General features: G+C 38.6%; 2 protein-coding genes and 2 long non-coding RNA genes across 8 annotated transcripts; 1 reads left to right on the top strand and 3 right to left on the bottom strand.

The window, feature by feature from the left end:
* Nucleotides 1-9,253: 9,253 nt before the first annotated feature.
* LOC122965449 lies at nucleotides 9,254-11,997 on the bottom strand. Its single transcript, XR_006398230.1, has 4 exons — nucleotides 11,956-11,997; nucleotides 11,292-11,451; nucleotides 10,883-11,048; nucleotides 9,254-10,061 (listed from the first exon to the last, which is right to left on the bottom strand). It is a non-coding gene; the product is annotated as an uncharacterized LOC122965449 (long non-coding RNA).
* Nucleotides 11,998-25,816: 13,819 nt separating this feature from the next.
* Nucleotides 25,817-44,983, top strand: LOC122965726. Of its 2 annotated transcripts, none has more exons than XR_006398287.1 (6): nucleotides 25,817-26,012; nucleotides 29,600-29,741; nucleotides 37,365-37,383; nucleotides 38,220-38,384; nucleotides 42,128-42,474; nucleotides 42,869-44,983. It is a non-coding gene; the product is annotated as an uncharacterized LOC122965726 (long non-coding RNA). The 2 variants fall into 2 exon arrangements; XR_006398288.1 differs by lacking the exon at nucleotides 42,869-44,983 and having other exon boundaries at nucleotides 25,823-26,012; nucleotides 42,128-42,207; nucleotides 42,295-42,433.
* A 64-nt stretch (nucleotides 44,984-45,047) lies between these two features.
* Nucleotides 45,048-65,209, bottom strand: flvcr2b (FLVCR heme transporter 2b). 4 transcript variants are annotated; one of them, XR_006398223.1, is made up of 11 exons: nucleotides 64,104-65,208; nucleotides 60,665-60,806; nucleotides 56,806-56,946; nucleotides 55,517-55,584; nucleotides 53,615-53,718; nucleotides 52,488-52,598; nucleotides 50,684-50,789; nucleotides 49,822-49,933; nucleotides 48,134-48,189; nucleotides 46,928-47,079; nucleotides 45,048-45,766 (listed from the first exon to the last, which is right to left on the bottom strand). XR_006398223.1 is itself a non-coding variant. In XM_044329496.1 (10 exons), exons 1-10 carry the CDS (start codon nucleotides 64,689-64,691, stop codon nucleotides 45,701-45,703), a joined length of 1,494 nt encoding a protein of 497 aa, XP_044185431.1. In that variant the 5' UTR covers nucleotides 64,692-65,209; the 3' UTR covers nucleotides 45,048-45,700. The 4 variants fall into 4 exon arrangements, 3 of the variants coding, with proteins under 3 accessions (XP_044185431.1, XP_044185430.1, XP_044185432.1); XM_044329496.1 differs by lacking the exon at nucleotides 46,928-47,079 and having other exon boundaries at nucleotides 64,104-65,209; XM_044329495.1 differs by having other exon boundaries at nucleotides 45,048-47,079.
* A 522-nt stretch (nucleotides 65,210-65,731) lies between these two features.
* batf (basic leucine zipper transcription factor, ATF-like) lies at nucleotides 65,732-70,653 on the bottom strand. The gene is made up of 3 exons (XM_044377372.1): nucleotides 70,365-70,653; nucleotides 69,192-69,296; nucleotides 65,732-66,581 (listed from the first exon to the last, which is right to left on the bottom strand). Exons 1-3 carry the CDS (start codon nucleotides 70,425-70,427, stop codon nucleotides 66,381-66,383), a joined length of 369 nt encoding a protein of 122 aa, XP_044233307.1. The 5' UTR covers nucleotides 70,428-70,653; the 3' UTR covers nucleotides 65,732-66,380.
* Nucleotides 70,654-72,089: the final 1,436 nt, after the last annotated feature.

Genomic DNA, 72,089 nt, shown 5'->3' with positions numbered 1-72,089 from the left:
TGCAAGTTACATCACTCCAAATAATAGTTAAGAGTTTTTCAGGTTTATGATTCTTCTTCTTCATCCTTTATAACATTTTAGCAGATTATTTAATAGTGGGATATTATTCAGGTACTAGTGAATTTGTATGTAACGTTTGTTACTTTTCCAGTAAATCAAGAAAAATCCACTCACAGTTGTGTATTTTTTTATGATGACAATAGAGAAATGAGAATTGTCTGGTGGAAAGCTAAATAAAGAATTTTTATGAATTAACTGATAATTAGAAAACAATATTTAAAACATATAAAGTGGTATCTTCAACCAAAGGAGTCAAATTACATACCAGCAGTCGCTCTGCTCTCTCTTCACAATATATCTATGATCTCAGCACAGCTAATCTGAGTTTGTACGTGAGGTGTCAAAGAGAATACATATAAACCCCCACTTGCATGGCTAAAGATAAGCAACACCTTGTCACAGTAAGTCAAATACCAGAGTGAGGTTGTCTACAATGAATTTAAGTTGCAAAAACTCCATTGTAATCCCTGGTAGTTTGTTGCCAACTTGGTAATATTCAGAAGTCATAAGCAGCAGAGACTGTATGTGTTTTTTCCCAGCACTATTTGTGCAAGACAAAAAAATACACATATACATCTTTTTAAATTCAGGTGCTGGATTTTGTGTTTATTTTTGTGTTTATTCCCAGAATCATCTTTATAACCTCCATATAATGTGTATATATAAAACCTTTTCAAATCTAGCTTTGCATTTTAAAGTGTCAATAATGACAGAAGTGTAGAACAGTTCAGAGTGAGACTTAAGCCTCTGTAATCTCTAAAACACAGCATATAACCTGTCATTACCCACCACAGCTTCACATGGCCTCTGTTTTTGTTAATTTACTTTCCACCATTATGCATGGTTTACTCTACACTTGCAATTAACTTTGCCCAGTGCATTCTCTTTTAGGGAGCTTTTTGACACAGTTTGGATAATTATAACTGTCACCAGGAAACTTTTCCATGAACTTCATTTTAAAAAACACTTCTACTTTTCATTCTGGTACTTCAGCAACATTTCATTGAAGTAACATTAGCTTTTTTTTCTTTTTCAGCCTTGACAATTTCACCCTGTCATCCACGATTACATCAGATTGATCATACTGTACAGGCTCAGTTCTTTCATCAGTGCTGTAAATGTAGTCAAAAACCCCGGGTCTGGCTATTTTAAAGTCCCATGACGGCCATAATCTTGATTTCTGGCTACGATTTCACCCCATCCATTACAATCTGATAAGAATTCAGAGCTACTAAACAAAAGATGGAGATCTAAGAGCAAGGCCTCCCTGTTTTCAGGATATAAAACAGTCCAGAGACACTTAAAAAAGAGTTTATGGTGCAATGTATCAGGGAATTTCCACAGAAGAGTCCCTCTACTCTTTAACTTACCCTACAATAATTTGCCTATTGCCAAGAAATACTTTAGAGATAAGATGTTCAAATCTTATTATTTTGTAAAACATTAATCAAGGACATAAACTTGAAAACACCTTACCACTGAAGTCTGATTTTTTTTTAAATAACTATTGCAAGTTTATACTAAAATCAAGCTCTGTGTTTAAACTGTTTCCTGAATTACCGTAAGACTTACAGTGTTCAGTGCCCACACTCTCAGGGGGTTGCAGGAACATCTGTTATCATTCTTTACTTTTAATGACATAATGTTCTAATGTTGGGTTTGGCTTCACCCGGACCCCCACTCAGGTGAAACCCACACACACTGCACTCACTGCACCAACATTTTTTTTAATGAACAATTGAGCCTGCAGGTCAACCATCAAACTCCAAGAAAATTACAAACTTACTGGATAGTAAAAGAGACTGGGGGGTGCCTCATTTTAAAATTGGTCATGTGAGCTGACTGGTGATCTTAAATCACTCTGTTATTTCATGAATAATAAATCCAGTCTGCAGTCTTAAAGAAAAGCAGTAAAGATTTATTTTAGCTGTTTAATCTATAGATTTAGAGGCAACCAAACAGTGCCATAAAATCCAGCCCTCTCATCACACCCCCACCCCATGAACTGTAAAGCATGAGTCAGAAAGTCAACAATATAATGAATTTCCCAGCAGTGGTAGGTGTCCCATACATGCTGGGTGGCTGTGACAGTCAGACGTCGGTTACTTCACTGATAGTTTTCTCACTATTGCTATCAAAGAAAGTTTATCAGATTTTATTTGATAAATTAATCCCAAGGCGCAACTTTCAGCAAAGTTCCCTTCCAAATTTTAGGCCTCACACAAAGCATGCTGTGCTTGGAGGCAATCAAATGCAAACATGTTGTGGTTTTACTGATACAGTGTATTCAAGTCAAAAATGTGTCATCTTGCTAATACTAGCTGAAATATCAAAGAAAATAAAACCACTGTCTTACATAATCACAGCCCCTCAGCACTGATCAATCACAGCTATTCAAATGCAACTGGGAGTACATCCCACATAAAGATTGCAGTTTCAGACTGAAACACTGACAATTACGGAGCACAGCGCCAGAACTGCTGGGAAGAAAATTTGGGCAAAGAACGTAATCTGGCAAAGTTTGCCCAGCCTCGCCTGAGAGACTGAAAGTGGCGGTGCAGGTTTATCTCTGCCCACAGTAATAAAGGCTGTCTAGCAGTGTCATTAGCATGTTGCTGCTCACCGTGAGCAGAATTGTCTTACCTCAGGGGATCAGGGGCGCATAGCCGCTCATGTGGTTTTGATTTACAAGAATGAAGGTGGAAAAGAGTTTTTTTTTTCTCCCCCTTTTTGAAGGAGGGCAAAAAAAAAAAACAACTTTCATTTCGGCATTCCTTCTCATTTCAGCTTCTCAATTAGCTTTCTTGGATTGTCAGCCGTTTGGATGCTTTCAGTTAAAGGAGGTTACATGAACTCAACCGTGCTATTGCCAATTTAATCACTGCTTAATGCCAAGAATTTACAACAAAGTAAAGGAGAAGGAATTCAATTTCATGTCCAGCTTTCATCTTCACAAAAGATGTATTACTGTATATAAAATATACTGGATTATGTGACAGGACACATGATTAATGCATTGCTTTGAGGAACTTAGAATAACCCTGTGAGAAATGACCCATTATTCTCCCGTTCCTTTTTCTCACCACGATTTGAAACCCTCACTCAGAATTTTTAATGTATTGTTTCTTCCAATCTAAATTTTGATGGCAAAGACGTTTGCTTAGAGAGTAAACTTCTTAAATCTGACACAACAGAAACGATTTATGCTAACTAGAGACAAGATTTCCTGTTTGCACTCCCATTATAAAACCAGTCTTATGATTCCAGCTCTAAATCGTACCATATGTCTCAAAAATTACTTTTTTGCAAAAGCACATCCAGCAAGACCTAGAGTTAAAAATAGACACCAGGGAAATTTGGAGGTTGTTCAGGTATGTTGTTGGTTAGCTTCATATGGTAGATCCATTGAAGCCTCTCTATTATGATCAAGTATATCTACAGATGTGGTTGGAGAACAGATTTATAACAGACTTGTGTTAGGATTCCTTGGCTGAAATCAGATCAGATGTTAATCTCAAGCTCATAGCTATTACCCTGAAAAACGTAGGGTGCATTTTTAAAAATATCACTGAAAAAAAATGGTATTAGTCTCATGAAGCCAAGTCTGAAAAAATGGTGGAACAGAGTGTAAGTGGTTATGTAAGACTTTTTATGCACACTATATGCAAGCCCATGCAGAAATTTAGGCATCTAAACATTCTTAGGTTTTAACTGACGTGCTTATTAGGTGTTTTCCTGTGTAGCCTAACTCCTTCACAGTGATAGTCTTAATAAATACAAATGATGATATAAATAAAAATAAATAACTTTTCATTTCACCTGGCAAATTTTACAACAGAGTAGAGGATTTATGTTCATATTGATGTTTGCCTTTTTGTTTACCATAACCACGATTTTCCTAACTTTGTTGTTTCCTAATCTTACCTAAAGCATATTTTATTTGCCATAACTCTGAGCTTTTCCTAGCCCTATTTGGTCCTTTAACAAATGTTGTTGTTTAATAAGTATTGTAAAATATCTGTACAGTCTTCTTTGGCTATGTTGCATCTTTTTTTTCTCATTGTATATATGTTGTGGGAACTGTGACTGTTTTTTGTGACTTTCTTAAGGCGTTGATGATGAGCTGATCATGATCAGGTGTCGATTGTTGTCTGAAATTATGTTTGTGATGACGTTGACATGATGTAACTAATTTGGTGTCTATATATACCTTGCTCTTTGTCATGTTGGCCATTTGCCTGATATTACCCTTTTCAGTCAATAATAGAAAGAGCTATAATCCAGTGTGCGGGCACTCAGAAAACAAGACTTTTAAAAAATTTTAGCAATGGAGGTTAAATAAAGCATGATATTATACCCATTTGATGAATTTTACCCATTTTTTGGACTTGCTTTGTTGCACTTATTACATTACTGAATCTATCATAAACCTATTTTCCTATCTTCTCCTTTTTGTTATTTCGTCTTTTATTCTAATGATGATGTCATATGTTTTACATCTAATATGACCACTGTGACATTACACTACTTGCTGTTTATTGCAAATAATGTTCTAGTCTAGAGCCACAATTTTAAGCTTATTCCGCCCATTGGAAGTTGTGGTAGATAGAATCACCAGATAAATGCCTGAAATGCAAATGTCAATACAGTCTGGCAGTCCAGATTTTGAAAAGCTCCTCTGAAGAAAATCACATGAAAAAACAAACAAAACCAAGAAGCTGCGCAACGTTTTAAAAACGTTCCATTTCCAAAGACTGTATGTTTTTCCCCTTCTCTAAAGACCCCTCGGAGACTATTACCCTGACCTTTAAGTTTTACTAACTGTGACCCAATAACCCGAAGAAAGTGCCCATAAAAATGCCACAGAAATTAATTACAAGGAAAGTTGATCTTCCCATTGTTAATTTGCCAGTTAAATTCTGGTGTCCCTACGGGGGTATAGAGATCTCAGAAAAAGCTCCTAGGGAGAGGTCATTATTGTGGCTCAGTCTGGAAAGATACGGTTTCAGTCCAGGAAGCTACAGCGTCATGGCCTTAACCACAAACACACCAAAAAACACACTGGTTTAACTTTACTCCACATTGAGAAGATGCAAGAGAGAGGGGCCTTTTGCTTTTGATGCGTCTTTTCTCAAGACTGAATACCATTATAAAAGGTCATTAAAGCAAAACTTCGGTATTTTTCAACCTGGACCCTATTTTCCCATCTTTTTGCATCTAAGGGGACAACAATTTTTAAAATGTTAGATAACACTAAGCTACATTTACTCCAACATAACAAACTCCTTCTGGCACTCCTCTCTCCAACTCTGTCATGGCTGAATATTTAGCTGATTTCGACAACAACTCAACTCTTGAGAGATTTCAGAACGAGACTTCTTGAGTGAGACTTGGTTAGACACAATAACAAACAGACTGGATCAAGCAAAAGGTAAAGAAAAAGTTTTATTTGTCTGTAGGGATCCTTTCCATAATGTTGTCAGACACTTATAATAACAATCTGAGCTGTCATTGGCAAAAACAAGCACTTTTAGTGGACGTACATTGACGGGGCGCTCTTGGCCCAAAGGATAACATTGCAGCCTGTTTCGCGGCTGCCAGTTGAAGCACTCTCACTCAATACTGGACCAATTTCAAAAACTGTTGTCCCCATTAGTCACTTAGACACGAAATGGTGGGAAAATAGAGTCCAGGTTGAAAAATACCGACTTTTTAAGATGCTTGCCTAGTAACCCACTGGCATCAGACTACATTATGTTGGCCGCAAGCCTGAAAAGCAAAGAAAACATTGGCCCAAGTGATGATCCGAATTTGGCTGAAGGAGCAGTGAAGATATATTTTCAGTAACATTACATCAATAAGTGCAGCGTGCCCATGTATTGAATCATATCTTATCATGGATGTCAAACCCAAACTTTTCATTTCACCACATCATACCATAGGGTTGTTTGTCTTTACCACTGCTGCTGATATAATCAGCAACAGACTGAAAAATAGATTATAACACAGAGGCCTCACAGTTCTACTGCAGCTAAAGGTCTGCATTTCACATAGCTGGCTTTTAGACTGAGAAAATATCTTTATAGCATTTATTAGCATGAGCTAATCCAAAGAGGATATACAGCGCTCTGGGAGTAGCTGATTATTGTAGACTGGGGGCATAAGATTAGGAGACATGGTTCTTAAAATGTCTTACTAGAGGCAATCTTCCCTGACCAGCTATAAAATTGTCTTTGTATATCTCTCTCCCATGTTGGCTACAGCGGCGAATTTCCATTAGATTGCAATGCCTTCCTCGCTCTCAAGAGCCTTCGAGATACCACAAAGTAAATGTAAAGCGATAATTCACTTGGGGGAAAAAGTGACTGCATGGCTAACTGGTAAAGACATGGTTGGGTTGGAGGACAATGAGAGGTGGATGACAGATTGATAACGGAAGAGACGGAGCATGTACTTCTGTTCTCTCCATTATCATTTTACAGCAAATACACGTTGTGGTATGTCTGAACCCATACAGTATTTTCAAACCACTGACTTTAACAGAAGCCATAGGAGTTTGGTGTCTAGTCGGATTGAATTCATTGAGCATCTGAGAATGAATGGTTCAAATTAAAGGCTCCAGTGGCCAATATTTACATCTTTATAGAGCCAATAGTACAGGTGAAACATATTGTAAAAGCATAATTTGTGCAGGTATTATTGTGGAAATAGCAAATAATAGTATTTATATCATGACATATTTGACAGCATGTAAAACAGCAAAGCAATCTAACTCCAACTTGGCTGAGGAGCCAAGACTTTGATAGTAGCTCCTCCAAGAACAAGTGAGCATGAGCTGCTTTTAAACAAGGTTGGCATAACAATAAATATTACTGCAGTATTCACTACATCTGTCAGTGAGCATTAAAAAACACAGGTAGCATGACAATGAATCCCTGGGCCTATTTATTGTTGAATTGGTGGGCGTCTCTCACAGGTGCAAGCAGTCACCGGGGAGGTATCAGAGAAAAGGAATGCTGAGGAGGAGGCCAGCAGACGCTTCCTGATGTCAGAAGGTTAATGACGTGGGAGTGATGAGGGATAAAAAGATATATCTGATGCTGGCTTCTTTTCTTTAGAACATGTAAATGCTTTACAGTATATTCAGATAATCCTGAAATTCTTCTCGACTTCTCATCTGATAATGTAATTTCAGCAGACTTGTCAAAATGCAATAAAATGTTCATCTGTAACTGAGCTGCAAATACCATAGAACTTGTTAATATAATAAATTATAGCTGAGTCTGTAATAGGTGTAGTTTGGCATGTAAACTGTAAGTTTCATATCCATCAAAGGAAAAAAAGCTTTTTAGCTAGCAGTGTACATGCTATGAACACTTTTCAGAGCATCATATGATGCATAAATGTCACACAAAGAATTTGGATACTCAAACATAGAAGACTAGGTAGCACACAGAGAGTGATTTCAGGCAGTGCTTCCGAGAAATGAAAAATGTGAAAACATCATAATAATTCATGATGCATACGGGGTGTAAAATTTCCAATGCATTATGTAAGAATATTACCCAATAAAGTCATAATTTATGAGAATAAAAAGTAAATAAAAGGTTTTATCTGTCAATCTAAGGGGCTCAGAACACTTAAACCAGAGTGTTTATCAGATTGTCTAACAGTGTCTCAAATCTCCTTTTCCAATGTTACAATTGGGAGGGTTGCGTCAGACTATTTTTTAAACTTTCTGAAAAAGAAAATCCAACAATCACAGCCACTAGATATTGCTATATTGGTCAGGTGTGCACTGTAAAAGTAAGGCATGGTTTCAACTTCTCTCTTGAGCTCTCTTTGTTTTTCATTCTTCACACTTCCATCACTTTTTGTATGTTTAACTGAGTACAACACCAGTAACACTTTACTTTAAGTCCCCCTATTTAGCATTTATAAGTAGTACATAAACAGTTACTAAATGGTTTATAACACATGATAATGTAATTATAAGCAGATATGAGGCTGGTGTACAATCATAATGAATGACAATATAGTAAACCACATATGTAATGATAGAAAACATGTCTTTTTTGGAGAAGTTATTAAATACTGTACGTTAATAAACACTTAAACGTCCTTTAAATGTGTCTTATAACTGCATATAATAGTGTTATAAACCATTCAGAACAGATATACACACTTTTACACATTTTATGGTTGGAGGATGTACAACCACATTTGTTTCAAGCAATCTAAACCTTTAGTATAATTATGACATCATCAGCTAAGAAATATTGATATATTATCCAGGAATGCATTACCTCGCCAGGTCTCATTACCAATGTTTTTCATATGTTTGACAAGTTATTATATTATCTGTTGCAGACTTGTCTGTTCAGTGATTTCCTGAAACTCCTTCAGTCCTCAGTGTCTTGATGTAGTGAGGCTCTTGTCTTTCTGATGAGGTGTTATTAATCACTGGGGACAACTGCCACAAGCAATTGACTCTGTTTCTAACCTCATTTATGCACATGCTGAATTTCCCAACATCTTATCTACGACTGAAAATGAAAAAAACACAAAATGTATTCCCCTCTGGACTGTGTGAGCCTGTGATTGTGTTATTTGGCAGGGCTAACATTCAATTGGGAGCTATTATTGGGATGAAATTTTGCAGTGAGGGGACAATTATCTGGCCTCTTTAGCCTATGAGGATGATGTAACTAATTGCCATTATACAGTTTAGTTGTGTCCAGCTCTACAGATATCTGTATCATCAAGCAGCAGCAGCAGCAGGAGCACCATCACCAGCAGCACCAGCATTTGAGGTCATGGACACATATGAATGAGTGATAAAGACACAAGTCAGTCGGAGAGATGGAAATGGCAAGGTAATAGCTGGTTTTCACAGATTAGATGACCTTGAGGACCACTAATTTCAGGGTTGCAGCATTCAGAAGAACGTGAAGAATGTGGAAAATACATCCTCCCTCATGGTTATGGCAACCATTGTTTGTTTTTGCACCTGTGTGTAGGGAAAGAACATAAAAATCTTGGTTGGATGCCATGGTGTAGAGAAGATCGCATCAGGACTCAGGATTGTTGCTCACAGTAAGTCACTGCTTCATGTTTTAAGAGGAAACGCCTGTATGTATGAAAATGCTTAAACTACTGTGTACTGTACTGTATTTCAATGTATGTACTTTTATTTATCATTTTCTTCAGTAGAATATTCTGCTGTGCTCTTGTATTCGGCAGAATAGCAAGTACAGTAAGTTTTTGAAGTAAAGCATTTATTGTGGACTTAACATTCTGATATGAGAAAGCTATAACATTCACATTCCTTTAGCTGATAACAATTACCAAAAATTATGTTGAAATGTGCAAGAAATTGACATGTTGACCCCAAGATGATTTGCGGCCACTGAAGTGTCAGCTAATGGGGTTCCCAATAAGAATAAAACCTTTTACACAAATGATTTACATTCACTGCAGTACTGTTCTAGGCAATTACTTTCACCCTGACTTGTGTCCATAAGACTGGGGAAGCAATTATTCTTCTTGAGTAAAATATCTTGGTACTTTTTTCCATCTTTGCCTGCATCAATCAAACCAGATCTTCAAATGAAGGCCTGTCCACTCTCAAATGAAACTGTCAAACGTGTTGTAAGTCATCCAGAACCGCAAAAACACTAAAAGGAAGTTTCCAGTGTAGGTTTTATGATCAGTAATAAGTGAGTTGCTAAACTGATGTCTGTCCAGTAACTGATTTGATTTTCTCTCTTTTGTGAGCCTTCAGTTTGCCGCTCCTGTCACCCCTGATATGTACGAAGATAAATTGTGCTTTTCAAACACGAACATCTGACAATGCAGGATAAAATAAAACACCCTGCGCCACAGTCATCCAGCTGTTCACTGTCCCGAGGTTGGAATGTGCTGCCATGTGAAGCCCCAGAAGAAGACATTCATTAAAGGATTAGGGCCCACACTTTGTACTGACACAAGAATGAGGGCAGCTGAAAGGAGAAGAATGAAATGATCAAAATGATATTCAAGCACCATTTTGCGCATGAGAGGAGATGCTGGCGGTGTAAGTAGCGGCAATCAAAACAAAGTGCAAAGATCCTCCCTTTTCGGAGGCAACGCCATGCTGGCAAAGATAACAACTGAGGTGGAATCCTGCCGTGGCTAAGCCTCTTTAGTACACTTTTTCATGTTGTGTTTTAAGGTGTCAAAAGGGTTGAGATCAAAGAAGCCATGACCACTTTTCTTTCAATGGACCAGCAATCAACAAATTCTCAATAGGCTGAGAAGACACTTTGTCTCTGGAGTAGCAGCAGCAACAGCAGCAGCAGCCTCAGTAATTCAAAAGATGAATTCACAAAGTAATTCAGTTAGGGAGCGCTTCATGGGAATGCTACTAATCTTCCAGGGCCTTCCAGTAAGAGCTCATATTTTCAATTTGAGATGTCTGCACTCTCCTCAAATAGTTCATTCTTTGGTGTCCTAAAAAACTGGCCTTAAAGTGTTTCAACTGTGGTTCCAAACCAAACAACGGCATTACATTTCTTTGCTTGTTTATTGAAAGTTTCAATAATAGGCAATTTGGCACCGATGGTAGGAATCCTCAGCCGAACACCATAAAAGTGGCAGTATGTGTGGTCTGGTGCTGCCATTGCAGTGAACTCCATAGAAGCAGGAGAAGCAGGGCCAGCGTATTTCCCGTAGCATAACACATGCCGACAGCAGGCAGACATGGCAAACTGGACTCCCCTTGTTCTCACACTCTGTGCCAAATTGGAGGAAATTCTTCCAGTGGCAAGTATCAATTACTCACTTTAAACAAACATCCAAGGCTTTTGAATATCAACATGGTGCATGCACGCCTCCCTATAGGGCATCTGACAGGGGAGGACCACACACATGGAGTCACCTTTCAGCATCCCCTTTCTCCTCCCATTGACTTTTTTCCTCTTTGCATGCTCCATACGTTCCTCTCCGCTCTGTTTGACTAAATTAGACCAAGCTTTCATTTGATCATGTGTTATAATCAACAAGGTGAGAGATTGCAACATCAGCTTAAAGCAGAAGGAAAGGCTACATTCTCTGTACTGTCTTCTACAACTCAAGTGTGGTGAGACTGTTGTGATTCTGCCTGACACTTTAGGGCTGTATATGTAAATATTTGTCACATAAAGCATCAGCAGGAAAAACACATCCATCATTCTCATTCTGAAATGTCTTACTTGCAAATTGCATGTCAGTGAAGTCAACAGCCATGAAGTCTGCATTGTCTGGCCTGGCTCCATCTGGTAAGGATATACACGCAACTTCAAATGGTCAAATGGCCTTAACACATATCACACTGCAGACGCCGAGCCACGTGGTCCTTGTGAAGCTGGCAGGCTGGGCAGATTAAATATTATTAAAGTGCGTAGTAGATGTGGGTAGATCACACAGTTTGTGGTTTTAAAAAAAAGAGCCAACTTTGAATCAAACACATTAAAATCTACTAAGGAAGGAGTAGCTTGCAGCTCATAATCTGAGGCTTTGCGTTAGGCAAAACCAAAAGATGAAGATGTTTTATTGGCTGTGTGACTGTGTATGTGTGTGTAAGTACAGTACATTTATGCACAAAGCAACACAAAAAATGAAACATGCTACATCACAAAACCTTAATGTTTGATCATTACCTGATGAACATTTTTTTAACAAATTAATACATAAAACAGTGAGTGAACAGCTTTTGGTGTTTTTATATTTCTGGGTCCATTTGTGTATTAATTGTGATGTTTGTGTTCCTCCAGATTTCTGGACAAATACACAACATGGTGTGGACTGTATTTGTATAGCTGATGATAGCATGATAGCTGTCATGCAGATACTCAAATTTAGCTTTGTGGCACTTACTTGCATTGTTCTCTCCTGACTAGATCCTTGCTTGTGTTGTATCAGGTCTCAGATGTACGTTGCTTTGGATAAAAGCATCTGCTGAATGAAATTGTAAATTGTAAGATACATTCCCCGAGTATTCACTATTCAAATTCAGCTTAAAGATGGGAGTAAAATATTGCCCTTTCTAAACATACACAAAAAAGAATCTGAAAAGAATGAGAAAAGGCTATATTCTAGACTCACCAATTTTCATCAGATGATTCACAATCATAAAAAAAAGAAATCCATCAGAAGAGGCAGAGACAATGATATCTTCATTGACAGTAGTGTAATCATATGCATCTTTGTGGATTAGGAACCAGTTGCACTAGCTGTTCATCATGAGTTCAAATTTAACCTAGTTACTAAACAGATATTTACACATCACTAAATTAAAACGAATTCTTACATAGAGATTAGTTGTTACTAAATATTTACACTTGGTAACTGCCAGGTGTTTGGATTAGGGCTGCATAGAACCAAATGACAATGCTAACGTTAGCTTACTAATATATCACCCATTTAGAGTTTACAAGCTAACAGGGAAACTTGATCAAAATTTTGTTTAATAATGATGTAACTGGGAAGATTTCCCAAAAATACATAATATTTAGGGGAGAGTTATATTTCCAACACCAGAGGGCGCTACCCAAAAAAAATCTAATAGTTGCAACTTACTGTTCTGAAGTCATTTTGCTCTTGACTAGCAGTATATGTAGCCTAACTGTAATCTGAGGTGAGAACAATTTTCATATTTTTCAATCATAAAAGTAAAAAAACTAAACTGTTCTATTTATGTAATAAAATTTTGATAAGTAAGTATGTTGAATTATATTATTTTTGTACAGAATAGAGGAGAGAAAAGGTATATTTTGATACCTAAATCAAAGTCCTGTACTAAAGCTAGCTTGTGATATAGCTAGCAATAGCATCATGGATGTATTATAAGAGCTGGACAGCGGATGAAAAATGGCACCCATTCAGTGGAATAAGAATTGCTCAGCTGGCACATACCCCCCCAAAAAGTTTCTAGCTTCCGGGTTTTCTTCCACGTTGTGCGGTCCACTGAATATACGCAGTAGTGTTTCCCCTGCTGGCCCTGTTTGTGAGTTCCCACTCTGCCCATAGACTTTACATTGTGATGAAGTCATGGATTTTTAAAACACTTTTCTCAGCTGAAGTAAAGTTTTACAAATATGAAACCTCCATGGTTCAAAAATTCATAATAGAAAGAGTCATAATTGACCTTGTTTGCAGTTCGAGTTGTCCTGTTAAGAGTTTTACAAATGTCTCTTTTACAGTGGTGGTCTTTGGGGAAAATGCTTTTTGGGTCGCAGGGGGAATTCTTTAGCTGCAATACCATGAGTGACCACTGGGAAAAATTGGCTGAGCGGCGGAGCCCTTTCCAGTTCTTATTACACATCCATGAATAGCACATATGTCACTCTGGGGTAAGTTGTCTCAGTACTCTCGGAGCAAATCGTCACGTGATGATTTGCTCCAGTATACATATAGCAACATTATCCAGTTGCAACCCTGCCAACTTTGCTAGCTGTTAAAGTTAGTGGTTACTATGCAGCGTGTAAACAACAATCTATGTATTGATATACTGCTTCACACAGTATTAATAGTAGTAATTAAATTGTTATAAATGATGTGGCCACAAAATGGTCGAAATACACAGGAGGGTGCATAATAAGCCTTTAATTAGAAAAAAAATATAATGATAAAATATCTTTTTATAGGCATATGCAAAAAGAAGGAAGAAAATAAAGAAGGAAGGAAGGAAAAAGGGAAGCCTGTTAAAATTGTTCGAAATTATAAACGAAAGACTGACAATGGCAGCATACCACCAGACTTAATGCTAAGGGTAGTGAGGCAAGTAAAGCTGGAAATTAAATCTTTAAGGAGTACTACCAAAGACTTCAACATCAATGACAGAACTCTCACACAATACTGTCAAAAGATGACATCAGCAGAAACCGAAGGTCAGATGGCAATGCCAACACCAGTGGTAGGCTATGTCAAGCCTAGACAGATTTTCCAAGCTGATTTGGAGATTCAACTGGTTCAGTATATAAACAAGTCAGCAGACATGTACTTTGGTTTGTCTCCCAGAGAGGCCAGAAAACTGGCTTATCAGTTTGCTGTGACATGCCAATTAAAAATTCCACCAACCTGGGCAGAAAAAGAACAAGCCACCTCTGAGTGATTCACGGCCTTTTTAAAGAGGTATCCAATGCTGGCACTGAGAAAGCCAGAGTCCACTAACCTTGCCAGGGCAAGTATTTTCAACAGGGTGAATGTCAATGCCTTCTTTGACACGTAGCAGAAATGCACAGAGGCATCAGTTTGGATATTTGGAACACAGACGAAACTGGAGTGACTACTGTTCACAAACTGGACAGAGTAGTTGCTAGACGTGGCTTCAAGCAAGTTAGGTCACTTACCTCTGCAGAAAGGAGGACGCAGGTCACTATAACCTGTGCTGTCTCCGCCATAGGGAACAGTATCCTTCCCTATTTTATAATTCCCTGTGTCAACTACCACAACCATTTTCTTATCAATTGACCATCAGGGAGCAAAGGCAGAGCCAATCCTTCTGGATGGATGAAAGAGTCACACTTTGTGGACTTTTTGAATCATTTCGTCAAGCACACAAAAAGCCCAAAGGACAAGTCATGTTAACCCCTGTTGGAAAATCATGAGTCTCATCTTTCCCTCAATGGTCTCAATTATGCCAAAGAAACTGGCATAGTTATATTTTCCTTTCCACCTCACTGCTCCAATCAGCTTCAATCCTTAGACAGGACTGTCTATGGGCCACTTAAGGGGCACATCAATACAGCATGTGATGCCTGGATGAGAACCAACCCCGGGAAAACCATGTCTATTTATGACATTCCTGGAACTGTTGCAATCGTCCTATCCTCCAGCTGCTACCCCACTGAATATAAAAGCTGGCCTCAGGGTAGCTGGGGTACATCCTTACAACAGGGATGTACTTTCAGAAAATGACTTTCTGCCATTTTATGTTACAGATCACCCCATTCTAGTCACAGCCTCTTCAGGCCCCAGCTCAAACTCAGCCCCATCAGGTCCCAGCTCAACTCAAGCATCACCGGGCCCCAGAAGAGGACTACCAAGCCCAGTAGATATCCGGCCCTATCCCAAAGTTGCCCCACGAAAAACAACTCATCATTGGCAAGGAAAATCTAAAAGTGCCATTCTTACTAATACACCAGAGAAAGAGGCCTTAAAAGAGGGGGGGGGGAGCAAAAGGTGGCAAAATGACCTCTCAGAAGCAAGAGAAGCAAGGGCAATTTCCAGCATCTGCAAAGAGGAAGCCAGTAGCCGAAAAAAGAAAATACTCAGATGAATCATCAGATGATGAAGAGTGCTTCTGCCTCGTCTGTGTGGAGCCATTCTCAAACAGCCGCCCAATAGAGAGATGGTTGAAGTGTATCCGATGCAACAAATGGGCACATGAGCCTTGTACTCCAGGGTGTGCAGTTTATTTGTGTCAGAACTGTGACTCTGCCAATGACTCAGATTAGGCTATGTATGTCTGTCTTGCCCACAGTAGACTATTCATTCATTTATTTACTTACATGGGTTGTTCCTGTTTTTTCATGCACTGACACTAATATTTGAAACATCTGTCTAAATATATTAGACTTAACTGAAGCAATGAGTGTGGAAAGCCTCTACTTTTATACATTTTCTTATTTGTTGAAAAATACAATGTGACAATTTACCCTGCATAGTGGGACAACTTACCCAGTGATGGGGTAAAACGCACATTCGGCGCTTAACCTTTAAAGTCTACATTAAAGTGAGAAGTTAAAAACTACAGATTATACATCTGTGCACAAGAATTTATGATTTAATTTAATATGGAATGAGTGACTATGATGTACTGAGACCGAGAAAAGTGGAAGCAAAAAGTTTGACAAGTTGTCCCACTCTCCCTACACAAAGAATTGTTAGTTAAGTTTAATATATCGCTTGGCCATCTTAAACTGGTGCTACAGATGCTACTGACTTTCCTGTTTACGTGATATATGTAAATCAGTAGATTCAAACTAGCTAGTAGTTACTAAGCACCTGCTTCGAATGTTATCAGCCAATTAAATGGCTGTTATCAGTTGTCATTGTGACGATAGATTTTAGGTAGTATAGGCCCTACTGTACCTCTTAATTTGCTCAGTAGGCTGTTATCATCTGTTGGTAAACTGGATTACTGCAGGGACAATGAGTAAAAATGCAATGAGGGGAAATTAACTCTAAGTAAAGCCAATAAAAATCAAATTTTGAATAGCTCTTGCATCAACAGAAGTATGGTAGATGGTTTTCCTACTGTTGCCGTAGTGATGAAGGGCTGATGATGATGCAAGCTTCAGGGAAAGCGCCAAGCAAGGCAAAGCAGACTCGTTATCCTCGGGTCGCCAGAGTGACAGCCAGATGAGAACCGCTGCAGCAGATTCAATGGAACAGCTTTGAATCCAGTCTCAGACTAGGCGAGGCCATGTAGTGGATCCACACAGCAGGGAGATGTCCCAGTCTCATGGAGTTCTAGACTAATCAGAAAAGTCCTAGGAAAAGTCTTTAAAAAGTTTAACTACGTGATAAAAATAGGAGATTACAAAAATAATAGATTATTCAAATGTCAAAAGTCATGGCTTGGCCTGTGGCTTAGGCATCTTTACAGTCTTTTGCTTCTTGAGTCTCTTTCTGGAGCTTTCAGCCATAGAAAAAAGGACAACGCCCAAAAAAGAATGGACGGTTATCATGGCTGATAAGTCCAAGAAAAAACAGAAGCAGCAGCAGTGGTCAGCAAGCCAAAAAGTCAGAAGAAGAGCAACAGCCGCCTGACAAGGAGTTGTAAAAGTTTTATAGTCTAGGAGGCGTGTTTTGGAAGAAATAGGATCCTTGGCGCTCTTTTGGGGGAATGCCTCAAGTTGCTAATTAATTTCTTTGTGTGAGGAGAAAACTGGCCTCCAACTTTAAAGGGGAATAATTTTATTCCTATCGGAATAGGAAATATCCGAAAATTACACGCTTGCAAATTGAATACTCACTCATTCTGTTGTCAGTGCCATCAACACATCATGAAACATTGAGGAAACACTTCGAAATTGTAATATTGATTAACCGCATAAAATCCAGAATAAAGTCAATAAACCTTATTTTCTAATCTGTAATTAAATCTATTAAGAAAGCATTATCCTAGCAATTGAACCATAGATAAATGATACTCTTATACTGTTAATATCAAATATATCAAATACAATTACATGTGTGACTTTTAACTAACACATTTTGAAACAGAGTTTGAATTTTCATAATATTAATCTATTTAATAGTTCTAAAATAGTTCACAGTAACAGCATTTCTGACCAATTCAGATACTTATTGTATATAATAGAAAAAGAGAGGAGGAGAGCGACTCAAAAAAATGTGGCCTCTCCAAAAATGTACAACTGAAGAGATAGTGAGCTAGCAGAAGAAAGGAGGCTGGCCCATTCAGGTTGGGGCAGTCTGTTTGTGTCTGAAAAGAAAAACAAAGTCGTTAATTTCCAAAACTGTTCATTTTCTCTCCATGACTGGTGGTGAGAAGGCTGGGTTCTTTAGTCCTGTCCAATGTTTCCTTGACATCCTTACGCCTTTAGATCTGTGTGTGTGTGTGTGCTCCTGCCCCCACACATACAGACCGTTAGGCCAAAAGGAATCATAATTTTTTTGAAAGAATTAAACTTTTCTTCTTTTCCTGGGTACGGTATCCTACACAAAGGTTCTTTCAGGTCTCTCTAGCGTTGCTGTGGTGGTTGCTATGGTGGTTGCTATGGTGCTTGCTATGGACGCTGCTATCGCTGAAACCATTTAGCTTACATGTTTGAATCATTGTGCATTGTGTAGTTATCTCAGCTGTTATCTTATTTGTGTTATTTTATGTGAATGAGATTTTGTGTGTGTTCATGGAGTCCCCCTCTTTACACACAATAGAGATAGTGGCGTTTGGATTCAGATAGCTGTGATTGCGGTCGACCAGCCCACCCACGGCAGACAACCCAAAACATAAGTCAAAGGCGCCAAGTCCACCCACAATACAGTGCCCTTCCCTAACCCTAACCTGCCTTGCACTGAATTGCATCATATCTTGTACCATGGCCATATAAACCTGGATGAAGACGGGGTTATCAAACTGGACTGGATCCATCATTTAATCTCTGCACTTGTTACTTTCATACATATCATCACACACTATGAACATAATTTGTAATTATAGCTTTTATAGACAGCATAATTAGAAATGAAAGTACTCATTTTTCAGATTTCAGCTAAGGTATATTTACATTAAGCTTGACATTATTTTAAAGATCCCCTTCACACATGTTTTAAGATGTATAATGAATACTGTATTGTCAATAATAATGTGTGCCTGATACAGTTTTTCACAAAAAAATTCAATTATCTTGTTAAAATTCTTGAAATTACATCTACTCCTTCTCCCTCATTAAAAATCCAAAATCTATAAATATGCTAATATCGTTCATTTCAGAAGTTTAATATTGGGCCAAGATTGGCTGCCAGACTATTTGTGATATCACAAATCATGCTTGTAGGTCCACCCCTCAAAATTGGATTTTCAATAAGCACAGAGAAACTTTCCACTTTCAGCAGATGAATGTGAAAACAGCCTACTAGTATCAAACTCTGCACAATACATCATTCTGCTCAGTGAAGCTCAAACATCCAACTGTAAGAACAAGAAGAAAAACATATTTTTGAGTGGAGGGGAACTTTAAGTTACCCACAGCACCATCTGGTGATGAAAGCATATTTCGCACTAGTCTACAGAGGTGTGGAAAAAAGTGATATGGTCAGATCAAACAGCAAGCTCCAGGTCTGAAAAGTTGAGGCCAATGCAGAAGTGACTTGAACCTGGACAGGGGGCAACTCTGCTGGTTTCACAAAGAAGTCCGATATTATAGAAGTCTTTGAGAAAATGACCCTACTTCTCACTTGATTTAATATCTCATTAAACAGTTTCACAATGAATTATGGTCTCAATTGTTAGTTTCAAGTCTTCTTCAATACACCATGATGTTCATTTTGAAATTTTAGGTCCCATTTAGAGTAAAGTAGATGATAAAGCAGGGTATGCTTCAGGGTGTGCTTACCTTGTGATTGATGGTGACAACCTTGGTTACATACGTTATGTATTGCAATCCAATAGGAGTATAGGCGTAGCTGTCACTGTGTTTTCTTTATTTTCAGTTCATTAAAGTGAATTTTAATATTTTGGTCATCCAATAAAGTCTTGTTGTACCAGAGGACCCTCTAAGGAGTCAGATGTTCATTTTCTTTTAAGCCTGTTTCTCACCAGCCACAATTAGCATTAGCATTGTCACAATTAAATATAGACTGTAAATGCACCATGCTAACCGAGCTAGCAGCTAGCGTTAAGGTCAGCTCCATCCTCTCATCCAAATATGGTTACTTCTGGCTCCAAAAATCCAGTCAAAATGCCAAACTCGAGGCTTCAAAACATGTGTCCACAAACCAATGGGTGATGTCATGTGGCTACGTCCATTATTTCTTTACAGTCTATTAGTCAGATGAGTCATCCTTCACCATACTCTGAACAAGCGGGCAAGTGCATTTGTGGCGCACACCAAGAGAACGGTACAGGCCTGAATGCTTGACCCCTACAGCGAGGGGATCCGTTGGCTCTGTTATGCTGTGGGGCACATTTTGCTGTCATGGATTGGGTCCACTTGTTCCCTGTAATGGATGTGTTGGTTTTTCCTTTAATTTGCCACCTGACTGTAGATCTTGCATTTCATCATGAAAATAAGGTTAAAAGTAGGCCAAGTCAAACAGTTTTACCTTGAGGGATTTTTGTCACTATTTCCACAAAACTGAAAAAAATCAATTAATAAAATACAGTAAAATAAAATATTTAGCCTACTGAACTTTCAGTGTTCTATGAGGCTATGCCTGGGCATGTCCATGAAATGTGAAAATTAAAACTTTAGGACTAAACCAAACACATCTTTGGAAAGGTCTCAACTTTGAGAGTAACATCATGTCAGTCTGAAGATGATACGTGGTTCCTGCTTTGAAATATTGACCTCTGAACGTGGAACTCCATGCATATTTGAAGGCTTATCATTCAGCAACAGGAGGGGCTACAGGCATAGCTATTATAGAAAGCTCTTGACCTCAGCTGCCATGTGGGTATGGTCACCATTGGGCACCAACTGGGGGCACTGTCAAATATGGAAAAAAGCTATTTTCACCCTTTTAACAATTAGATTTTTAAAATCTGATAACACCGATGTGTTTTCCACTCCCTATAACCCCCTGAGTTATCCACAATTTAATACTGCTAACTTCAAATTCTGGGAAATATATAAATGTATTTAAAAACTACAATTCCCATTGGAGACACGCCATAGAACTTTTTACGAAATGTACAAATCAGCCAGCATACTTGTAGTTCTTGTACTGTAATATTTCCCTGTAAATAGTAGGCTATGCAATTCATGTACTATTCTTTCATACTAAAGTTTCAGACAGAGCCAGCCCAACGCATAAGCGACTTAAGCGCCTGCTTAGGGCTCCCGGCATGAGGGGGCTCCCAAGGGCTCACTCACACTGTCTCAAAATGTGGGAATCCCCTTAACTGCATCAGCATTGCAGTGACAACCAGTACTAGGAAATCCCCTCTAAGGGGCCCCATCGCATTGGCGTCTCTGTGAGTCATTGAGTTGGTCACGGACAGGTAAGTTTGTTTGCACTGGCTACGCAAAATAGAGAGGAATAATCCATTCAGGAGTGAAAAAAGAAAGAAAAAACAAGGAGGACAAGAAAAGAAAGCAGAACAGTGATAAGAGGAGCAGATAAATGATGATAAATGATGATTGATGATAGTAAATGATATGAGCCAAAATTAGTTAGCAAAGATACATGATGTCATGTAACATGCAGCCTAGCTGAGATTTTAGGAGTTGGCAAGAACTTTAAGTAAATCAAATGGAATAAATGAAATATATACAAAATAAATATAATATAAATACAATGTAAATATATATATATATATATAGTTTAGAGCTTTATTTCATAGTACTTGGCTCCAGGCAGAGCAAAGGCCTGAATATACTCCCAAACAGACACGTACACGGACAGCTGCAGACACCACAGACATGTAGCAGTTCTGTTTATACTACTTTCTGGAGTCTTCTTGGACGACGCATTCCACACATGTGCAGTAGAAGTACAAGTAGCCCTTGTAGCAGAGTGGTCGCATGGACTACAACTACTTGGAGGTACACTGATGTCTGCACAGAGCCTACTTGTACGACCTCTGATGAGGAAATTTATGTCAAGCAGACTTGCGGATGTGGCAAGTATAATTTCAGCTTAAGGGGAGCCCCCATAGACAATCTTGCTTAGGGTCCCCTGTTGTTTAGAGCTGGGCCTGGTTTTTGACACACTAAAAAATCTCTCATACTGTCTAAGTGTACTATATAGCATGTTAGTATGGAATTTTGGAACACAGCCAATGATTCAAACAACATGCAAACTATTTTCAGTGATAGCAGCATCCATAGCAATCTGGCAAGACCTGAAAGAATCTTCATAATAACCAACAAACATCATATACATTCACTGAACGAAGATTATGAAAATAAAATGCACATTTCTCGCTAGCAGTGTTATCAAAACACATTTTAATGCCAAAACTATCTTAAAATATTGCATTTTCACTGAGAATAAAAGGATTGTCAGCCATTATTTTCTGTTTTCACCAAAAGAAACTTGACAGTCACGTGACATGGATGCAGACCAACATAGCTATATAGATGATAATGGCTTGCTGAGCCAATTAGGAGGTAAAGTAGGGCCAAACTACCTCAAATCTATGCTCCTGATGACAACTGATAATTGATAATTGGCTGATAACATTCAAAGTGGCTGTACTAAGAACTTAGGGAGGACTTTACACACAAACTATGGATTTATGAATACCTGGTGCAACAAAATATTGTTGTCAATAGTAGCCTTTTAAAACGCCATACCATGGCGTTGTTGTCTAGTCTCTCAACTCTTATTTGAATGTATACTATCAGTTCAGGTACTGAAAAAACACTCTTCATGGCAGTGGTTAAAAGTAATTCAAGAAATGTTTTGAATCAAAACTGAAACAGAAGTAAAGAATATATTTTTAAAAGTAGATTAAAAAAAAGAAAATACACTTCGTCCAAAAGGAAATCTTGGATTTGCACACAGCATTCATTCACACAAACTGAAAACCAACAGAGTATCATTAAGCAACCACTTTGTAGTCAAGTATGTACAAGAAAAATGTTAGCTGTGAAAGCCAAAGCTGGTGCACATGTCAGCATCTCCACAGGCTATAACATACCGCATTAGACTCCGACATTAGTGGGTTTTTTTTAGTGTGAGAAGTAACGTGAAAAAGAGTCAAAAGTCCACCACTCACTAGGAAATTGAAAACATGAGGGCGTTTTCGCACAAAGAGGGGAAAAGAAGGCATTGACTTCTCAAAGTGTTGACAGTGCAAGGACACCTTATCCAGAAACCTCCCTCCCACTGGCTCCTTGAGCAGCTCCCAACACGACAAATGCTTCAAAAGAGCTGCAGGTCATTCAGTTTAATGACAGCAGTATGAGAAACAAATGCATATGATGTAATTCCTTCATTCATAGCACACTCTAAGGTAATTGTAATTCTGACCTAGAGGAAAAGGGCAATGGCTTGAATGTAAATAACCTCCACAATCTCCATTTACTACTGCAATTAAATAAAAATCAGATCCAGGTGTCACACTATAACTATCAACCAGGCTTTATTTGAACTTCGGGATTGTGCAAAACCACTCTACTGTACATCCAAAACAAATATGACTTTTTGTGGCCTGTTGGTCGGGGACTGATTTGAGGCAGCAACAACTACAGATGGGAGGTTGAAAATCACACACAGCGAGTATGGCTCTCTACCATGAAAATAAAGATGAAGCCGGTTTTCATATCAAACTAATAAGAGTCATATGGAGAGAAATAGGCATCAGCGGTCTACACTGGGGATTGATGTGGAGAGTAGAGTGAGAGATCATGGCAGCACAGTGTTTTTCTTGTGCTGTTGCGAAAACAGATACCAGGATATAGTGCAAGTAGCAGCCACTCCATAATGCGTGGTTTTAGAAGCAAATGAGCAATATAACCACTAGTGACTTTGATCGCTGACACCATGTATCAACATAAAACCACAACAATCTACACTGTATGCTTCACATCTATTTTGTCATCATGTAAAAACAGAAATTGCATTTTATAATCAATCATGTTTTTTTCTTATCTTGTTATTGTAATCTTCGGATTACAATAGCATTTCACTTAAAAGAGACATTGTTATACATATTTTCATAAACTTGCAATCTTAGTTTCTTTATGGAAAACAACCAAGACTTCATTACAAAGAACATAAAGATGATCGGAGCCTCTGTCAGATCACTTTTCACTGGGAACAGCTTGCCACAGGGCCCTGTAGGCTTCAAGCAAAACCCTAATTTCCTTGCAAATCCCATACAACAATATTAGTTTTAAACCAGCAAAGCATTTTACGTCATCTCAAGAGAGCGATGGTCGCCAAAAGAAAAGGAAACACAGTCACAGGAAGGATTTAACACTTGTGCCAAAAGAGTGAGAGAGCTGTATGAATTTTAAATTGTACATATAACAGAGTCAGAGTGGTATCTTATTTTTTTGTTATATAACTGTGGGCTATGAATCTTCTGTATGCATGAGCTGCTGACCATGACAACTATCCTGAGAACAGAACGTGCATGCTTGAAAATAAACAATGTTTATTTTATTGTTTGTATAAATTGAGTTTTTGTACTGATTCTTTTATGTTTTGTCCAATGTTTTGTCAATTTTTATACCCTAGTCCTGAGGAAATAATATTTCTTTCCAAATGTTTTTTATGGTTGGAAGGAAAAAAAATGACTTGAACTCTGTGAACTTGAACTCCAACCAGAATCTTGACGAAATCCCCAGTAGTAGTAATATTGTATTATATCGTGTATTCGAATAAACACATTGTGTACCTGGTTTATATACATATTTTTTAAAAGATCTATTAAAGTGACCACATGTGACACTTGGAAATTTAAAAAAAATCTGCTTTCTTTCCTTATGAATCTTTTTTATAGAAAGGGTTTCAATAATTTAAATTATACCATCATATCGCTATATAATGTATCATATAGTTATTTTCATTGTTTAACATACTATAGAAAGGTCATATAGTTTATATTGCCCATGTTATTATTCAATACATTGATTCCTTTTTTGCCAAATCTACATACTATAAGTTGTAGTAGTGTAACATTTTTCAATTTTGTTAACTTTTTATATATTATAAGTTTAGGCTATGGGTCAGGGTGTAGAGCAAGTTTTCTATTAATGGCATGACTTCTCCTGCATGCTCACAAAAAGTCAAAGTGTCTCTGAGCAAGACATTTAACCCCCAATTGCTTGTTGTCCAGGCCAGTTCTGTGAATGGTAGCTCTGCAGCTATCAGCTTGTGTGAATGTGAGAATAAGAGGCATTGTGCAATGCTTTGTCCTGCTTAGGTGGAAAACAAGCTATTTTTTTCCCTGTGATATCATATATGTGTTGATAGAGCAACCATAGCTCCCCACATGGATCCTTAAAGCTTCATTTGAGCTTGTGATAACGTTTAGTTTTGCTCCCAGCGAGTTCAGCAGTGAGAGGGGGAAAACCCCAAACCAACTGTATGTGATGCATCATCAGCCTGTATTTCTCTAAGAAGGATATCTGTTGCATCACTTCACATTTTTGTGTGCTGACTGATGTTTTGAGAGGAATACAAAAAGGCCAAGACAAAAGAAAAGGCTAATTGCTGCGTGGGATTAAAATAATAAACTTAGTAACTTCACTTACATCGAATCCAAGGGTAAAGTGGGATCAAAATTGACTTTAACAATCTTGTAGCTGCAAAGAGTCTCTTATTCTATAATTGTTGGAATATTTAAGAAATAGAAGGATGCATTCAGACATTCATATAAACTCACACACAAGAAAAAATCCTTATACTCTTGATGAAATATTCATATTCATATTCATACACTTGATGAAAGTATAAAGCTGTTAACTTTATACATAGAGCCCACTGTGCATAGTAGCTAGCTAGCTTCTCATTGAGCACTAGACCCGATTTCAACGTTGCAGCTATGTTGTAGCTCTCATATAGCCCAGAATATGTCCAGCTAAATGTAGACCACTTTTAGCCCAAGCAGTTTAATTACATATTTATATATCACACAAACAAGTGCAAATGTCTAAGATGCACAACTGAAGTCCATATATTATGCTATATTATGCTAAAATAATTTGAATTGACATTTTGGACGGTTCTGAATCTGTCTGGCTATGTCAAGGCTAGATAAAGCCCATGTTTAGCACAAACATTATTACATATCTAGTATTACCTGAAAAACTTTTAATGTCCAGAGATGCACAAATATGAATTCATTAAATTATTGGTCTAAAAGTGGGTTATAGTTAGCCGGACAGATTCTGGGCTAGATGAGAGCTAGGCATAGACAGAATCTGTCCAGAAAACTATAGCCTACATTTAGATCAAGCAACTAAATTAATATTATTTCATATTTTTATATTGTCATCTTTAAAAAACATTTTAAAAAACAAAAAAAAAGATGTACACTGTGTGTTTTTGGATATTCCAGTATTATTATTATTTAAATAACAGCAGTTTGTATATATGTCAGTAGGGGGCAGTAACATGCATAAATCAGTCAACATTGCATAAGCAAGTTTGGAGAACAGTTAGAAGCATCAAGACCAAGAGGGAACTAAACAAGAGAAGAAAAGAGATGACTCGGCAGTGATGACTTTGAAAATCTCAACTTTCAAATGAAGTTTCATTCTGTAAAAGGCAAGAAGGCTGCACACTAGGTGAGCGTTCTTGGCTCATTGATTAACAAAATGTTTCTTGTGGTTGCAGCTAGCTATTCGGGGGTTAGCTAACGTCTGTGTCTGTGACTCGTTGAATTTTGAATTAAATGCTTGAAATTGGTAGAAATTCTTTAATATTAACCATTCTTCATCTCTGTTATGAATGAGGTGAGAGTCAAGGGATTCTGATCAATGTTGTCAACATGATTGAATTTTTAGCTGTGCCCTTTATTATACGGACAGTGTCCTTTTGAAGTGCTGTGAAAAGCTAGCAGTCTCCACACAGAGAGGCCCCATTGGGTTTAAACCCCTTCTGGCTGTGACTGAGGCATCAGTGCTAAAAAACTGCCCCATGTCCAAAAAATGCAGGAAAGGCCACACTTTTAGATATTATTTTAACGAACAGACCCCAACATTATAAATATGGTGGTGTTTTTCCTCTCATCTTCAGTGACCACTGCCCAACTGCATGCATCCGTCACATGAAAATACAAAGACCTATATCACGTATCACTGTTAAACACTTTTCTGAACAAGCATTTTTGTTTTATTTGATCTATAATGATATTGGGTTTACCATGGCAATTCCTGATCCACACTTTATGAAAAAAACATTTAATTCCAATGCAGACAAGCATGCACCTTTTAAGAAATTCAGAATCACAAACAGAAACAATCCTGGGTTTTGCTCAGAAATTGCTGAAATGTTACATGAAAGGGATGCTGCCTGGTGCAAAGTGCAAACAACTAAATAATCCTCTGAATGGCAATATTTTTGTCAACAGGGTAATAAGTGTCTCACTCTTATTAAATATGCTAAATCTTCATTTTGTGTTTCTGCAATATCTGAAAGTAAAGGAAATCTAGCATATAAATGGTTCTTCATCCTTACCCAATGAAATAGGCTAGTTCAAGCTACTATCTCAGTTGGAAAAGAAATATGTGATGTATTCAATGTACATTTTATTGCATCAGGTCATTTATTTGAAACTGCTGGATTTCCTCCCTCTGTCTCTGATCATAGTACACATTGCTGGATAAACAATTTGGGCACTCAGACATTTTCATTGAAGCCTTGTACGAATCTTTTAGTATTTAATGCTCTTTGTTCTATTAATCCAAAAAAGTTCCTTGGGGCTAATCATTTAGAGCCAAGGTTTTTTTGCGGTACAGCAAACATTAATAGATCTTAAATTACTGTTAAACTCAGATAAAACAAAATGCATGCTGTTTTCTAGAACACTGACTAACAGTACCATGGAAGTAAATATTACTACTCTTAATGGGATACCAATAGAAAGAGTATCCTCTCATAAATACCTTGGTTTCTGGATAGATGTTGTGCTTCAAAAAACAACGATGAAATGTCTAAGTCTTTAAAAGCAAAACTGTCATACTTTTATAGAAATAAGGTATGTATTACCCAGAATTATAGAAAGCAAATTGTTCAGTCAACCTTTTTATCCATTACGGACTATGTTGATGTAATTTATATGCACTCTCATTCTTCTACTCTTAAACCTCTTGATGCAGTCTATCATTAGGTCCTAAGGTTCATAACTGGGGATGGCTTTAGGACTCATCATTGTATTCTATATCAGAAAGTTGGGTGGCAGTCGTTGACAGTGAAAAGAGAACAGCACTGCATTCTATTTATATCTAAAGAGCTCCTTGGAAAACTTCCTGAGTAACTTACATGTCTTATTAACTATATGCAATTCCACACTGCATTAGGTCCCAAGACTATGTGGTCCTTGAAAATCAAGGTGTTAGCACTGAGATTGGGAAATTGGCTTTTAAATATTACACTCCACACAAGTGGTAACACTCGCAGAAGATAGTAAACTTAGACAAGCTAATCCCTTTTAATCCTTTTAAATCTCTTTTAGCTGACATAGGGCAGTGTGAATGGATGTGTTTTAATTGAGTTTTAACTTTTATATACATATATTGCTTTTTCTTGCCTTAATATGTTTTCATTATCAGTTCTTAAATGGATACAAATATATATGTCCATTTTTACATGTCAATGTTTGTTGGGGATTAAGTGTTTGAGTGAATTATAGCCTAGTCAGTGGTTCTCAAAGTGGGGTCTGGGGACCCCCAAGGGTCCTTCAGGGGGTTCCAAAGGGTCCCTAGCAAAATGAGAGGTAGATTCATTTCACTAATATTTTATTCAGTAGAATAGAATGACTAATCTTCGGTTTCATTCTCTCCTCCTGTTATCTCCCTAATAGACAGTAATGGAATTCTGGACTTGATCATACCTAACAACAAATATCTTCCCTGGCACAAAATATTATCAGTTGCAGGTTCAATGGCCTATTACATATCAATTTGGGGGTCCTTGATATGCAAAATGTTTGAGAAACATTGGCCTATATGATAAAGGAATGGTGTCTTTTCTTGTTCTTGAGAAATCAAAATTATAAGAAATTTTCTTGGTAGTTTTAGGGAGATGCAAGGGCAGTGGTTCTCAAATGGACTATAGGGGTCCCAGACCAAAAATGGGGAATAGTTCAATTTCACTATTTCATTCACAAATGCACATCAATTGTAGGGCTCCTTTGCATGAAAGAATGTTAGCAATTGCTATTAATGGAGGCATTGCTTTTCTGTAATGATAGAGTTGGTAAAAAACTGGAAAATCATGATATTACTGTTCCACTATAACTCGTTTACAAGATCCAGTAAGACACCAAAGTCATAAGTATAAAAACTGGCATTCTAAACATTCTGTGAAAGGCCTCTATTGCTAGAGGAATCCAGGTAATGAGTGTTTTGGGAAGATGCCTCTGGTCAAGGTCCACCCAAATATAATTTACGCCCCTTCTTGTTTGGAGCTCCAAGGAAGCTGAGGTCTTCATTTTTTTTCGCAGGCTATAATGTTGCACAAAAGCTAGGTAAGTGTCCTGTGAAGACATCAATAAATACGTTTTGAAATGAGCATCTAAACAGCGTCTGTTAAACATCTAGGCTAAAATTAGGCTGAATTTGTTTCAAAAGTGAAAGTTTAGTAGACGTCTATATCATGTCTTAGCCGTTGATTTAATATAATTTAAACATATATATTTAAATGTATAGCCATTGAAATTATGTTGAAACAACGGCTAGGTGTGATCTAGACGTTTACAAAACTTTCACTTTTGAACCAAATTTAACCCCATTTTAGCTTAGATGGCTATGTACCATTTAGACATCTTTTGGACGGAAAATTGCTCAGTGGAATAAGCACTGGGTGTGTTAGGAATATGTCTTTTTTGATGAATTCTTAGAGTAAATCCAAAGGCTTTAGAGGTGGTGGGTTCGTTAGTTGACTTAACCAAGCCAAAGCCTGCTCTTGCTGTTGCTACATTCGCTATGCTGGCTTATGGGCTGATGTAACTTCCTTTTTCACTCGTGGTGATCACATTCACAGTTGACCTTTTCTTGACAAGGGACTGTTCCAGAGGAATGGCATTTTTACTTCACTAAAATCCAAACATGAAGAGTTTACATGATATTCAGCCAGGAGGGCAAAAAGGCAAACAGATGGACAGCTGATCAGCGATCTGTGTGGTGATTCACACACCTGTTTTGTCCAACAGTGAGACGACAAAATGAGAGCCGGCCAGAGGATCCTGGACCAAGTTTAGCCTGAGGCAGCCAGAGAATGACTCAACAGCAGGTTTTTGACGCAGAGTAAATCAACAGAAGAGAAAGACTGTGCACTATGCTTCACAAGAGCAGGTGCCTTAAACATTTATTCCAATAAATCTTTATTAATCTTTGTAATACTTGTTACTGGGAGTCAATCCAGACTGTCCTATACATACATAAATTCATACAATCGTATACATTACAGTATATATGGTACAGTGATATATTACTGAATAAGATTGTGCACTAAGATATAAATAATGTGACCCTGTGAGATATTTATTCTTTGTTGATGATCTGTTTTTCTCATAAATGTCTACATGTCTACATTTTTAGATGATATAATTCAGTTTTTCCAGTTCACTTTCATCATCGTTCACTGTAGGTAAAGATAAGGTGGCCCTAAGGTGCAAAACACAACAACATTTCAGGTAACACAATGACATTTCACAAAACACGACATTTCACAAGAGACATTTCATGTTATGTTTTGTGAAATGTTGTGTTTCGCACCTCAGGGCCTACAACAACAACAACAATTCAATTGATATAATGTTAGAGAATCTATATGTTGTAGGTTATTATATGACATTTATAGGTATAGTCTGTGATGCAAATGTACACCCAAGAGTAGCTGCAAAACTAGAAATCAAACACAAGATTGGGACCTGTTATCACTCTCAAGTGATTGGTCTATTAATATGCCAAAGGCAACAACTAAATATGACTTATTACAGTTTCTGTATTGTTTTTTCATGCTGTAAAATGCACATTGGCCTATTATGTAAACATAATCATAAAAGTGTGTAAAAGTCAGTAATGTTAAATTTAGAAGAAACTAGTTTTATTTCACATGTGGCCTCATTGAGAAATTCTTACTGTAAAGTGCTTGCCTGTGATCTGTTACTCAAACTCTTCCATTGCGTGTACACGTGTAATTAATAATGAAATATAACGATTCGCCTTGAAATGACATGTGAAAAGTTTAGTTTATTTGTGTGTGCTTTCACCGGTGTGCTTACTGTACTGTGCAACAGTGACAAGGCTGGATGGCTGCCTGAATGCTATCTGCCAACAGCAGCTGTGTTTGTTTGGTGAATCACAAACAGGGTGTGTTTTGGATATAACTCTCTTGCCTTCACTTTCTAACATCTTCATCCAGATAATGATTGTCAGTTTGAGAATTCAGTTTTCTTATGATCTCAGAACCTGTTTGCTTGATCAAAGTGGACGTGGAGGTGATGTGGCTAAATTCTCGTTTTTTATGGCAGGTGATTAATCTCAGGAGTATTTCTCTTAGAAGTGATTCTCTTTGAACACATGTTGGTGGGCGTTGGTGTCCAGCAGTGCTTTGGAACAGTGTAGCATGATGTATTTATACTGACTATAAAAAGGGAAATGAGATTACTGTGGTTTGTAGATATGTTTTCTGAGGCTAATGTGGAAGCAAAGATTTCTATAATGTGTTCCTTAAGTACACGAGCAAAGCTGTCCCATACACACTTGGTTTCAATAAATTAGTAGCATCTCTAGAACAGGTAACTGGATGTGTAGTGTTGGAAACAATCTTTCTGCCTTAAAGGAGAACTATGGTTTATTATAATCTGGATCTTATTTTCATTGGTTTGGCCATTGTTTCTATCAGCTATTACAACATTGCACTCACAAAGGTAATTGCTTAGTGACTGTTCGTTATTTATCAGAGGGAGGGGGGTGGCTGGGGTGTGCTTCGTTTTTGTTTTTTATCTTTACCCTCCACGGAGCCACAAATATTTTTCCTTGAGCGTCCCTGAGTGACTGGGGGAAAAATGCATGACCCTCCCTCCACCATAAATAACCATATTTTATTATATTCACACCAAAGGTAGGTAGTATTGGAAAAAATAAAAAGCAAAGGCTCACTTTTTGACTCTTAAACCTTGGTCCTCTGACCCTCCTTCCGTAATCTGAGGAAAAAAGAAAACTACCAGCCCAACTTACTGTATCCTCTCATATAGCACTGCAGAAGTTACCTATGACAACTCCAGCTCTGAAACAAACTGGGCAAACTGCACAGACGGAGTGAGCGTTATCACCAAAACAAACAACTAATTTCTTAAGCAAAATGCAAATCATCCTTACAAATAATCACATCATCAAACAAGCTGTGTGCACTTGAGCAGAATATGGTTGCATGACAGCCATCCCTCCTACCACACAAAACCAACAACATTTAATAATCCTACACATCTCTCACACACACATACACACACATCCCAGCACGCACACAGCCAACATGTGACATGTGCATATTATTAATAATATGCACATGTCACTAATGCACATACACTCAAACATACACCACAGTGGCAACAGCAGCCAGAGCAATATCAGCTGACACAGTGGCTGTTATTAGATTTTAAAAACTTACTTGAAAACGAAATCCTGGTGTTGAAAAAAGCTTTGGTTTTCTGCACCAAATTAGCTCTGCTGTAGGTCTTCCTTTGCTGATAAACTCCAACTTTTCATTAAAAGTTAATCTTGAATCCTCACTAGCCATGGTTACTCCTGGCTTGTTTAGTCGGAAGTAACCATATATGCGGTTCTTGACAAATAATAAGTAATTGGCCAGTTCCAAACATGCCTGCACTAGTCACTAGAGTGATATTAAAGACAGGGCAAGAAACTTGATTGTTCAGAGCTTCCTTAGAACTACCACAAGTTTGACTGTTTTTTCAAATTAGCGAATGGAAAGTTTAATTCATTCAGAAACATACAAATGCTGCTCTTTGCCTTCATCCATGTCATTTTAGGGTTTAAGACTATTACAAATGTAACTGATTCTATGAATTTTTCTTGACCACCAGAGAAGGTATATACCTGTATATTCATGCACTTGTGCAAGAGGTTAGCTTAAGCAGGAAACGATAGCTCAAGTTGGCCAAAGCGTGTACTGGTCGCTGTTTCCAGTAAGCTAGCGTTCGCTTCAGTCCAAGGTGCTTTTCCAGAGCAGGCAACACCACACACTCCTTATTTGGAAGATGGTTCCAGTGGGAAAAGATGACGCCGACCATAAGCTGCAACTCTGGACTTTCTGTGAGTGCAATTTACTTTAAATTACATTGGCTAGCATCAGTTTCTCACTGCCTATGCCAGTAGCCTCATAACTGTTTGGTGATGTTATGTTTCTGTCCCAATCTAGCTTTACCAGTCCACCAGTCCACTAGATGCCCTCAGGCTTTTCTGCCTGTTTAAGACTGGACTGTGTGGGAAGAAGGACTGATTAGAGAGGCTGATTATAATGAAGGACCACTTGAGAAACTGTTGCTTTCTACATTGACTCTCATTGGAACTAAGTGCTCAAGTGAACTATAACACCAGTTATTTTATTTTGCTGTGTGCTCATTGTGCACTTATTTTAGCTGTGTTCATGCTAGTTCTGGGATGGTTTGTGCATGGTTATATTGTGTTTTCAGGAGTTTTTGGTTTTCTGTTTGCTCTTTGTTCCAATGCTCCACACCTGCCCTGCATCAGTCTCGTTAGCCCTGCCCTGCTCCCAGCCAATCAGCTTCCAGCCTGCCCTTGTGTCTTGCCACCTGTTCCTTGTTGTTTCATTAGTTCAGTTTGTATTTAAAGTCCGTGTAAAGGAAAATCAGAGGTTTCTTTTTAAACACATTATACATGTTAGAAAATAATTGCTGAAAACGTGAAAAGACTCTGAACTATGTAGTACTGAATTGTGGAGTAAGACCGTTAAACTGCTTTTCACCATTTCTGTATTCAGGATTTTTGGGTAGGCCTGAAATTATGGATCATTGATGTAGAGCATTAGCTGGATGTGTAGTCTGTTGTTTGCTAATGGAAGCATGCAATACTTTCATTGCAAGCTTAGCATTAGCATCTGGGGGATGTATGGTGCAGTCACAATAGCCTCCTCACTTCCCCCGTTTGTTTACACTCTCTCCCGGCCGGCAGAGCCAGGTTGATGGCCGCCAGTGTCATGGTAGTAGCCGTTACTAGTGAATGGGACCATTTTCGGTCAACGGTAGCGCTCAGGGAGTTATTTCAAACCAGCTGAAGCGTCCGTTGACAGATAGTGGCAGTTTTAAAGCTCCAGTCCACCCAGAGGATATATCCATGTCCCGTTGCAGGGGCAACACTGCTGTGCCTGTGCTGCCACACTCTCACCCTTGCTGCCTTTGCCGTCACTACAGACGTACTCCTGCGGCTGCTACATCCAGCCCTTCGCCGGCACTTTTCAATGTAATTCCACATTTACTTACAAAATAGGTACTGAATTAAACAGTGGCTCCTAGTGTTACTTTATTTTTGAAATCATCCATGTTGCTTGTCTTACACCTACAAATAAAGCCTATTTTAAATTGTATATTTTTTAAGGGAGTTCAGCATAAGTGTGGTTAAGTTCAGTGCCTTCAATGGACACACCCCCAGCGTTTCAGAGCTCAGAATGCTGCTTGTTTTTCCACAATTTTTTAAAACCTAAATTTATACACTTGGTGATTTTTTTAATCATTCAAATTTGGTTGGGTGGTTAATAACACATTTTGCTGTGCTGTGAAAAACTAGAACACACAAAAGAACACATATTTATTATTGCTTTACATGGACTTTAAGTCCTGGTTTTCAGTTCAGTTTTGTTGGATCCTTTGTTCAATTTGTTCAGCTTTCAAATCTCCTGCATTTGGGTCCACCTGCTCCGCTCCACCTAACAGGTTAGAGCTATGTTTTCATCCTCCTAAGGTTGCATAGCCAGTGTTCATCTCTCTAGACCTTCGACAACACTTAGACGTTTCTTTCTCAACGTAAGCCATGACACACAGAGACTTTTAAGGTATGTAGCCACATCTGGGTGAATAGCATTTGCAACCTGTCAGGCAATTACTGCCATATACATATGTTGCGCCCTGGAAGAAAAAGGTACAACTGGCAAAAGGTTGTCTTGAATTTATGTTTGCAGTGGAATTATAGATGTTTATATATTCCTTTATTCTATTAACATTTCTGCTAACATATTAGCCATCACATGGCTATAATGGTGTCATATTTTGTCATTAAAGGAGGTTGCATTTGTTTGAGCGCTGCCCCTTTAAGAGAAATTCTAAAAAAAAGTGTGTTGTTGTTGTGGGCTGGAAGTTTTTCTCTGTTGTTAAGGAAAAACGAACAGTATGCTTTGTAACTGAACCGAGCCTAAAATAAAAGTTGTCACAAGAAAATGGAAAGTAGCCCTAGTCCGTTTTGAGGGTGCAACACATAGGCTATATAATACCGTAGCTTAGAGTGTTTCCCGCTCCAGTTGCTTTTTAATTGCTATCACCTCCAAAAGCATAACAAGTTAATTTTGTGATTGTAGCTGAGTGTCTCCTTCTGTACAAGTAGTGATCTAGCTTTACGGAATTAGCTTTGAAATGATCAGATACAAGGCCACTGACATAGGTGGTGAGACACTAATTCTAGTTTAAAAAAGTAAAAACGTATTTCTAAAAGTTTCTGATAGACAATAAATGTATGCTTTGGTTGTTTATAGCTAAGGGTTAGTTTATAGCCTACCAATGCACAATTAATAATCAGAGGAGGTTTGTAAACATTTCATTCTAATATGTGATATTCCCATAAAATTAGCCATTATTAGCTCTGTCAATCATCATAAAACAGCCTCCTAAACAAAATGAAAGGAAGGGAGAAGGAGTGTTGTTAACAATATTTATTCACCCTAAACTCAATATTTTCAAGGGACACTTAATTTGCAACTTTTTTTAATTTGCCACTGTGTATTTTAATTTGCCACACCACGAGCCCTGTAAAGTATGCCTATAATCATCTTTGGATGCTATTTGGAGACCAACAGTAAATAAACAAACGTGCACATTTGGAAAAATCAGTCTGTATTCTCTGAAGTGTATTCTTTTATTTGGTTGAGGCATTTCTTCATCAAAGGTCGTACAATGCAGATATGTTGGATTTTAGTGTGCTTCTCTGTGCGTCTCCCATAGGTTTCAACAGAACTGGCACCAAAGTCTAGCACCAAGCAGAACGTTGGTATTATAACGTAATGACCCTTCCTTCTTTTATAGTTTCCTTGCTTCAATGTCAGCAAAGCAAAAGGAATCAAGACATGATGGGTGTGTGATACATTTGGTACAGTACAAAACCAGGCACTCACTGGTCTTCATTAGGACTGAGGTCATTGTATCTGGCTTGTAGTCCGGGAAGCAGGCAACCTTGTCTTTTCTGGGCTGAACACTGAAGGTGGATGATTCAAAGCAGATAGGACTTTTCCTGTGGGCAGGGTGTGAGAGAAGATGCTAGAAAACAACAGAAACGGCTTCTCAGTGCAGAGTCTGAGGATGTCCTCTGTCAAGGCTTGCATCTGTCCTGATGTTGTTCTGCCAAGAAATTAGGTTAATACCTAAGTGATGATGTTATAAAGTACGAAAATCTGAGTCTGACGGAGTACTTGTCAACACGGTAATGGTTGTAAAAATGATCAAAACTGTACCAACTCGACGCTTGGCACAATGGTTCCTTGATAGCTAGTTCAGTTCATATAATATTTTCCAACCTTTTTCATGTATATCATTTGACTTCTAAGGTGTTTAAGGTATAAAGTGTCAAATCACCTGCCAGATGAAAAACTGAAGTCACTGTCTTTGTGATGATGACTGCCATTTATGTGGGTATTGTGGCTTACTGCCATTTATCCATTTACTGACTATTTTATTCTTGTTCATCACCAGTTATATTGAACTTTATGAGGTGATGTGAGGTGTCCAGTTCTCTGTACACTGAAGAGCACTTTGGCTCGGAGTAAGTGCTCTGCTATTGGATTTGTCTGCAAGCAAATGGGAACAGTGACAGATCCACTGTGACAGAGAGCTTAAATCCATGTAGACCCTTTCCAATATTGCCCTTCCTTCTGGTTCACTGGATTCAAACCACAGTTTACCAAAAGCTAAAAACTCTTGTCATAGTTCCCATTTCTTAACTTGAAAGGAAAAAATGTTAAAATTCAGCTTGTTAGGCAAAAGTCAGTTGAGATACTTTACAGTCTGTGCCATATTTTCTCTTTTAAAAAATAATTCTTACAATGTAAGCAGGTATTATGTCATCATGAAGCATGCATAAATGTTATCAATCAATGTTAAAGGGATAGTTTGAGCCAGCTGTTTGGGTCAGAAGGTGCTGCTGTGGTATAATACAGTGCATGGCATGTGTAGGGGTACAGAAGCTCTACGGTTGAGAAAATGTAGTGCCAAAGGAAAGGGCTGTCTGATGGCAAGGTGAAGCAGTGAAAATATTCTAAATGTAGCGTACACTTAAATTGATATTGATTTTTTTTTAGGTGGGCTTTTTTGGGGGGGATAAAATACGTTTTGCTGCTGGCCCCGTCCACAGCAGTACATTGCTTAGCGTCCATGCCAGTATTTCTGTCTGCTTCTCCAAATTGGGGGGGATGCTGACCCAAATCCACTGCAGGTAATACACTGACTATGGATAACTACCTCATACAACCCCACTTCAAAAAATCCAAACTATCCCTTTAAATTAAAGAGGTACAACTTTTTTTCTTCCAGAACAAGTAATATTTTGACAATCAGTAATTTCTTAAGCCCAGAATTTAAAATGAGACATAACAGACATGTCTTTTTAATACAATTGCTGGTGGAGGGATTGAGGGTCACACTGATGTAGATTGATCTTTGGTTTCTTTTTCAGACTGAGGACAAATGCCACGGTGGGTGATTAAATCCAGGCCCTACGCTTGGACGCTTCTGGGGCAGATTTTCCGAGAGCAAGGGACTTGGCGCCAGGGATCCTGTGTATTTTCCACCCTGATCTCTGCTTGGCAGAGGCCTAAATAATAAAGCTCTTTTTACTGAGCTGCCCGGGGTTCCCTGTGTACAAACACAAGCCCTGTCTCCCCACTCGCCTTTGCTGTTTTAACACGACCCGCCGCCATGGGGGTTTACCTCACACCCCACTAAGCTCCTGTCCTGCAGTTGTCTGAGAGTCAGCCCCCACTCTGCCACAGACTCTCTCTCTCTCTCTCTCTCTCTCTCTCTCTCTCTCTCTCTCTCTCTCTCTCTCTCTCTCTCTCTCTCTCTCTCTCTCTCTCTCTCTCTCTCTCTCTCTCTCTCTCACACACACACACACATACTGGGGTCAAGCCAATTTGGTCTTGAGGTAATTTTACTGGGACCAGTGCACAATGATAGGCTTGATCAGTGAACAAACAACAACTGACAAACATCTAAACAAAATCTTAGGAAAATAAGTCATGGAAAAATCTCTAGAGCTTTGGGAAAACACAAATTATCAGAAATGAAAATAGTGAAGGTCATTTAGGGAGTTCTTACTGCAGCACACAACTACCATATATATATATATACCATATATATACCTATACTTCTCTGCAAGTCATTATTCCACATGTGTTTCTGTGTTTTTAAATTGCATCATGGAGTGCAGCAGGGTGTAAGTCCAGTACGATCACGGAAATGTAGCAAGCGGTGATGAAACGTCCATTCATGCAACCATGCATGGATGTGTGTTTATTTAACTACTGTGCAGGTTAATCTGGGTCCTCAAAGCCTGGTGCTGTGTGTTGGTGCCAAGGCTCACAAACCTTCTGCGCTCTGATCAGCCTGCCAAATGTGAAACCTGAGGCCGCCAGAGAAACCTCCTCCGAAAGCGACAGCCCAGGCCCCTTCATGCTCCCACAAGAAAAATATAAAGGTAAATCAAAGAGGTTTTTTTTTTATATTTATTTTTTACTTCAAACTATTAAATACCTTGCTTGTCATTAAGTATGTGCCGTACAGTAGAAAAATGTTCCATGTGTCCTGCTGTTGGTTATTACAATGTGTCACTGGCAGGATTTGGTAGCACCTTTACCTCCACATGCCCACAAAACATAAACCATTTAATGGAGATTCCGTCTCTGAGCGGCTGCGTAGGCGGACTGCTGCGCTCTAAAAGCCAAAACAGTAGCTCAGTAGTGGAAGAAAATTAAGTGATTTTTCCATTTTTACCGGCTGAGCCATTTTTCCCATGAACAATAAAACGAAAAACAACACATACGCCTCGGGGAACACTGGAAGAAATTAGTCCCCAACTGCAGTAGCTAATCAACACAGCCACAAAAAGCATTGTGACGCCTTTTTTGTATGACAGAATTTTTAAGGCAAATACTGGCGTGGCACACTCAGTTCTTGCGCTTCAATCATGGTAAACCACATGAAACTCACCATGAGATAAAGTTATTGAATTTTTTTATATAATTAAAGAGGAGGGATGTTTAATACGATTGTTTGAATGTCCCTGGTTTTACTGGAAAAAACAAATTTAATGAATGTCAAAGTATTTTTGACGAGAGCAGTCTGCATGAAATCTGAATCATATTTACAAGGCCAGGATGTATTGTAACAATCTGAACTGGTTTGTACACCAGCAGAAGAGATATATATGTCTCCTTGCTATTTACAAATGTTATTTTTTTAGTTTCTGCCCTACCTGTAATCCTCTGAATACAAGCAGCACTCATTAACAAATACCAAGAATACCAAACACACAAAATCTGTGTTTCTGTCTGTTTTTGTATGGTCAGAATAGCAAACAAAACACATACATTTTCTGTGTTTAGTATTTCAAGCGTTCATTATCTAACAACTGGAGGAGGCCACACACAGACACATACAAACACATGCAGGAGAAAAAAAAAAGAGTGACTGAACTTAGAAAAATGAGGAAAGTCTTTATCTACACTGCAGAGTGAAGAAGAAAAAGAAGAAGAAAACACTGGTACCAAGCACAGCTCCTCTGGCACTGAGCCACTGTTAAATATCAAGAATCAGTTTACAGTTTGACTTCATAGCAGCACCTCCCTTCTCTGCAGTCCATCTGTGAGTGAGTTATATTTCTCCAGAATGTGCATGGATGAGGTGCTCGCTCGGCAGCTCCTCCAAAATACACTGAGCAGCAGTATCTGCATATGACAAAGTCTTCACCACACTTTCTAGTATTACGCTTTCAGTCCTAGTTATACTTTCATCTCCTCTCTTTTTTTTTTGCAGTCGTCTAACAGCGCCTCTGCTTGTTTTTATATGTTCCTTGTCAGCTAGACCTTCTCACTTCTTTGCACTTCTCCTCCTTCTGTTTTTCTCATATCTATGAAATGATCTGGCTTTATCTATTTCTCTCTTTCATGTGTCTGTAGTCGGGTGATCAGCCCCGAGGAATGCACACACAGCTCCCTCTTTACTACTGTGCGTTGTACGTGGCCAGCACCATCAATCTCTGTTGCTGCTTAAACTGACAACACAAACAGGAGGCACCGCGTCATGCTGTGTTCAGTTCAGCCTCCTCCGTCCATATTTCTCCCACCACTTCATGCTTTATGAGTGTGATGGCTTTCTCCACTCCTTCACTAAGTGATGGTGTTATTGAGAAGGCCTGCACGCTAACCTCATTGGACAAAAACAGCATACAATTGATCGCACGATGCACTTCTCTACACAAACTAAGTATATAGTTCATAATTTTAGCTGTGTATTTTAGGTTTGGGTTTGTGGGTGCAGGATGGATCATGGTGTGGATAGTTGATAATATCTGTGAAGCGCCAGCAGGCAGATAGGATCAGCCACGCACAGGGCAGTGACGCACTTTACCATCATGCAACAACACTGCAGAATAAATCATCATGCCACGATTTCTTACAGAGGAGGATTCAGTATTTGTGTTTACCAGCTACATGGCACATGATTGAGGTATATTGTCACACATCCTGTGGTAATACAGATAATCTGTCACATTATCATTCCCACAAGGTCATAAACATGCAAGTGGTAGGTGATTTGATGACTTTATGTATATTTATGCTGAGTATAAATTATACTGACCCTTTAAAGGAATAACTCAACATTTTGGGAGAGTTAGCTAAGAAGATTTATACCATGATCATGTCTCTGCATTAAGCATCAAGCTGGACGATTAGCTTAGCTTAGCATGAAGACTGGAAGCAAGAGGCACAGCTACCCTGGCTGTTCAAAGAACAGAAATACACATTCCAGTTCCTCTAAAGTTTGCTATCTCATTTGTTTAATGTGTACAAAAACAGAAATGTAAAAATGACAATTTGAGGTTTATAGGAAAGTTCTGAGCTGTAATTCCTGACCTTTAGGGATGCTAGTAGAGTAAGCCTAGTTGGTGTATTGTTGAGCTTTAGACACCAAGCCAGGCGAGCTGTTTCCCCTTATTTCCAGTCTTTAAGCTAAGCTAATTGTCTCCTACATGGGCCCATGCAGCTTCATACTTTAAGGACTAGTGTGTAAGATGTAGTGGCATCTAGTAGTGAGGTTGCACATTGCAACCAATTGAATACCCCTCTCCTCACCCTCCCCTTCCAAGCGTGTAGGTGAACCTACAGTGGCCGCGAAACTTGCCAAAAATGCAAAAGGCCCTCTCTAGAGCCAGTGTTTGGTGTGTCCATTCTGGGCTACAGTAGAGACACGGAGGTGCAACATGGCAGGCTCTGTGGAAGAGGACCCACCAGTAACGTGTGGTGAAATCTTTGCCTGGGTAGGCAGTGACCTATCAATGTGGCATATGTCAATTATTGCAGCAGCCAAAGTTCATATTACGAATGGATAGATATAATATTGTCTACATTAGTTAGGCTATAAATCAACAAATATGCCTAGGGCCTACTGCAAAGTCAGTTAGATGTGGAGCTAATGCACAATCAAACCTAATCAATGGACATATCTAGCTTACAATGTGTTCACACATTGTAGACCTCTACAACACAATCAATGCCAACAGAGAGAGAGAGAGAGAGAGAGAGAGCTTGGTGTCGGCTCTATGTACAAGCAGCTAGCTGGAGAAGGGAGTTATGTGCAATCACTGTGGCATTAGTTCCTCAGATATTCTGTCAAAAATATGTCCTCAATATGTTCTTTTTAATAGACGCTACTGGTCTAAAAGCCATCACTACACGTGACAAGCTAACTGGTTAGCTCACTCATGATGCCCCAGCAGATGGTCATTAACACACTCATGGCTGTAACGTGTGCACTAGCCAGGGAAGGGCGCGGTCTGAAGCGAGAAGGGGTGGATGTCATGTGGCTGAGGAAGGGTTGGTCCTTGCCTCATCGTTGATCAACATGATTCAACACAGTGTGAGAATCGACTATGCAAGCGCAAATCTACTAAAAAGTTGGCCTTAGTGCAGACAGAGAAAAGAGACAAATAGCCTCTGCATTCAGACAATAGACTTTAGGAGCAAGCTCTGGCAAAAGGAGCATATTATACTTTTAAAACAACTATTCTGACTAGTTTTACTGTATAGTATGTGTAATAATGATACAAATATGATTAATGAAACTCTTGATTAAAATAAATAAATAAAATTCATAAAATTATGAAGATGAAGAAATGATCAGTATATATAACTTTCATGTAATCTCAACATCTCTTTTTAGGTTTTGGTGAAACACTGCCTACACTGACGGCCCATCACTGGGACCTGCTCCCCGTGTAGATATAAAGGGCTCGTTCTAAGGTAACGTTAGCACAACAATTCTTATTCTCAGGTGATTATACACTAATTAAAACATATTTTCGAATGTTTTATTCAATTTGTGCTAAGTCTGTTCCACTAGATGCCACTAATTTCTACACACTGGCCTGCTGCGTCTGTAAACTACACCATGAGAGCTGTGAGAGTGAACCAAAACAGTAAAGTTGCGGACAGCTAAACAATGAGCTGAAACTCGCTATGAAGCTCCATAAAGCCGAGGGTAGCTGCAGAGTTGGGTGATGATTCTCTGTAGGTTCATCACTACTTTTATTACATGTTTTCTTTTTTTTCAGTCTATGGTTGTCATTTGATAAATTGTTATTATGAAATTTATTATAGCTATAGATTATAGCTGCTTTAACGCAGTGACATGACAGTGTTATCTTTTCATCTAACTTTCAGCATTAAAGTAAATATGCATTTTTCCCAATATATGTATAAAATACTCCCTTTAAGTCAAGTTATGCTTATTTATATAACCCCAAATCAAAATATATTTTTTACATTCGGTAATTTCAGGCAATGTGCAAATCTTGCATAGTATGTTCTTCTTCATGGCATTATTGGATTTTTTCATCAACATGATTGTGGCAGATCCACTGTCTCTCCCTTTGGTCCTGTGGTGTGTGTTTGTGTGTTGCAGGTCTTTGGATGGGTGGAGCTGAGGTGCCATTGAGTACTAAGCGGGAACACCTGGCCAGTGCCCCAGGACTTACTTAAGCCCGTCTGCCCTGATTCCCGTTCTCTGCTCTCTCCCTCACTTACCAAGCCTTGTTTGTTTTGCGTTACCCTTTTTGGTTTTGTTTTACTCTGACAACATGCACCTCACATTAGTCAACACATTCTTACACTTTCAAACATCACTGATAATGACTTTCACACCTCATTGCAGTTATTAGTGTTATTTACTTTAATAAATCTCGGTTTGTTACTGCTAAGTTTGGCATGCGTCTCCCTCTTTTGTTGTGGCCTGCAACAAAGGAACCATAATTTTTCTATAAATGTTTTTTCTTTGTTAAATTTCTGAAGAATAAACTGTATCAAAATATAAAATTACATATCCCATGAAGACTTTTTCCATATCGCCCACTCCTACCCAGGTCAAATATGAGAGCAAGGGATGTTTTCTGTCTGTCTGTGATGCTCAAACTCAAATTTCCTAACAAATGTTATGAAGGAAATGCTATTTAATCCTCTTTTGAAAGAAAAAACATGGGGTTTAAAAGCAGAAAAATAAAGGAACCAAAAAAATGACCACAGAAAAGCAAAAGCCCTAAGTAATAACTAAGTGACCGAACCTTTGCGTGTATACTAAGTTCTTCCTAGCAGCCCTGAAATGTCACATGCATACAAGGGGCCTTATTCAAACATCCATCTCCACTTGTGGGTGGGCGGGCTGTCAGGAGTTTCCCTAGCAAGCCCGAGGTCACACCCTGCTTGTCCTCGTCCTTTAGTGACCTTCCTGTCTACCGTTCACATATTCCACATTAATAAAGCTCTTAAAAAGAAGAGAACTCTGCTGTGAGACACACACTTTAAATAGTGTTGACACAATAAATTACTAAAAAAAGGGCAGCATTGCATGGATATGATGTCAGGCTTGTACCTTTTCTCTATTAAACCAAACAAATTCTCCCTCTTGTTTCTCTGCATTATCTGTTATCCTAATTCTCTTCTGAATTTAAGTGTTAAAATAATAATTATAGCAGCATTTGATCAATTTGCATGACTGGCAGCTGCTCGAAAACTAATTTGTTAGAGTGAAGTTATTTAGATAAGACTACAGAGTGTTTTTATGCCATCCTTTCGGCTTGTTTTTGTTCTCATGGATCCTTAAAAAAACTATTTCTCCAGATCCATGTGCTGATGAACCTGTAGTACCAGGAAAAACTCATGATAGAAACTTTTAACAACTGATCTATTCCAAGGATCAGTCATTAGCTAACTAGAGAACAATGAGATCATCAGAGAATCAATCAAATTGGAACTGCTCTTAGAGCACTGGCCTTAAGTCAGGATGATCTCATAACAGAGCGGCTCAAAAGCAACTTTATCTCTTTATGCCAGTGAGATGTTTATGGAGTCATCTATTCAGGCCAGCATGTCTCTTCTCTATTCAAGCTTCACTGTGGCAGACATTTTCTCATTTGATTGAGTCACAATACAAACAATTGATATGACACAGAGAACACTGACAATATCTGCAATCTACTGTAATTTGTCTTCTCTTGTGCCCCTTGCTTGAAGCCTTCTGGGCCTTCTTGTTCATTAGAGGGGACGGTGCTGTTTGCATGTTACAATGTCACCACCGTGTGGCCAAGAAGGGTACTTGTAATCTTCTATTTATTTATATACAGTTTTTGTTTTTTGTTTTTTTTTTCAAAAGTCAGGACACAGATTTAAAATCTTGTAGTATATAATGTTCTGAAAAGCAAAGATGCAAACAAAAATGCACTTTTTACCTTTGGCACATATTTGAACTGTCAAGGTGCTGGTATTGTGGGCACTACTGTAACTCCAAAAACTCCAAAACCTGCATGTAAGCTAATCTTCTGATCAGTGTGTCATGCTGTGAGTGCTGGAGAAAGATAAAACTGCTGTGTATGTCTTCATTTGTCCTGCTGAAACACAGTGTAATCGGTGTCATCTGTACCATGATAACAGAAAGACAAATGTCAGTGTCAAATTCCTGTACAATGATTATGTGCAGTATCTCTGACTTGTATTGGGTGTGGTGCATCTGGGTTGAGTTTTAAGCTTCTACAATGCTTTCTGGTTTTAGATCATCCTTTATTGTAAAGCATGACACAAAATAACGTAAATAAACTTCATAAAATAGTTTTATTTCATGTTAAATAAGTAAACATGAACAGTGTTACAAATACAATTACACAATTATATCATCAGTATTTGTCCTTTTCTTCCCTTACTGCCGACTGCCATGGATTAGAAACCTTTTAATATCCTGTATGAATTAATTTATTTAAGTTCTACTAAAATCAGTCATAAAAATGTGGATACTGTATTTACATGTTTATGTGCTGACAAAGTCAGTATAAATCCATTCTGGAAAATGTTTTGTATATACTGTACATAATCAACTATGCACTTTACAAATACTAACAGGTAAAATTGTCGAGGGGCACAAACAAAAGTTTCACAGATGTGTCTTTTTGCAGATTTAGTGCGAGCATTTCATTCACATTTAAATATAAAAAAATATCTCTGAGACTGCACAATGATTTTTTAGGCTCGGTAAGAATATCATCAGCATAATAACTTTCTTTATAAATAATTAATACAACATTGTACATCTAACTCTTCTCAGAAGGGAGGTGAGTTTAAAAATGTCCTGATTCTGTTGTTCTCTCCAAGTACTGCACGTTTCACTGTAACAGCAAGTAAATCATGGTCATTTTCAAAGTTTTTTTTTTTTTTTTTTTTTTTTTTTTTTTTTTTTAGTCTATGTGTATGTCTAAAACCTGGCATCGTTGACGACAGCAGGTGCAGACAGGCTCCCGGTCTGGCAGTCGGAGGGTCCCTATCAATCAAAACAGACACGTTAATTCAGCAGATGTAGGGAATCATCATAGAAGTCGTCCTTTGTCTCTTCTGGGTTGATCGGTCGAGCTTTGTGCTCAAAGGGTCTCATCAAAAACAGAAACATCACACTACTCTACTTCCTGTCAGTGTGCTAATGCCACATACATACAGTGGATTCAGAAAGTATTCAGACCCCTTCACTTTTTACACACTTTATTGTGTATTGCCAGTTTTTGCCCATCTACACTCAATAACCCATAATGACAAAGTGATAATATTTATTAAAAATCAAAAACTGAAATCTCTCATTCATATAAGTAATCAGACCCTTAATTCAGTGCTTTGTAGAATCCCCTTTGGCAGCAATTATAGCTTTGAGTCTTCTCAGGTAAGTCTTCCCAGCAGACTGCCAACTGCCATCTTCAGGTCTCTCCACAGATGTTCTGTGGGGTTTACTTCTGGGTTTTCTTGGGCCACTCAAAGACAGTAAAGAGACAAAATTTGCAAAAATATTGCAAAAAATATTTTCACTTTGTCGTTAGGTTATTGACTGTAGATTGTTGGGCAAAAATGGCATTTTTATCCATTTAAAATTAAAATTTCAATCTACCTGAGTCCACTGTACCTGCATTCATGCATATACACATGACTGATAATAGCCCCAATATGCCTATGGATCTGTTATCACATTACCTTACCTGCACTTAGTTTTTAATGGTATTTTTACAGTACAAGTACCTTATCAAAGTAGGCACACTCATCTAAAAATTATCACTGTATATCACTGTACATTCAAACAATAAAATAATTATCTAAGAGAATATCCGGGTACACTGCTATTAAATGTGACATTTGAGAATGTGTTTTATTTATTACTATATGGCTCTTGTAAATGTTACATCAGGAAAATTGGCTGTGATGGGATTAATTATTACCCAAGTTCATTTAAAATGTGAGGTAACTGGATAAAATCACACAGAAATGGGTTTGGTGAGGAAAGAAAAAAATTCCATATTTTCATGATTGTGTGAATATCGAGCGTGATCTTTAAGGAAGTGAGAGCGTGACAGAACAGGCATTTTTAACAGTGAAGGGTAACAGAGTGTGAAGCAGGTGTGGGTGATTATCGACAGTATGTGCTGATTGCTGGTGCTCCTACCTTTGTGCATCAGTGTGTTGAGCTAAGATTTGAGGAGATTTTTTTTTTTTGAAGCAGAAAGGGTTTATTGATCAGGCTTGAGAAGGAGAAGTCTGTGGCTCGGAGATTAAGGCCGTGGCTCCGTAGTCTTGTCCCGACATCTGCCTCTCCGCCTAAAACAATAGCTACTGATCACTTTTCATTCATTTATACAGGTATGAGTCTCCAGTCTATGGTGAAGTTGCTGCAACAGAATCTGATGTTCTTGTTCGTGTTTTTAAGTGAAATAAAATCACTTAAAATGTTCTAAAAGTTGGGATGTTGAGCTTAATCTTCTCAAATAACTGAGAAATTTTTGAATATAACATGAATTTGATATCAGCAATCACCAGAGTTTGGAGACCCACCCTGGCATCAGTATCAACTCTTCAGATTTTGTCCACAGTCCTGTCCCCTCTTTAGGGCATTGCCTCTGTTGCTTTTGTGTCCCATTAAAATGGTTTCTTAATTTTGCACTTCATCTTATTGCTTTTGTTTGAGGTAAACTGTCTTGTTATACCCTCTTTGCTTTTTTTATCTAAAAGACATTTCTTTCAGGTTCTTTCACAAATCATCTACTCAGAGCAATGCTGCCAAAAGTTGGCTAGTCACACGGTGGTGAAACAGAAAGAAGTGTATTCAGACAGAATTAGGACAGGAGTTAAGACATCACAGCGATGAAGCTCTCACTGTTGCTACTATCCTGACAAATTCAACAAGTTCCTGAGATATTTTTTAGTTCTACAGTTTTTAACATATAAGCATATCTTATATTATTTTAAACCCTCAGAACATTCAAGAAATTACTTCAATAAATGGAAATATTTTTGAAATAACATATGTATGCTCTCTTTAGCAACATGCAGACACCAGAAGAAGATAAAAAATGCAACATATGTAGTACAGACAGTGTAGCAGTATTGGGCCATATTAATATATTACTATTTTTATGGAATATTGGTACAGGCATGCAGGCGAACTGAGATGAGAGAAAAACTATAATAAGGAGCACAGAGGGAGTTATTTCTGGAGCAGCACAAGGTTCACATGTGACTTTGACCACATGTCCCTCATGCAAACTTATGACAAGGCAAAACACTAAAACATCCCAAGTTACACCACCACCACCGCTGTTCCCCTAGTGTACATCCCTAACAAACAAACAAAGCATGACATCCTTTTACTTACTGCTGCTTTGGCCAACATGTTTGCTTTTTGTCTCCGCAGATCAGATTTGATTAATCCTGAGAGAGAATAAAGAGACAGAACAGATAAAGCCTGCATGAGATAATGACATAAAACTCTTCTATTATGAGGACACAAAAGAATAAAATTAAGCCCATTTCTCAGCTATGAGTCAACCTGAAAGGCCTGCCTTGCCACGATGTAATACAGGTGACTATCCAGTAGATGGCACCTATGCACGGATATGTTGTAATCATAACAGAGACTCTATTAAAGTATAATAAACTTTGTTAAGTATTTCCTCAGACTGTGGAGCAACAGATGTAAATCTGAAGAAAATACAGTATGTCTAACTCAAGTCACACAGTCTAACTTATCTTCAAACTTTGCACAATTATAAAAACATCTTGATTGCAAATTAATAAGTAACCTAAATTTCCACTTCAGGTCAATGAACTTCAGAGGAAATTATAACCTTTGTAACTGAAAACATTACAGAGAGACAATTCTGTTCATGCATTTTGAGAACAACTTCGTGCAGTTCAGCAGCTTCACACAGAAATGTAAATCACAAACTAAGAAGTGGGAGTTCAGTTGTAGTTTTCCTAAAAGCTGTTCTCTTATTGGCACAATGACCACAACAAGAAGTCTGCTGAGTAAGATATAAAAAACAGTGAGTCAGCCTGTTGACCTTTGTGGGAAGAACAGTCTCATTAAAGAGTGTCGGAGTGTTATTCTAGTGTGTTAAAGGTTTACTGCTTTAGTGGCTGATGCATTTTTAAAAAGTTATATATTTCTCATGAGCCTCTCAATGGGCCATGCAAAAAAGAGCTAAGTGATTCTGTAGTGGCTCAGGAGTAAACAGAGGTGTGAAGTCTCACTTTAAGACTGTCAGTATGTCTGTGAAGCAACCTTCTGAGTGATGCAAAACTTTCCATTACTCAGTTTTAACAAAATGTCTAAAATAGACTCTTAAATTATTTGTTATTACTGTTGGACATTTGACCATTTGACTCCATTTGGTCACTGTTTGTCTATCATGTATTGTCTTGATATGTCTTGTTTATATGCTCTTTTTTTCTATGCCTGCCTCAGGAATTGCCCCTCTGGGATAAATAAAGTTTTTTAATTGAATTGAATCAAATTGAATTGAATTGAATTGAATGTTTACTGCTCCACCCTCTGATCTGTCTTTCTAGAAACTTCTGCTTAAAGCATTTCTTAATGAAAAACATTCACTTCTCAGAGAGGAGGACGTAGGATGGAACAAGAGATCGCCTGCCTGTGGTTAAACACTGCCTTTTCCCAAACTTCATTTCAAAACAGGCACAGAACTTTTTTTTATTTAACCCTTTTGAGGAAATTTGAGAATTTCTCAGAACTCTAAACCTGAGCTCTTTCAAAGGTCAACCAGCCATCCTGCTGGGAAGTGACATAATTCTTCATTAAGTATATGATACAATAACAACAAAATTTGTCATTATGTTAAAAATATCATATCTGCTTAACATTCAACCCTGAAACAGTCAAGTTACACAGTAACCATCATCTACATTCTTGGAATTTAACATTTTCCCTCAAGATCAGTAACTCATAACAGAACCAAGAGAATTCTTGTGCATTGCTATATGTGACATAAAATCTTGTTATGACTCCATGTAGCATACGTTTCACAGTCAGAAAGGTCTTACCTGTTACTATTGTGCCGATTAGAAGAAAGACACAGAGGAAGATGTTTCCTGCCAGAGTTCCAAAGTTGTCGATGATCTTCCCCTGGCAGATGGTGAATATAATGCCAAACACCTGTGCATGCAGGACATGCAGTTCATATGCATGTTAGGAATAAAGCTGGTGTCTGCAGCCAAACAAATGTGCTTCTCCTCACTCTCAAAGCTTCACTTTCATCACTCAGCTAAGACTTACAAGAAGCGATGGCCTGTAATAAGTGGGATCAATATCTTCTGGAGATCACTGCAGCCAAAAATGCTGCATGCAAGGAATGCATCCAGCACTATGATGCCACTACCTGCAATCGGCTACAATGAGGCCTGTTTCACAAAAGTGATTTGCAAGAAACTGCAAGAAAAGGTGGCATTTATGCTGACGTGCTCATGCATGGGTTGCAAGCACAGTGTTTGTTTTGATTAGAAGAAAATGTCATATTGAGCGTGAGGAAATTATCTCATGCTGTAAATTGCAGCTTGTAAATTTGGTGAAATGACCTCCTGGGTCTACAAGGAACAAACTAATCTGCAGGCTTTCAGGTGCAAAGTCAAATCTGGATTTTACTACATAACTGGCCAGACTCTGCAGACTGTTTTAATTACACTATTGTTTAGGTTATTCATTGTCTTAATGGCTGTACTCGGGTCTCCATGGAAACAAGTGTTAATACTGACTGGATTATTCAGGTAAAACAAAGTGAATGACTCACTTTTCCTGTACAACCAGTAAAAACACAAACATTTGCTCTCATTCTATCTACTTCACTGTTGTACTGGGCTTTGCTCCACTATGAGGTTCAGTGTGACCCTGCAGGTCATAAAGCTTTACCTGTGCTGAACAGTTGAGGAGTCCGGAGGATGTTCCCTCTGACTCTGGGTACGTCAGCTCAACTGCATACTCAAACCCCAGCGGCAAGTAGCCTGTCATGAAAAACCTGGACAGAAAACATTAACTTTTTTTCATTTCATAGAATCACAAGTTCATCAATTGTGACAAGGTATTCCCAGCTCTCAACATCATAAAAGAAAAGAGTCTAATAATTTGGATGTATTTTTGATGACAGCTGATTTTTCTGCTACTATTACAAAACTCTTGGTGCTTTATTTTGATCTAAACTTCAATATTACAATCTGGAGTGTGGGTGCAGACTTTCTACCAACTAAACATCAGTGTCCTCTCAGGATATAAAGACAAACACCCTCAACTGTGGCTTAATGATGCTGGTTATTCAGGAACAACAGGCTTTGAAGGCAGTCAAATGACATTTTTCTCACTCATCACCTCATGTTGTGCTTCCACTGAAGTGACAACAAGTGAAACTGAAGGTCTTTACACAGCAACAGCGGCAACACATCAGCCTGAGTCACTACATACTGTATTTCCAGACACATTTCTTCGATGTACGCGCATGCTTCCGCTGCTTGTGTCTTGATTTAAAAAAGCATACCACGGGGGATATGATGCCTTTGCATGTTGTTGCTTTCACTTTTACACATGAAGGTTTTGTTTAGAAAACTGCCAATAAGATATGCAGAGAAATACTCTCTGAATAATTTGAGAATACTTGACTCTTAGAATATAAATTCTTAGATATTGTAAAAAAAAAAAAAAAAATACTTGGGACAGTAGTTTTACACAGCAGAAAAGGCTAAATACCAGGAATTCCAGCAGGAACATGAAGCAAGATGGAGCTCATTTGTCTCCATTAACAAATGAAGCTTTATGTGAGTTATTTAGCAATTCAGCCTGAGTCACATGAGCGTTGTACACTATCTGGCATGCATGTGTGTGCATGTATGCTATAATACTGTATGTAGGTGTACTTTCACACAACGGGTGGAATCTGGAAGACCAATCTGTGCCACTGAAGAGGTGTAATGATACACAAACAGCCACATAAAGGTTTGAACTCAATGTAAAAGTACTACTGTGAGCTAAACGAGCTAAATATAGTTAACATATATTTTTAGGTTTGTTTTAAACATGCAGTATGTACCCTGGACTTCCTGGAAAGCAGAAGTGATAGTGAGTGGATTGTTCTGGTGAAATAAAGTAAATTAAATGAATTTAAATTAACTGTTTGAGATGATTCCACACGACTGTGGCCACTGTCCATATGTTGTTTTATTGTATTGCCATGAATACAGGAAGCCTGCTTGACCTCTGCTCTATATACAGTATCCTGAGTTTACATACTAGGTCAGTGTGTGCAAAAGCAAATCTGTACCTTCAGTCATCAGTGTACACGGCTGCATGGTTATCAAGTCAAAGTTAGACCGCTAAATCAACAGGTCTGTAAATTATTGTTACAAATGCAAATATTGTACTTGGAGAAATTAACATAACAGAACTAAAGCCATGAAAAAGGAACTTTTGAAGGCTGTGCAATGTTTACTGCAGGTCTGCTTCGCTGATGCAGATTTTTTTTTTTATAAACCACTTTTTTCTGTGTAAGAAATGTTCACACCCACTCGCTTACTGAAGATATACAGCAAGGTCCAAAAGTCTGAGAGCATCCTTTGGGAAAGTGGTCTCAGATTTTTAGCCCCTACTGTATATGTTTTTGACTGATCTAGATATAATTTTTAGATCATATTATTTTATAGTTTAAAAATAAAGAATGAAAGAATACCCGAGAGCTCCAGCAGTGATGAATACCACCCAGAGGTATCCAAGACTGAGCGTAGCAGCATAGACGATCATCCCGACCAGAGACATGAAATAGACTGCCAGGGTAGTCTGCCTGGAAAAACACAACAATCACAAAGGTTTAAGGTGGAAAATCATGATAAATTGTGAGTATTGTTGAATTTTTTGTAATAGTTTGTGTGAACAAACTCCCCAGGATACAGAAGTCACTGTAACAGATGATAGTTGCTTCTTCTTCTGATAGTTGTGATTTAAAAAATGTCTAATGTTGGCAGAGTTAGACTATGGATTAATAGATTAAATGTACAAAGATTACAAGAGGTTAGGTGTTAATATTACAGACATAACAAAGCTGAAATTGTGTTTTTATGACAATCTTGTGTCACGAAAACATCTTTTCATACATCTTGTAATTAATATTGACCACAGTGACCATAAGACTATTGCTTGACATCTTGAATAAATGGTAGCATTTCAAAATTCAACATAAATCTATATAAAAAACTGAGTTTAAAGAAATAAAAACATCAATTTAAATCTTACAACTCTTTTAAAAGTGCAGTATAGGATAGGTAATTAAAAGATGAACTGCAAGGTATTTTAGGGCAATCAGAGTGTAATTAAAATATGAAAGAGAGCAGTTAAAATGCATGCATGTGTGCCACGAACACACTCGCATTCCCCCATTTGCAGGACAAAACTCTTGTAAATAAGACAGAGGGGGTGGACTATAGCCCCCACTGTGACACTGCTGTCACTACACAGACAGGAGGCAGAGCAAAAAGTCACAGAGCTCAGCGTTTGAACAGCACGTAGCACCTGGATAAACAGACACAGAGCCCCAACAGCCAACACATAAACGAGATCTACAGCGAGCTGAGAAGAGAAATGACAATAAACAGAACATGACAGATCTTGTGTGGCTGCTTAATGATGGATAAAATCTGTCAATCTGTAAGATCAGTCACAAAATATTATTTTTTGTTTAATTTCCCATTTTGTTCCCTTTTTTGTTCCCTGAATTTTTACTTTAACTCCCTCTCTATGCTTCTCTTTGATCCCCCAACAACAGACTTCTTTTGTACTTTTCTTTTTTGACATTTGTCTTACTTGTAAGTTTTGGTTTTGTCCAACCAAAGGCCACAGATCAGGGAGCCAACCATACCCGCAATGACAATGGTAAGGCCTATCCTCCCAGCATTCACCTCTTCTCCCTAAACGGTCAAGAAAGACAGGACATATAGGTTAGTGACTTCATGGCTTTACATACCAAGGCAGACAGAGAAAGCAGAAACAGGAAAGACTGGTCGCTAAATTTCAACCAGGGGTATTTAAGGTTTGAGAGAGATTCTACATTAATTTAGGTCAGATAAACCTTCCTCCTTATAAATGGACACTTAAATTTAAAGGTGTAGTTGGCAAGATGCTCAAATTAAAACTTTGCACACATCTTGCCAGCAGCCTGAGGTGATACTTAAAGCTGGATTGCAGGACTTTTACATCTAAATGAACGTCCATTACATTCAAGCCCTCGCCAAACGAGTTCACACAATGCTGATTAAGCCTATCACCGCCAGGTAAATCTCTTTGTATTTCACAATACACCAGAGTTTTTAATCTGGTGTCTGTGGCGACATTCCCACTCTGGCGCACTAGTAGTGATGCATTTTACATCAGCAAGCAATGATTGGTTTGCCAGAGCTAAATTGCACCCATAAAGTATGCGCACCAGAGACTTCCACCGACAAAGCCGGCTAACTTCCAGTTTAGCCCTCCACTTGCTTGAGGGATAAAATAATTTAATCGTGCAGCTCTTCTAGACTTTCCAAATGTTGTCAGACCAAAAGGATCAAATTCTGATAGTGAAAGCAGTCATTTCTTGAGGATTGTGATGCCCAAACGATTTATCCACCGTTCTACAGCCACAACAGTGAGGACAGGGACCAGCTCACGCTTGTACTCAAAGAACAGGAGTCACATCGAGGTAACTACTATTTACTCTCATTGCCAGAAGGGGGAGACAAAAGTTCTGCACTGCAGGTTTAAATTGAGAAAAGCACTAAGTCACCCCACAGTTTCAGTCTACTTGCCCTATCTGACAATCCAAGCCAGGATCACATCAAAGTGTGTAATACACCTGCCAGTCCACTATGTCAGTGTCATCTTTTGCCTCACATAGGCGTAAAAAGTACAAGCATGTAAGTTAAGAGCATTTTCTAATATGGAGCCTCTATCAGCAATAATCAGCAGGACAACATAATTTGTCTGTGCTTTCCAAAATGATTACTAATCACTGTTAAAAACTAATAATGTTTTATGGTGTGACAATGCTGTGGTTAAGGTCTGCTTAAGTTTAAGCACAAATATCATGATTTGGGTTAAAATGATCACCCAAAACGTGGTATGGGTTAAAGTTACCACGTCCTTAAAGTAAGGCAACCTTCGTTGTCATGGCAAAGGTAACCACAACAACCATGGTTACAGTTTTTAAAAAACTGTGCCACTTGTGGTTGGAAACACGCCTAGGTGAGGCAAAACGTGACACTGACTCAATATCCTCCAGTGGATCAGCAAGTGTATAATACGCTTTCTTGTGACACTTGGCTGGACGCTCTAGTGTTAATATGGACATTACTTCATCTCAGGAAATGAGGAACTGAAACCTTCTAATAAGAACTGAATGAGCACTGTGTTCAGAGAAAACAGGATTTACCCGTGTTAAATCTGTTACCACAGCACCATTTGTTGATGTCATATTACATTATTTCTGGGTATTGAATGTCCTGTTTGTCAAAATGAAGTTGCCAAGATGTGAAGCTGCGAGGTGGAGCTTTCATGAAAAATAATACTCCTGAACTATCTCATAAACTATCAATATGTCAACTAGGGGGAGTTTAATAAAGGATAATGGAAATTATTGGAGGTCAATACAGAGGAAACAAAAAAAAACAAAACAAAACTATGTTGTGTAAATTTATGTATCCATATACAGACATGATGGACAGGACTTACAGGGTAATGGTCGATGATCATGCGGTTCAGCAGGGTACCAACAGCGTAGAAACAACCCACGTTCAAACCTGTGAAATATTGGAAAAGACTGAGAAACAAAGTCTACACTCCACAAACCACAGAACAAGAATGTCTTTCAGGAAACTTCTCACAAAGTTACAAAAGCACTGAGCTAAAATCCTTACATTGATGAATTGTGAAATGTTGGAATATGAGCAGGTTTTTGAGTTTTCAGTTGTGTCTAATGAGCCTAATCAGGCTAGTTTCCAAAACAGAATGGTGTCCTGAACCATGAAGTCAACACTAGCTATTAAACGCTGGATATAAAACACACAGATGATCATGAACACATTTTTGGGGAAATTATTACATCTAGTAAGGATGTATAATGTAAAAATAACAATCACCATACATCCTTATTTTATTCTATTCGTACATATTAAACTGTATATGAGCCTGTTACTTGAATCTAACTGGGCACTAAGAAAGAACCAGCTATAGCTCAGTTAAACTGGCAGGAACAGTTGGAGCTGCAGCCTGTAGGACAGAGGGCGACGATCGCAGGTAAACTTTGTGTGACCAGCTGAACCCTGCATATTTATCTGGTAACCCACACACCATTTGCAGGAAGAAAGAAAGACAGACAGTGACACGTACACACACACACTAATAATAGTCACATCCATAGTGTCAATGAAATGTCAGTGTCAGTGAAATGACACATTAACTCCAAGTTAGGTGAAATGCTACAGTGTTTTCTTAAAGTGCTCACAGCTGTTGGGAATAGGTTGACTTGACTAACTTGACAGAAAAAAAAGTTTCATATCACACAGTCATTTCATTTCATCGATCACACACATTTGTTAAACATTGTCAAGACTATAAACAAACTTTGAACCTCTCCAGGAAACACTCACACGTATCTCCATGCGCATTTGAATGACTTGCATGAATTTTTATTAAATTTAATGATAAGATAAACCTCATTACACTTTAAAAGGAGGGTGTGTGGAGGCTTTCATGGATATCAGTTAATGGATTCCCTGCTGAGTGAGCAGTTATTATCCAGGTGAATGTAAGGCAGACCACGTGTAAAGCTGTTGGAGACCATATGAATTTTTTAACGACCTTCTGTTGGACTGGTTATCGTGAGAGACGCCAACAATAAAAATCTAATTATTGTTACTGCACCAAAAAGGTCAAAGGTTTAGATCCTTTTTTTAAAACACTTTTTGGTGTTAGGCCACAAAATTAATAACAATTAACTGCCGAGAATGGTGATGGCCAACCATAAGTGATGATGAGGAGGATGAAGGGCTTGTTGCGGAGCAGCCTGAGGATGGAGGCGGTGTAGGAGTACTGCTCCGGCGGGATGGTACGAGCTGTGGCCTGGGCCTGAGTCGGAGGAAGTTTGGGACGTTCCTGGAAGACTGACACGAGAAGAGACCAACAACAATGTCAAACACAGTCAACACAGATAACAGCAACTGAACAACATACTCACACATATCAACTAAAGTGGCTTTAATTGGGTGAGGTCATTGTTGGTTTGGCTCTGCACATGAGATTTGTTGACAATAAGAAAAACATATAAAATCACCAAGCAAATCCTTTAAGGTACATGTAACAAACATTATCACCAACAAAGAAAAATAATATGTCATGTGTAGTGTCAAATGTATCCTACGTCTTATTTTATCATGAAAAACAGTGAATAATTTAACATGTACTCTAATTTAAATGTTTTCATCTGGCAGTTTGCCTTTTGGCAATTTTTCAGGCTTTGTTCACCTCTGCAACTGCCTTCAGCTCTTTGGTAGGTTCATCATCACAAACAGAAAGAAAACTGCATCTTGGATCTGTACATTTAACTCACTATAAGGGTAATATAGATTCAATGTAGGCAAAAATTATTTGGACTTTGAAACTAAAGGGGGAATTTAAGGTTGATATTGGCTATATTAGGGATTTCAGTGGCTAAAACAATAGAAACTTACTGTAAAATTCCTCCACTTTACACAAGCAAACATGACTGTAAACTACTAAATGTCCACTTGCAAGTCTGAGAAGGACATGAATCTGTGCCACAGCTCTGTGTTTTGTGTTAAGCACTATTCACATACCGACACAGTTGGACAGGTCCAAACACATACAATCAGCACGCCTCCATAACACGCACGATGCACATATTCTTCCACTGAGCATTTCTCAAGCTGAAGGACAGTCAGCCAGTCTCTGACCCCCCAGACTGTCACCTTTTAGGAAGATAACTGTGATGTGACCCGTCTCAGCCGGCTGTTCTCCTGATGAGAGCGTGTGCCCTCAGGCCTCATGGAGAAACACAGATGTCAGTCTTTGTAGTTCTTGGAGCTGAGCCAGTTTTCCCCCCCAGCGAATCTGACCTGAGGGTTTGTGTACAATGACTAATTCTCACTAATCCCACCTACTCTTTGATACAGCTGCTCTACAACAGTCAAGTTATTCAAATTATAACATGATCTCAACTGCATATTACTGTATGTGTTTTCATTGTTTTTCAAAGGAAATGTTAAGTTTTATTCAAGAGGCCTCACTGGAAATTTTACAAAACAGTTTGCATATGCTAACTTTCCCTTTACACCCCCGGTGATTCCCCTAATTCATTCAACCGAATCAGATGAGCCACTCATATTATGTCTTAATGCAGACCAGCTCTGTGGTTATCGGTTCTTTTGGCAGGAAAGTTCTTCTCTCACCTCTCTTTGCACACAGTTTATGCAAATCTCTGAATCCTGGGACTTTGTCTGCCCTGCTGACTCACAAGCCTGTTGCAGGGCTACAGATGGCCCTGCCAGCAGGACAACCCTCACACATGGCATCTTGCATGTATGTGTGAGGGTGTGCTGTGTGTGTGAGTATATGTGTCATATCATGAAACTACTGCAGCCAACTGGTGTGAATTATCTCGCAGGAGTAACCAAGAGCAGCATAAGTCATGTTGTTAGGCAAACCTTACTCAGTCACATGTAAGTGGAGTTTTCATTTTGTTTTTTGTGTAGATTAAACAAAAGAAATATAACATATTAATTGATGACCTTAACAGGGTCTGGTAGGTGAATTTTGTTACCTTTGTATAGAGCCAGACTAGCTGTTCCCCCCTTCCAGTCTTTATGCTAGGGTATGCTAACTGGCTGCAGTCATGTCAATGCTCTTGAGCTACAGTATTTGTGCCTGTTATGCAATCAGTGTCATCATCATCATTATCATCATCATCATCATCATCATATATGGCCAGCTTAATCAGTGATCTGTTGGTTGAGACAGGTCAACCAGCCTGGCTAAGATGTTTTTTCTCCCCTTCCAGTCTTTATGCTAGCGTACACTAACTGGCACTGCATGTAGCTTCCTATTTAGCGTACTGATATGAGAATAAGCAAATTAACATATTTCCCAAAATGTCTAACTAAGGGGTCAAAGAACCATTGAAATAAAGGAGAAACAGTCTAATAAAAAAAAAAACATGTGGAATTAAAAAACACACTATTCAGCTGGTCAAATTAGCAGTGAGCTGACGTTTGCATCTCAAGGTGTACTATAAACAATGGGACTGCAGTCAATGCTAACAACGCTGACAGTTTAATCAGTCTGAATGTTGTGCATGGTACTACTATGGAATGCCTTCACAAGCATCCTTTTGTGCCTCTGAATGCAGAGTGCTTACGAAAGCCCCCGTCCTCCCCCTGCTCCTACAGGACAACAGCTTTTTCATGAGACTTGTTACCCACCACAGTGTTCACTAGTGCTCACTATAGAAGAGTGCTACACACTCACAACATAGTGTGCCACTATATACTGACTAAACACTTCTGTTATTAATCTACCTCCGCCTGAAATGACACAGCAGATTCTAATTTTATCTGCGCTAAAAAAAAAGACAAAAAACAAACGTGCTACATGTGAGGTGCTAAACATGCGGCTAAAGATGTAAACTCATATAATATATAAGGGAATGGTTTGAAATGCAGTAGCAGGGGTTAGCAGATAGAAACGTAGACTACTACTAAGCATTTTTCCTAACGTTTCATATCCTGTTTCTTGTGTCATTTCCTCCCACTTCCTTCTACGAGAAAAAGTGAAGTCCTGTCCTGACTATAAATTATCTATCTATAATATATCTTTAACTAACATTCACTTAACAATACCGTTGATGCCATTATTTCTAAAGCCCTTTTGTACTTTTGTGCCCATTCCCGTGACATCTCTCCTGACCTTACTCATACCACAACAGTATCTTTTTCGGCGGTCTCCCCTCAGGGAAGGTTTTGTGCTGGTAGGAACATGCAGCTCAGCACTTTTCTTGTCCACTGAATGGTGCTTCTTGTCAAGACAGTAACGCTGCTGTAAATGAAAACCTTCATCAAGCACATCCACTGAATAAGGAAATCCCATTGGCCTGAATGAAAAAGGTCCCAACAATACACATCAAAAATCTGAGAATAATAATGTGAGATAGAGCCTGTATAAAGGTTTGAAGCAACACAGTAGCTAAGTAATGAAGTCTTTGATTCATTTCACTTACTTGACTGTTTCATTGACAATTTCACTTCATTATCCATTCATGAAGACTAATGTTACAGAGTGCAGTACTTCAAATGTTTCTGTTACATTCAGTTCATTTGCATTTTCTGTGAATTTAAATGTTGGTTTGCCGAAACCGCAAAAAACACATTTATCAATTACCCCATATGGTGTCTAGCCATGCAGAAGGTTTCAGTTTTAACTGTGAGTGTCTTAAAATATCCGCCTCTTATTTCTTTCGAGTTGTTCAAAGCATTGAGAGACTAGATTTGAAAAACCTTACAACAACAAGTTACAAGTCCTGGTAATTCTGAATAATCCACAGACTTTAATAGCATCATTGTTCACTGGAACTACTTTCTATCAAACAAATTATCCCAATGAAATTTGAAAAGTGCTTTGAGCAGCACAAATCAAATTCAATTTACTTCCATTGTATTGGTCTGGCAGGAGATGTTTCAGAGATGCACATCTCAAAACTTGAGCACATAAAACAAAAACTACCATCTACTTGGCTAGACACCACTAAAAGACAGTGAGAGACCTTTTTTGTGAATTGTGTGAACTGACACTTTAAAAGCTTCATCTTACCAAACACAACAAGGATGAAGAGTAAGGTAGCCACTCCTGCTGTGATGTAGAACATAACGCTGATGTGGTGAGCCAGCTCGTCCATGTCTTCCACATTAGGCACCAGGATGGGAGGCACGAGGAACCCGATGGCAATACCCAGCTGTGAGGCAATGAACACATGTAACACAAATTAAACAAAGAATAGAGAAAGACAGTTAAGAAGTGAACACACAAAGTAACATGGAATCTCAGTAGCTTAAAACCCGAAAAGTTCTCCTTTTAATTCCACTGCTGCCTCTGATTTTCTGAATCATGTGCATCTAGACAACTATTATTGCTTGTTTTTGACACTATTGTATAATTTAGTCATTTAATAATGCATTATTGGCTATGATTTGCTATTGTAATGTAACAAAATCAGTCTTTAAAATGGAATAGGAGCAATGTTATTAACATGTTATACTCTATGGTGACACAGTTGCCTCACAACTTACCTTTAAAACAGTGCAAAACCAAATAAATTCATTTTAAGTTTGTACTCAGTTCTCACAAGTCCAGCTACAATATCACTAATCTGAAACTTGGATGTGCAGGTCAATGAAATATACCACATTAATGTCCTTTTACTACTAAATCAGTTTGAAATTCAATGTAATCTGTGTTAGGAGACAAGACAGATTGTTTTTAGATTAAACTGATAAATAGCCTAAGTATGACAAGAAGATTTCAGCGAACAGTTGACACAATTATCTCAGGACTCTCACAATTAGACACTAGAAGTCCTATGTGACTCTGGCATCCAGTCCAGCACTATAAAATCCACAGACAACGGTCAGACATTTCACGCCTCTATATGGACCTTGTTACACAAGTGATGATTGGTTAGATAATCGGCCAAACCTGGTTTCCAAGAACTCCAATCGAGCAGGCAGTAGAAACTTCTGTCTCTCCAAACCACACTGAGGCAAGATAAGAGGGAATACCAAGAATGAACACAGTGGCCACCGAGCACACAAACTGCCCAAAAAAAGTGACTGGGAACAGATCTGGACCTGCACTACCAATTTTTATCCAGGCACCAATGCAGTTAAAGGCTGAACCAACAAGGACGACTTCTCGGATGCCCCTGTTGTCCAGGAGCCACAAGACAGGCAGAATAAGTGGAATGTAGGTGAGCAGGTAGATCATGGACAGCCAGTCGATGGCCAGAGAGTCAATGTTGTAGAAACGCATGAATATGTTACTAATAATGCCATACTGGAGCCACATGAAGGCATTGCTGGCTGAGACAGCACTGAAGAGAAACAGCATGACCCAGCGACGATGGTAAAGTTTGGTCTCAGCCTTCAGGACCAGCTCTGCTCGGTCGCCATGTGAAGCCTCAACATCTAACCGGGAACCAATAGAGATGGCTCTGCTCAAAGGTCCTGGACTCCACTGCAGCGAGGCGAGGCCTGGAGCGAGGTTCTTTGCAGCTTTGGACTGCGGCCATTCTTCACCGCCAAGTCCAGAATTTGCATGGTTGCCTTTCAGAGTATTGTTGTGCGGCATTTCAACCTAAAGCGTCCTAACCTAACGTGAGAGGTCTTAAAATATTGGAGCTTGTGTCCTCACAGCTTGCTGTCCTGCATGCAAACTGCTTGTTGTAGAAAAAAGAGAGAGAGAGCGCAGCTGGAGCTGATGTTTCTACTGCCTGTGTAGTTACGGCACCGGCCAGCGTCCTCAGTCCATTCACAACTCACTGCATGTGATGGCACTGAGCCTCTATACCACATGTCCACATATTCATTACATTCAGTCTTGTCATGTGACATTAATTTTCCAATTCTAGCAACTTCCGGCTCATACCTTATACTACCTCTTATTTTAATGTTTAAATGACCCCAAAAAACAAAAATGGACATATATCGCTGTTGAACTTTACCTGAGGACCAACTCATTTGAATGTGAGGAGTATTTTGGGTGTTGTTGCATCTGAAGCAAAGATGTGCAGCAGGTTAATGTTTCAAAGTCTTTGTTATTGTTCACCTGCAGATCTCTGTGCTGTTAATGACCGAGAATATTTAAAATTTAGATTTTAAACAGCTCAATACCAACTGCTATCTCAGACTTTGCAGAATGAGAAGATTGCAATACAGCCTGTAATCTTTAAGATAAGGCTTGGACTAACATTCCTTCTTGTAGACTGTTGAAGAGTGCAATGTGATGAAATGTACTCATATAAAGGCAGTCTGTTTGGATGCAGTAAAATAATTGAGGCCAGATATCTAGCCCAGTCCATTATCAAGTCTGTTTGTCAGACACAAATGACAGAAAAAAGCCTCATGTGTTAAAAACATGACCTCCAATATCTCCGAGCATATTGTCTGTGGGTAGGTGTCAGTCGGAAAAGTGTGAAGGAGGGTTTGTCAAGGAAAGTTTGAATGGGGTGTTAAATGTCAAAACACACGTTTGGTTAAAGGCAACATGTTCCTTAAAGGTCTATCAAACAGTCTGCAGCTGTTTGTCCTTATTTATTGAAACTGCATCCAAAAGTCCAGTTTGCGGTTTTCCTTGGAGTTGAGGGAAGGTGACTCAAGTGTTAACTGTGATGCTTGTGAGCTTATATTAGCAGCAGCACAATGCTGATCTTTGCACACCTGTCTGATTATTTGGCTGTTCATGTGGATTTTAAGCACACTGCTACTAATGAAGCAGCACACTATTCTTTAGTGTGTGTGTGGATACATCTTTGTAGAAGTAAAATGAATGTTATAACATGAAGAATTGTGTTTGGTGTTTATGTGAAGTGAAGATCACAACAGTACACAACAATCTTCATGGGTAATGTCAAACAGTAATGTTAATGTTATAGCATGTAATAAATTGTCTCAAATATTCAAAGCTGTGTTATGCTGTATGACTGGAGACATATAACTTTATTTACAGCTTTGATCTGTCATCGCTACAAAAATCTAATCATGTTAGCCTTAAAAACTTAAGTTAACAATTAATACAGGCCTAAACTACTGTATTTGAATGTGTCTTTGAATTCACGTAGTTTCATTTATGAGAAGAGATGTGTTTCTCTACTGAGTTTTACAATATGAAAGTATAACATGATTAGAGAAATTGTTTTGTCTTTATCTCTCATTGTTATAAGTTATTTATTGAAGGCTACCATTCCTGTATCAAAGGTTCCATAAAGGCACATACACAGTGGTTGCTGTTGTTGTAAATGCATGTCTTTTCTTGCATGATGGCTCATTATGCATTGTTGCCATTCGTTCTCTCTCTCTTGTGGCTTCAACCCCCAGGGGGGTCACTGTGGTCGCTCTAACGTGCGTAAATACGCAAACGTGTCAATCGTACATGGGAACGTCCAAGTCATCAGTGGTTAGTGGAGCTGTTACATATAGACTAAATCAGTGATCAAGTAAGTGAAAATCTAACTTGACTCCTTTGCATCATAGCGTACCTGATTTCCGAAAACTCCGATGGAGCAGGCGGTGGACACCTCATTTGAACCGAACCACACTGACGCGATTCTCGAGGGCATCCCGAGGATGAAGACCTGCGCTAACGAGCAGCAGAACTGCCCTAGAAAGGTAACGGCGAACAGGTCGGTTCTGACGCTTGCCACTTTGATCCACGTCCCTGTACAGTTGAGCGCAGTGGCCACAATCGCGATGACCCGGAGCCCCTTCTTGTCCAGCAGCCAGGTCACCGGGAAGATGAAGGGAATGTATGTCAACATGTAGATCATAGACATCCAGTCTATGGTGAAGGTGTCCACGTTGTAGAATTTCATGAAGATGTTGTTGATGATGCCGTACTGTATCCATTGGAAGGAGTTGCATAGTGAGTATGAGCTGAACAGCAGGACAATCATCCAGCGCCGTTTGTACAGACGGGTGGGTTGCGGCGTTTCATGACCGTCCAGCTGACTCTGATCCTCGGCGCATTGCGCCGCGTCATCCGCCTCCAGCTTGACATGCTTCTCCAAATCCGCCTTAGTTTGTTCCTCGTTTAGCTTTGTGTCTCCCAGCGCTTGTTTCTCACTCATATTAAACTAGTCTCTTCAATATACTCATGGAGTATAAAGTTTGAACTCGACCACTGCGTGTTAAACCACTTCAAACTTAAAAAGTGGCTGAAATTCTCCCTGTTTCTTGGGTGAACACTAAACATTCAGCGCTTTCCGAAAGTGGCACGTCAACGACAGACAGGCCTACAACTTAATGTTTTTAACAAGAAGAAGTTTAGTTTTTAAAATATATATTTGAACGCGTCAGACTCTTAATCTAAGTAGTTAATAAACTACTTGATACAGGCTCTACAGCTTTCAGTTTTTGCGGGATTCTCGGGTCCGTTCAATTCATTTCCTCCCCTGGTGGAGGTTAGTTTAGTAGTCGAACTTAAGCCTGCTGACTGTACAATTCAATCAACATAAAGTTACAGATAATTTCATTAATGTATTTGATCCTTTCAGGTCGAGTTTCCCGAGTGGCAACACGTGTATACGAGCGCCTGTGACCCTCCACCCGGACTTAAAACCGCTTTGGGTTCTTGAAACGATTCGGTCACCTCAGGCTCAAGGGCGGAGTCTCATCCTAAACTGTTCTTTGTGCCTTCTGAAAAGCCTGAAGCACAGACAGATTTCTCATTGTTACAGTGTTCAAGCTCTTCTATAACATAGTAAGTGTCTTCAGTTGTGAAACGATACTTATTAATAGTTTATTACTACTTTACTTCCTTAGTCTAAAACATTACAGACAGCAAGTAATTAATTTTGTCAACTCATAACAAAAGAAGAGGTGAATGGTCAAATGATGTGTTCAAGAATTAATATAAAAATGTATAAATATAGTCACACAGGGCAGGCTATGAACTATTATTTTGTGCTTTGTATTGAATACCTACAGTAAACTACTACAACTTCATCCCTCATACTGGTAAACAGTGCCATCTACAGACTCCTTCATCAGAGCTATAAAACCTCTTGGTTTGTCCCATATCTCCTTGTGTCAGCACGAGTACACTCTTTAAACATCTTACTGTCCCGACAAAGAAAAACACCACATGAACGCATGAATAACAACCATCTGGAGGTCAGAAACATCACCTATAAGGCATGACATTTAATAAATATCCTTGAGGATCTTTTCACACATCAGTATTATAACCAGTACACAAGTCGAGACCCATTGAATGCCCATTCTTCAATTCTTGTTCATCAAACTTTGGTTCATCAAGACCTTTTTCTGGACTTTGACTTTACATTCTGCTTGTCAACAATCAGTTCTGTCAAAAAATATCTCCTGAGCATTATCAATCTACATTTACACATTGAAACACACTAAAACAACACAAGAAACTCATAAAATGACAGGATGACACTAAAAATTCGCAATTTACAAAAATATCATCTGAGTCACCTCAACATACAGTAAGTTGGTTATTTCTCCCAATGTAAACATAGACTGGTTGATAATTCTACTCATCGGGCCATTTAAGTTCACATACAGATCACCGATATCAATCAGATAAAAGAAAATGGATGAGCATGAGAAGCAAAATAAATAGTTTTCAATACTGCATGTTACAGTTTGGGCTCCGTACTCTCATCGTGGGGCAGACATATTGGCCTTTCCTTTTACTCCTCCTCGATCAGTTTTGAATGATTTACTGACTCGTGTCCAGTCTTTCGCTCTCCTTTGAGGTCAGTCATCTGTTCACAGCACTTCTTCGGCCGTCAGTAGTGTGGTACAGCGATGTGCTGGTGGTGGTAGCTGCTGTGATGAGGAGGGTACAGGTGGTCGGGGGTCTGAGGGGCCAGGCCGGTGCACAGAGGTTCATGGCTGCTCAGCACGGATGTGAGATACTTGGCCTCCTCCGTCAGTTGCTTCACCTCCTTCCTCAGAGCAGCGTTCTCCTTTTCCAGGTTCTCGCTCTCCTGCGAACGGACACAAACGGGATGTGTGAGCAGAGCTGTCATTCATTACAATAATTATCACTTTAGTTTTACTGAGTGGTTAGGTCTGATTGACATTAAATTATTAGTTACAAGCAAAACCTGCAGCATTATATTATATTATATTATATTATATTATATTATATATAGAATTTCAAGATTATAACAGTTCTTGTAGTTTATTTGAATGCATTTTAACTAATTCCTGGCAGCCATTAGTTTCATTTAAGTACATATGAGCATCAGCTTGTGGAGAGTTGAATCTTGTTTGAAACAGGTCGTCTGTGATGGCATCATGTCTACTTTATGCTTTCAACTGCATCCAAGTGTGACTATAACCAAATGTAAACACAAAGTTCATTATGATGGACTGTCCTCTCAAGCCAGTCTTTCTGATTTTTATACTGCACAGACACTGATGGAAATCAGTCACATCAGGACAAAAAATAAGGTTAAGTTTGGTATTTTTTGGGAAGTAGTTGGCAGTAATGTGAGCATAAAAATGTTGTTTACAGTTGAGACAAATACTTGTATGGAAAGCCCAGAAAAGAGCAACTTTTATTGTTCATTCAGACTTATGTTATCATCAGCTGGGAATCCCAAATTAGTTGGAAAAGTCTGTTGCATGACTACAAAACAATAACATAGCTAATATATGAGTAGGGGATTTTAACTGTTATTGATGAACCATCTCCAGTTGAAGTATATTCAACTTCTAATTTCATAAAAGAAAACCAAAGATTGTCTGGGAGGAGGTAAAAAAAAACATAAAAAATTCAAAAGGTATGACATACTTTATGTAAGAGTAAATGTATAAAATATTAAACGTTTGTGTTAAATAGGCAAAAATGTGCAAAAATATCAAGATTGTCAAACAAAAACCTCACACTATCATCTACTTGCAGCTCAATTTCAGTTCAATTTCACATTAGAAGTTGCCATCCTAACATCTTCAAATGACGTAAGTACATTTTCCAAAACAAGTTCTCTAAAGTCACTGACTTATCAACTTTGAGATCATATAAGTAGAGCAAATAGCACAAAAGTGGTTGATGTTTTTTCTCTCTTAGGTGTGGGAATAGCAGGGGAGAAATCTTCCGTTCGGGTAATGAAAAGGTCATCAAACCATGGCCAAAAGATTATAATACCGAGCTGTAGTGCCTTACTGTCACCGAACCTTTGGGCAAACCCCTGTGCTTGCGTCACTTAGCCAAATACAGCCCACTGCTATCAGCACTTTACAAGAAGTGACAGCCTTTTTCTTCCCTCCTGCCCACGGCATACAACTTCAACCTCATTTACACAGAAGAAGAAAAAATACTACAGTATAGAAACAGGAAATAAGCCCAGTGTCACAGAGAGGGAAAATTCGTCTTCCTGTTTATCTAGCGAGACGATGAAAGCACAACCACAAAACCGTGTTCTGTGGTCCCCTGGTGTTCTCTGTGACTGTGACAGGCCTTTAAAGAGCTTGATAATAAAAACTATGCTTCACAGGAATCAGGTGGACTAGATCTACTACTACAGACTGTGTGGGTTTTTCTGAAGGTCAAAATCTCTTCAGTTCATCTGATAAAGTTCACAGAAACAGCTGCTTTGAAAAACTCTTGATGGCAGAGTACAATACAGCACAAATCATCTCTGCTGAACACGGAAGTCACACATAGAGTGGTTGTTTGGTCAGTGTGTTGAGATGTGGGTTAGTGTTGTAGTTATAGAAGTGTAGGTTATAAAGTTTAGAACTTAAAGATGATCGTTGTCATTGTCATTGAATAGTCATCCTGCTCTGCATAAAAAAGTTGTTTTTTGAACAGAACAGAACAGAAGAAATACATGCGCTCCTTTTTGAAGATTTAAGTTTTATCTTGTGCTAAGTAATAGAAGTAAAACCTGATCTCCTACACTGACTCCAGGTACTATCTAGACTTTGAAATGGGCGGCAAGAGAGAACAGCGACTAACACACTTCTCTCATCATATTCAGTGTTGCGAGCTCTGATGCTGGATGGAGGGAGTGATGCCCACACATGCTAATTTATTCCTTAAGCTTCTGCAAACAGACAGAGCAGCGTTCCAAGTGTGCAGCCCAACAGAAGCCATGACACATCGCCACATGGTCATGTAGCATTTTGTAAATATAGTATGAAATGATTCCCAGAGGCTTAAAAGTGCAGCATGGGCACTTAGAAACGATTCCTGATGGTTAAGAGTATTCATGTTGTTTAGTTAGACTGGAGAGTAGCGGGGTCTTCAGGCTGTGCAAACATGACTTTGTCAATATCTCTGTTATAATATTAAGGTGGCAACTTTGACTAATCCTCTATTCTGCTAAACATCTAATAGTGTGTACATAAAGTACTAAGATAATCTGATTTGTAGTACAATGAGCCAAATTTCAACAGTAAATTCAAACATATTTGTTTCCCCTAACAAAAATCATGCATTTTTCCACAATATTTTGTATTTAATGTCATATAATCTCTTCTGTGTTTTGTCTTTTTGGCAAAGGTCTTAAGAAAAAATGATCTTCTGCAGAATTAGTGTGTTAAATTGTGTTGCTTCTGGTGTATGTTGCAGAGGCACGTCTCCTCACCAAGTGAAGGCTGTCAGCTTTCTGAGTTTGTCTCATCCTGCTCTTCTGAGCAGCAATCCGGTTCTTCTCCCTCCGCATCACCTTCTTCGCATCGTCTGAGGAACTCTACCGAAAACACAAATTTTGACAGTTTATGTGTGGGCTATTTCATAAACATCAAGTCGGCAAGCTGACATTCATGACATGGGGAGTCTCCTGAACCTGAGAAAGTGACTTCAGCTAGAAGCTTGTTAAGATGAAACTGCAAGTAGAAGGATTAGACCGTTGTAGTTTATGTCATTAGTTCTTCCTTGTGGGTTTATGTGTGACATGGAAGCGTTATCTGGTTTAATGGCAGTTTGACAGAAGATGAGCTTCACACTATACCTAATGTGAGGGGCTGGGTCGGGGAGTGGCTGAGTCATCGGTTAGGTGTAACGCACACCCTGTTTCGTGTCCTGAACACTCAATTTTCTTGGTATCGTAATAACTAATCGATTTCAAAATTGCTGAGTCAGTTGCACATCAAAGAGATAACAAATTAATGATCAAACATCTTTTAAACTGTCTGTTGATGCATTACTGAAGAAACCAAAAAAAAAAAAAAAAAACAACCGATGCTGCTGGAAACTGCTCCATCAACACTAGCATTTGAATGTCTTATCTCCACAATGCTCTTGAGTAAGAAAAGGAGTAACAATGTGCTAGAGATTGGCACATGGGCAGAGTCACATGCACAGAAACAAACTTACAGACTGTATTTTTTACACACTATCTTTTCCTGACAGCTCTCACATCATTCACAGTTTGAGGACTTGCAAAAAAAAAACAAACAAAAAAAAACAAAGGATCCCCACAGCTTGACCAAGTGATGAATTTTCTAATTTGCAAAAAAGCCTACACTTGTGGCGAGTCATGCCTCCGGTCCATGTGTGCATGTGAAACACTCTGAGAAACTGTGAAAAGAGCCAGCAAAGGCAGAGCTAGTGTCTCTGTGATAAACTGTGTTACTGCCCACTGATTATGCATGAAACACTGCATCTACTCAAGGATTAGATGTAGTGTTTCCTTCACACGATTTTTATTTCAGTTGTAGTTTATAGCGCTTTTTAACTATATATTCAGAGACTGGAGATGTAAGCACACAGCAAACTCAGCTCATTATTGAGAGAATAAATGGAAGTGAACACTTACCGGCCTGCTTCCAGGTGATGGCGACTTGTAACTTGTGTCATTGCTGTCAGAGCCCTGAGCCATAGCCAACCGCGGCGCCTGAAACCGTGTGTCTTTGTCCACTTCTGCTTTGTGTTTTTGAGTGTGTGTGTGTGTGTGTGAGAGAGAGAGAGAGAGAGAGAAAGAGAGAGAGAGAGAGAGTCTGTGTACCAGAACGAGTGCTAAGAAGAACTTGCTTGCCACTTAGTGAGTAATGAGTCTGTTCCTTCCCTCTTTTCTTCTTTCCCTTTCTATCACTCCTCCTCTTTCATTATTCGTTGTGCTCGCTCTCTCTCTCTCACTCTCTCTCTCTCTCTCTCTCTCTCTCTCTCTCTTTCTCTTTCTCTCTCTCGCTCTCGCTCTCTCTCTCTCTCTCTCTCTCTCTCTCTCTCTCTCTCTCTGACACACATACACTGTGTGACTTGCCGTCTGCCTAATTAACTATATCTGATGTGGCTTCTGGTAAGAATCTGGGTAAGTTGCATTAGACTGGAAGTCACATGACTGATGGAAAGTTAAAGCACATAAGGTAATCTTGTACACTCCAGAAAAATAACATATTCATTAACAGTTTATGGGTGTAAGCCACAATTTGAATAAATATGGGTGGGTATTGCCAGTCAGAGAGAAAGTTTTAAATACTAATTGAATGTGTTAAAAAGTTTTATAGGGAAATTAATGTTTGGTAGCAGCAAAATCACAATTAAAGAAAAGAAAGATTTTTAACTTTACTGCTGTGTGTGTCCAAGATAAGCATCACGGATATTCCCTCTTCCTCTTTTTGTTATAAGCCACAAACAATATCATGTTTCGACCAAAATCCTCAAGAGACAGCGCATCCCAAAAGTCCACATGGATGACTGAGTTGTGAGTATTTGCACATGGTTCATGGTAATTTCCAGAACTGGGCCACGCTTTCTTGCTTTGCGACACACCAGCTGCAATATGGTGAAGCAACATCAAGGGTCTGAGCATTGGGAAATGCTCAAGGGGCTCCCCGAAACCCCACCTAGAATTCCCTTATTGTCTTTAATAGTATATGACTCTATGTAAAGCGATCAAGGTGTGGGGAATCATCTAGAAAATTTACAGTTTGAGGAGGTTATATATTTGCTAAATATACAGAGTGGTAAGGGGAAAAAACATACAGGAAATAAATGAAATTTTTGTATTCTCGCTTTAAGGATTCTGGAAATGGTGTCTACTTAAGAAAATCTTTTATGTGCGTCTGACACATAAAATTCAGCACATACAGTAAGTGTGGGACTCTAAAGCTGCCTTACCATTTACTCGTATTATTTTCTTGTTTGCCCCCATCACGAGGTAGCATTTGGTGGTGCAAGAACAAGATTTTCTTGCGAGAAAAAAAAAAAAAAAGAGTCAGGACCAAAACAGCTTTGCTTGGCAGAACAGCCCTCCCACACAAAAACATGTTCTACCATTGCAGGAATTTTGAAGAGCTTGGGCAAGGGCAGACATTTCTAATACTTGGCATTTAACGCTGTCCAAAAAGAGTTGAAACTGTAAAAAAAATTAAAGAAAACAGAGAGGAAAGCTGATTAGTCAAATTCTGCTGTAACCAGGACACAGACACAATACAGTACAAATATAGATTGTTGGAAATTAACAAAACAAGTCAAGGGATTTGACTTAGTGCGGCCTAATTTCTGTATGGAGTTTATCTCTAAACTTTAAATGGCCTTAAGG

Source organism: Thunnus albacares, chromosome 16 (assembly GCF_914725855.1).
Source record: "Thunnus albacares chromosome 16, fThuAlb1.1, whole genome shotgun sequence".
Taxonomy (NCBI): domain Eukaryota; kingdom Metazoa; phylum Chordata; class Actinopteri; order Scombriformes; family Scombridae; genus Thunnus; species Thunnus albacares.
Note: the sequence above shows the minus strand (reverse complement) of the source record. Positions and strands in the feature narration are given on the sequence as shown.

Coding starts and splice junctions, on each gene's coding strand:
- flvcr2b (XM_044329497.1), bottom strand. CDS start 62,197: ATGCCGCACAACAATACTCTGAAAGGCAACCATGCAAATTCTGGACTT. Junction 50,790..52,487: donor ATCACTGCTGGAGCTCTCGG/GTATTCTTTCAT, acceptor TTTTCTGTCCAG/GTTTTTCATGACAGGCTACT. Junction 48,190..49,821: donor AATCGGCACAATAGTAACAG/GTAAGACCTTTC, acceptor ATTCTCTCTCAG/GATTAATCAAATCTGATCTG.
- batf (XM_044377372.1), bottom strand. CDS start 70,427: ATGGCTCAGGGCTCTGACAGCAATGACACAAGTTACAAGTCGCCATCA. Junction 69,297..70,364: donor CATCACCTGGAAGCAGGCCG/GTAAGTGTTCAC, acceptor TGTTTTCGGTAG/AGTTCCTCAGACGATGCGAA. Junction 66,582..69,191: donor AAGCTGACAGCCTTCACTTG/GTGAGGAGACGT, acceptor GTCCGTTCGCAG/GAGAGCGAGAACCTGGAAAA.